Source organism: Triticum aestivum, chromosome 3D (genome assembly GCF_018294505.1).
Source record: "Triticum aestivum cultivar Chinese Spring chromosome 3D, IWGSC CS RefSeq v2.1, whole genome shotgun sequence".
NCBI lineage: Eukaryota > Viridiplantae > Streptophyta > Magnoliopsida > Poales > Poaceae > Triticum > Triticum aestivum.
The window spans coordinates 8,483,876-8,555,964 of record NC_057802.1 but is presented as its reverse complement, the minus strand read 5'-3'; the positions used below and the strand labels follow the sequence as shown (position 1 = coordinate 8,555,964).

Genomic DNA, 72,089 nt, shown 5'->3' with positions numbered 1-72,089 from the left:
GAACCCGTTCCAGCACACTCCAGATCGGGTCCACCTGGTTATTAGTCTAGGTGCACCGCGATCCCACATGCACGATCTCTCTCACGGCCAAGTCAACAATGCAGTCGTTGAACTACCACATCAGAGGGAGGTCCATGTTGGCTGAGCTTTTGTCTTCATGGGAGTGAATCAGGTTGAAGTCCCCACTCGCCTCCACCGGGATGAGGCTCTGCTCCACCTTGGATTTCAGCTCATCCAGGAACACTTTGGACCTCCGGGGGTCCGCGGGGCCATAGACAATAATCACCTCCCAACTGAGTTTAGGTCGTTTATGGGTGAGGGATATGCTCACAAAGAACTCCCCTGGTCCAAATCATCTACATCAAAGGTACCCTCCTAGAGACCTAGGAGGATGCCACTCGAGTGGCTGGTGGCCAAGAGCCACTGCCATGTGAACTTGTGGCGACTAAGTCTCAGCATCTCAGGGATAGAGAAATCCTAACTGATCATGTCCAGAATTACCATAATCTACATGTCCTCTTGACTGACATAATCAATCAACTGACGCTGTCGGCCCTCTTGGCCAAACACCCTTATGTTCCAACATAGAATCTTCATTGGGAAACAATTTTGGATAGTCCCCCTTACGAGTGAATGTTTGGGCCCTACCAAGAGTCAAGGGCCAGGACGTAGCCTTAGGAGGCTTCCCACGCTCCCCCACCTGGAGGTCCCATCAGAAGTCGCCTCCCTAGAGGTCGCAGGGGGGGAACACCATTGCTGGACCCATGCTCCAACTGCACGGGTCTTGCGGGCTCCAAGGGCCTCGGCCGCTACTGCTCCCCCTAATCACGAGACGTAACTAGGGCCCCCTTGTAAATCTCCTTAACTTTGATCATGGTGATTTCTCCAACCGAGCCCACATTCACCGCAGAACATGATGACACAATCCGAGGCGAGCTGAGATAGCTGATTTAGGGGGGCGGCTCGAGGACCGAGAACTAAGAACCCCAGGGGGAAGAGGAGAAAGCCTAAAGTACCTGGATCGAGGTTCTTGACTGTGGTCCACCATGCCACACGCTCGGCGGCGGTTGGCTCCCCCACCCTATCCCCGACCCTATAATGGACTAGTTGGGTGCTGTGATGGGACGCCTGCAGTGGAGCACGGCATGAGCGGCGAGGAGTACGGCCGTTGGGCCAGCCATAAGGGTGTCAGAGAAGACCATGGCCATCTCTAGAGCAAGCGAAATCGGCGTCACCATAGCCAGCGTCAGAGCAGGGGGTGAGGGGGACCCTAGCGAGAGGTGGTAGCAGACTACCCTGGTGAGTGAGTCGACGAGGGAAGCATGACCTTAGACCAATGAAGGGTGCATTGGGGGCGGTGGAGGGAGACCCAAGGCCTTGGTGTCGAGTATGGAGAGCTTCGGGGATCTAGGGACCTTGGAGAAGTTAGTGCTGTAGTGAGAGAGATGGGGTCTAGTGACCACTGAATCGTTGAGAATGAGGTAATGAAGGTCCCTCACATGCACCAACTTCGCCAGCGCACTCCTGGAGAGGGGGCCTGCGCTGGTAGGAGCTCCAGTCGAAGATACCAGAGCTGGAGCAGCAGCTAACATGGAACTCAAGGCCAGTCGGGCGCATCTAGACGATGCATGCCGCCGCGTAGTGGGAAGCATCCCCACACAGGAGGCTTCAGCCGATGTGTCGCACTCGGAGCAGTAGTGGCCTTTGATGCCATAGTTGTAGCACTTTTGCTCTGCAAGCCTGAGTCAAGGACGGGACCGGCTCCACCTAAGCCGGTGCACGCCCATCACGGGGGACCTCGTCAGGCAGCGGCATGGGTGGGCACTCTGGATCCCTCTTGTTCCCTCTTCTTAGAGGGAGAACGATCTCGCTCAGCGTGCCATGTACTAAATCCGCCACGAGGATCCTGTCTAGCCCTTTAGAGACCCCTGGCGCCCCAAGGCCCGGCTCGAACCCACAACACCAACCACAGGGGACGACAGGGTCGGGATTCGCGAGTCGTGCGAGCATCTACAATCGGGCCCCTCATACCTGTCTCAAACGCCCGGACAGACCGTCTAGTCAGTGACCGGTCACAAAAACGCGACTCAACCGGACCCCTTATATCCATCTTCAAACGCCCGGACTGACTAGCACCCCGCATATCTATGTCAAATATGAGGATGATATGAGGGCTCGCGGACACGCCCGGGCACGCCCGATCAGTCTGCCACATATGACACGACCCCACCCCGGACCACCTTTTTTCTTTCTTTATCCATTCTTTTCTTTCTCTCTCTTCTTCTCCACCAATCATGTGCAAGTGACCGGACATATGAGAAAAATATGAGAGCTGCGCGGACGGAAAAGTAGGGGCTGAAAACGGACACGCCTGGTCACTGACCGGACGCGTCCGCAGGCGTTTGAGGGGTCGAATTAGAGGTACGTGGCTGATGATGCTCTTATATATACTCTGTCCGTTCTAAAAAACACGACATCCGAAAAAAGCTTCAGTTAAACTTCTCTATCTTTGACCACTAATTAAGTAACAAACTGTTCCAGTTTATCATAAGATTTTTAATGAAAAATATTTTCCAAATCTAATTTTATATTATTTACTTACATATTAATATAAAAATTAATGGTCAAAGTTGCAGATAAAAATGTCATGTGTTTTACAATGAAGGTATGGTATAAAACAATCGATACGGATAAGTATGCAATCGATCGGCAGGTAACAAGTAAGCCATATATGCATATAGATAGAAGATAGAATACCTGCAGTCTGGTGTGTGGACGGAACGGGAGAAGTAGGTGGCGTTGGCTACGGGGCGGTGAGCTTCAGCATGGGGCTGCCGTCGTAGAACTCGTGCACCTCGAACCTGAGGTTGCACCATACCGCGAGGATCCGCCCTCCAACGCTGCCGTTGAACACCGCCGGCATCTCGTCGATGAGCCCCTGGAGGCACTCGCGGCACCGGCCCGGCGCCTGGTCCGGTGTGCACTGCACCAGGCCGTTGATCCTGTGCACCAAGTCCTTGCTGGGGGTGGTCGGGAAGCCCTGGTCGGAGACCAAGACCCCGGAGGCGTACCTGGTCGTCGTGTTGAACGCCGCCCAGTCGGAGAGCGCGCCGACGAGGCTCGCTACGAGCGCGTCGAACCGGCCGGTGTCTCGGGGGGCGACGGAGTCGTCGCTGGCTCCCCAGACCTGCACCTGCCGGTTGTCCGGGCTGGTGAGGAAGTCCCGGAAAGAGTAGCGGACGGTGCAGCGGTCGTAGAAGATGGACACGTCTTTGACGCCCATGCACCTGCCGAACGCGACCTCCGGCGCGAGGTCCAGGCAGGAGGACGCGCACTCGGTGCCGTTGGTGGTGTCCCCGCGGCAGAGCCCCAGACCCCACACCATGTCGGGGCTTGCGCCGACGACGGCGGTGGCGAATCCCACCGGGAATAACGAGCGGGAGGCGTTCGCGGCGAGGGACGCAAGAAGGCTGCGGACGTTGGACTGGTAGGTGGAGTTCTCACCGTAGTACGTGCCGTTGTCGCACTTCCACGTGACGAGCTCGGCTCTAGCGGCGGAGCCGGCGGACGGCTTTGGGAAGCTGGAAAATGATAATAATAGTAGCACGACGGCGGCAGTGCATACGGAGCGGTGTATGTCCATGTTGTGCAGCGGTCGCCCGTACCACCGTCACACTTGGCGCAATGGTTTTGGGGGCGCCCTATGTCTCGCTTTAAGTGGTGTGGTTTTGGGGGCGGGCATATGGGCGCGAGGAAGGCCACAACCTTTTTTATTTAACTTATAACTTAAAATATTCTACATATATAAATATATATAATAGAAAAAACACACTTCAGAAATATATTTGGAAAAAATGGAATAAGTATTTTAAAAATGTTGAATAAGTATTAAAAAGTGTTTAACAAGAATTTGGAAATTTTTGAACAAGTATTTGAAAATGTTGAATAAGTCTTAAAAATGTTGAATAAGTACTAGCAAAATGGCACGTGCATTGCAACGGAAGAAAAAAAAGTCATAATATCCAATGGCCATGATACACTATCACTCTCAAGTTCGTGAAATCATGACCAATTTTTCAAAATCATGAACATTTTTTGAAACTCGTAAATATATCTGCAATGGTGAAAAAATTTCAAATTCATGAACATTTTTACAGATTTTTAAACATTTTTGAAAATTATGAAAATTTTCTGCATTCATCAACATATATCCTATGTGCAAAAATATTTTAAAAAATTGGGAACCTTTTTTACAGCATTTTTCTTGAATAGGTGAACATTTTTTTTGGAAATTGGTGGAACAATTTCTGAAATTCACAAACTTTTTTCAACCGAACAGTTTTTGAAATGCATGATCATTTTCTGAATCACCGGACATTTTATGAATTGATAAACTATTTCGTAAGCCACGAACAGTTTTTGAAATTTTAGGATATTTTTTAATTCGTGAACATTTTTTGAATTGATGAAATTTTGTTAAATTTTATTAACATTTTTAATACACAAACTTAGTTTTGAAAATCAAGAACATTTTCTTAATCTACAAAAATTTATGAAATATTAAAATTTTATATAAAAATTATCATTTTTTTAGTTTTTGGAAATTTTTTGAAGTTCGAAATTATTTAAAGTAGAACAAAACAAAGACAAAAAGGAAAATGAAAAATAAAAATCGGGCCTCCCGGACATGGGCCGGCCCAAACAGCCGCGCTGTGTCTTCTCCCAGTGCGCAGAGCATAATATAAAAGGTTTGGGCCGGCCCAGACGGGGATTCCCCTGTGCGAAACATTTTTTTTTATCACTTATAGATGGCATCGGTGAGTAATATTTTGCAATTCTGGCGGCAATTTCGATGACTTACCGTCAGAAGTAATAGCCCCTTTATTATTATATATAGATATAAATTAAAAATTATTGAACGAATATATGAAAAATATTGAACACCAATTTAAAAATGTTGAATTAATATTTGAAAATTGTTGAACAAGTATTTGAAAAATATTGAATACATATTTGAAAAATAATAATAAAAGTATTAAAATGTTGAACAAGTATTTGAATTTTTTTTGAATAAGTGTCCGGACAATGTTAAACGTGTATACAAAAAATGTTGATCACTTATTAAAAGAATATTTTTGACATATACGAAAATGTAGAATGAACAAAACCATAATAAAAAAGAAAACTAAAAATGGACAAGAAAAAATAAAGCCAAACAAAAAACGAAGAAGGAAAAGAAAGCCAGGGAAAAAAATAAGAAAACCAAAAAAATGAGAAAATGGAAAAACCCGGTGTTTTCCCTCAAGTAGTACAAATGTGCTATCTTAATGCGAACCCAACCCTAGGATGGTGGCTAGAAGCACGAGGCACCACCGTGGTGAACCGGGTTTCGATCACCGTGGACTTATTTTGCGTCCCTATTTATTTTCCTTTTGTTACTATATATGCGCTTAATGTGCCGGTCCATTACTTTGGAGGCTTCAACGAGAGCAAGCTATCGTATCGTCTCGCTTAAAGCAAGAAATAGCTCTCGCGTGGTTTTGGAGTTACGTATAGGTCAGGCTGGACGTACCGAGTGAGCTTTTTGGCCCGCTAAGGACCGGACCGATAGGTCCCGGCCCGCTAAGGACCGGACCGATAGGTCCCGGCCCGCTAAAAAAACAACCGGTCTGGTATGTGTAAAATGGCCCAAATTTTTTTGGTCCGGTAAGGTTAAAGCTCTGTCGGACCACGACCTTTGGCCCAGCCCAAGACTACAGTCCATCGAGTTGCTAGGGCAAAGCACCCCGATCCCAACTCCCGAGCAACTATACGAATGTTTTTATGGAGACTATCAAAACACTCTACCGACAAAATGATGTTCGTGCTCATCGCCATATGGCTGATTCTCCCCAATGTGGATTATGTGGAGTCCGGGACTCCTGGCGGCACTCACTCTTGGAGTGTACATCGTCAAGGAGCATTTGGGCTCTTATCGATGAGGAGACCACACATAAAATCATAGCAAAATCGGAGCCCAAGGCAAAACAATGTTTGTTCACTCTGATGGAACTGTTATCTCATGAGGAATTTGTTCTTGTTGCGGTGACACTATGGTCCATATGGCATGCGAGGCGCAAGGCTATCCATGAAGCTATCTTCCAGAGTCCCCATATGACCCACGGATTCATTACGAGGTTCTTAGCTGACCTCGGCATCATCAAGGGGAACAGTCAGCATGCGGCCGGGAGATTGGTTACAACTAATCAGCAGCGCACACAACCAAGGAAGCCACCAACAGGACATTGCAAGATACATGTGGATGCGGGAGTCTTGGGAAGAAGAGGAGGTTCCGCGGCGGCTGTATGCAGAGATGAAGAAGGAAATTATTTGGGGAGTTCAACACTAGTGGTTGAAGGAATTGTAGATCCAGCCTCCCAAGAAGCAATGGCGTGCTAGGAGGCCTTGGCCCTTGCAGAAGACCTGGGAATTCAAAACTTTTTGGTGGTGTCTGATTGCCAACATGTGGTCTCTGACATCAACAGAAGAGTTAGGGGAACTTATGAAGCAATAGTTAGTGAAATAAATCTTAAATCATCTTTGTTTCATTGTACTTTTGTGTTTGAGAGTCGTGCTGTCAATGTTGAAGCACATCGGTTAGCCAAGTTTTCTTTTTCTAGAGGTTCGGGACGCCACGTCTGGTTTGGTGCTCCCCATGACATCAGATGTATCCCACTTCATGTGGACTTTCATGAATAAACTTGGATTTTACCCCTTAAAAAAACTCCCGAGCAACTGCCTGCTACAACTGCAGGAGGGAGGGAGCGCCGCCTCCTCTAGCCGCCGGCCCGCCGTTGCCATCGTCGATCACCAGTACCTCATCGTCTCCCCTCCTCGTCCGTACCTGCACATGGGAAAAAGAGCACTGCACCGGCCTGCCGTCGTCGGCCGTCGCTGTCTTCACCTGCCCGTAGTAGACTACCTTCTCCTCGTTTGACTGTAGTTGACCATGTCAGTTTACAACTGTTGTCGAAGTTTCAAAAAAGTACAGTTTCATCAGTTGTAGCCGTAAGCTGTTATAATTTAGTTTCGCTAGACAATACAGCTTTCTTCCGTTTCGTCAGAAAATACAGTTTTCTTGGAAGAGCACTGGCAGCCGTTTCAGCACAGCACGCACGTAACGCATGCCACCATATGGCAGAAACACTGGATCGGCTTTGATTTTGTAATGATCGTGGGAGAAACGCTCAACCGTGATTTTCGCATCCAACAATCCAGGCAAGTATTGTTTGGAAGGCGCAAAATATTAACAGCATGCACCCACTTTCTATAATCACGGGCCATCACCCCACGTTGCAGTTTTCTTTTAGGACCCTGATAAGTGCTATACATGTGGCATGAAGCAATTCCGCACACGTATGGGCCGAAGCACGTCGGGCCAAACGCCCTGTAGCCATCCATTGTGACACGTCACACTTTCTTTTTTTCACACATGCATGCAAAGAGGGACAAAAACAGATGATGTCAGCGGAAATCTTTTGGGTTTTTCAAAATTTAAAATGTTTCATTTTTTAAATGAAAAAATTCAATTCAAAATCCATTTTCACCATTAAATTTATTGCGGCGAGGACTTCGAAACTAGATCCCATATAGACTCGTTTCGACGATTTTTTTTTGCAGTCAAAAGTTGCCATGTCTATTGCACATAAATTGACATGATGTTTACGCAGAAGTTGGCATGATATGTTTCAACTATTTTTTATTTTATGTTTATAGTAAATTTTGACATGTTATAAAAAATGAAATTAAGAAACTAAACTTGCCATGGAGAATTTGCCATGATCCATGAAATAATTTTGACATGGCTCATAATTAAAAAGAAATCTGTCGTCAACTACTTTCGAAATGCATAGTCTCTGAGTCAAATTTACCATGAGCCAGAAACTAAAATTGCCATGGTGAATTACTTAAATTGCCATGATACATGCACTAAAATCTGCCATGGTTCATAAAAAATAATTCACATGGTCAAAATACTAGAATTGCCATTGTCAAAATACTAAAATTGTCATGATCTACAAACTAAATTTGACATGATGAATTACTAAAATTGTCTTGATCCATGAATTAAATTTGCTATGGTTAATTTCTAAAAATTGCCATGGTCAATTAATAAAAAAAAATCATGAAAAGTAGTTGAAATACAATGGTAGCTTTAAATATAGAAGAAAAAAGTAGATGAAACATATCATGGCAACTTTAGTGTAAACACTGTGACAACTTCAATGTAACCTCATGTCAACTTTTGACCCAAAAAAATCATCGAAACATATCAATAAGGGATCTAGTTTTGAAGATCTCTTCGAGACAGATTTAATGATGAAATCTGATTTTTAATCAGATTTTTTATTTAAAAGATAAAAAAATAAGTCTAAAAAGCAAAAAGATTCAGCTGATGCCATCTATTTGATGTGGCAAAATGGATGATAATGGGATGTTTGGACCATATTGCTTCATGCCACACGTGTGGCACTTCTCATTTGAGTTCTTTTATTCAGTCGAGCAGAAAAAAATACGAGAGAGACATGGCATGATCAGACAATTATGGTGCAATTTGAACATGAACTCTATGTCAGATTTGATCCTCTAATCCCGGCAAGACCCGCACACAGAAAATCGTGGCCTCATACACATGCTACATTACTTGCATGCATTAGGAAAAACTGCCAATGAACAAATATGTGCAGGTTCATGAATAACAGCCGCGCCGCTCAGCGCACACGTCACCCACCTTGCCGGAATGCTGAAGCAAGATATCACATTGCCTTTTTTTTTAAGCCGTTGCTCTTATTTGATGAAATTTGATATGGATAAGTTTAATAGTTGGTTAAAGTGTTTTCCATGCATGTGAGCGGATCATTATGCTCGTTGGTGCTTAATTCCAGTATAGGGGTGACATAAATACGACCCGAACTGTAGAAAATGGGATGTTTGTTGAATCCCGTTCGAAGTTGATTGATATTTGCAAGAAGGACGTACGTGGAGGAAGTACCTCTTTCATTGTCATGCCACATTGTAAAACCCCTTCTAGCTAGCTTAGCTAGCCGATTGGATTCGGTACTACGTACTAGCTTGTTGGTCACTTTCTAAGCACCCCTAGCTAGCTAGCCAGCTGATTGATTGGTCTGAGTGCTCTGTGTGTCTAGCTGTTTCTGTACTGGTTACGGCACACACGTTACCTAAAATGTGATCCGACACATCATGGCTCGATCGGTCGCCTTCACGAGAGAAAGATTGAAGGTAATAAGCCCGTGACGATACGATGATATGACGCTGATCGCCGACCTGAATCAATCATCATTTTCTCTCCTGCTAGCTACTCCCTCCGTTCCTAAATACTTGTCTTTCTAGGCATTTCAACAAGTGACTACATATGGAATAAAATGAGTGGATCTACACTTTAAAATATGTCTACATACATCCGTATATGATAGTCATTTGAAATGCCTAAAAAGACAAGTATTTAGGAACGGAGGGAGTACGATTTATCTTCCTCTCACACTGCAGTCCGCAGGGTCACCAATCATAGAGAAGCTTCTCCCACAATGCATATTTTGATCTCGTTGATCAGTTTCGTGTTGGTTCGTCTTTGAGCTCGTAACGCGTCATCACCTTGAATATTAAAATCCATGAATTGAGGTTTAAACATTTCTTAAAGTTTATATAGAAATTAGATTTTTTTTAATGTATTTTTTATTTTATTTTCTATTTTACTGTTCTCAAAAGGAGCATTTGACCTCGAGATTAGAAGGATACTTTCGGTCAAATAGCAGAAGCTACAAAGTAGAGGCTAGGCCGTAGGGGTGAACACCGAGCTAGCTAGCTCGGAGTTAGAGCATCTCTAGCAGAGCCGCTATATTGGTCCGACCCACAAAATAACCGCTGATATAAGGTATCGGGCCGAAAAAACAGCCCGAACAGGTACCGTATATCTGGACGGCCTGTAAATGTTTTTATGGCGAGCTGTAAAAATTGTCCTCCGGCCGCCAAATCTTGCCTTTTTCGTCCTCCATTTTATGCCCAACCTATCCCACCTTGGATTTGGCCGAAGGGAAACAGCCCGCCATCCGCCCGCGTCGCCGCTACCACCATTCTATCTGCCCCCGCACCGTCTCCGATTGCCGCCAAGGAGCCGCTGCAGCCCCCGGCCCGTGTTTTCCAACCACCGGTGGCCCAATCGGGGCCTCCTCGTCCTCCTGTCGCCAGCATACGTCTTCCTTCGGGCGCCGACGGGAAACAGAAGCTGCAGGGAAGCCACGTCGTCCATGGCGTAGTGGCGCCGCCGCACCATCGGTGCCGTTTCATCCCCCGGTTCCTCCCACGGCCGCCTCCTTCATCCCCTCCTGCGGCCGTGTAAAGACACAGGCTAAGGGCCCCATGACGAAGGTGGCGGCGAAGCGAGGGGCCCCTCCTCCACCCCCTCCGGCTATGAATGAGCCGATCGATTCCATCGGTCCATCGGCGCCCACGACGTGCTTGATGAAATGCCGGAGATGTAAAAAAAATCTTTTTGCTCCAGTCAAATTTGATCGAGCTTTGCAAGGGATTATTAGTGTTTTAGTCGTCCAATTTTGTAGCTATCATGTTGATCCAACATATAGCGAATTGTTGGAGGAGAACACGGTGGACTTTACTGCACCACTCGATGATTTTGAGGAGAACACGGTGGACATGATTGCGCCACTTGAGTTGCCCCGAAGGAGGTTGGAGCTTCAAAATCTTATGGCCAACCTTCTCGAGTTGTGAATATATGCAGCTTTTTCTACCCTTCTTCTTCTTCTATATAAATAAATTTAGAGAAAAGTATGTTTTTGTCCCTCAAGTTCCCACAAAGTATAGACTTGGTCCCTCAAATTTTTTTGGTATACATCTGGTCCCTCAAGTCTCAAAACCGGATAAGTTTGGTCCTAAACCAGATTTTGAGCACGTTGACCGGTTTTGACCGCCACAAAACCGCCCGATGAACAGTAAATTTGAAAAAAAAAACTTCAAAAAAATCTGATTTTTTTGGGATCCAATATGCTTACATGCGCAAGGTGCGACCAACTTTTCATGCTCTTTCGACACTCTAGGAGCTGGTGAAAAATAAAACAAAATTTTGCTCACAAAAAAATAGCCAAAATTGTTTCTTTTTGCTAGAGCCCGTCCGATGTCATTTCATGACAAAATTTTGGTCGGACCTTGCGCATGTAAGCATATTGGACCCCAAACAATTTCAGATTTTTTTGATTTTTTTTGATTTTTTTGAATTTACTATTCATCAGGCAGATTTTTTTTTACCACGAGCTCCTTGAGTGCCGAAAGAGAACGAAATTTTGTTCACATCTTGCGTACGCAAGCATATTCGACCCCAAAAAATTTCAGATTTTCCTGAATTTTTTTTATTTTTTTTGTCGAATTTACTGTTCATCGGGCGGTTTTGTTGCGGTCAAAACCGGTCAACGTGCTCAAAATCTGGTTTAGGACCAAACTTATCCGGTTTTGAGACTTGAGGGACCAGATGTATACCAAACAAATTTGAGGGACCAAGTCTATACTTTGTGGGAACTTGAGGGACCAAAAACATACTTTTCTCATAAATTTACTCACCAAAGGTTTATTATATATCATAGTGTCCACGAACATATATGCCACGACCTTCTCGAGTTACCAGGCACCTGCTAGCCTGTTACTTCTTATTATGGTTTCCTCTAGCTGACTAGCTAGATGCATGAAATCGTACGTCTATATGCACGGTGCCTATCCACTAGGACATAAGGTACTACACAGGAACCCATGAACGGAATCTATGTATGATCTCTATATCTATCTAGGCTCGAACTCTGATACCGACATCTCGTTGACGGACGGCGTGGCCGATGCACTTTGGACGCCTGGATCTGATGCGGACAGCACAATGTTGTCCGTCGAGCTCGTGAAGGTGAAGGTGAATGCTGGCTTCGACGGCGCCACGAAGCTCGACGCGTGGCCATGCAGCATCACGAGAACCTCCAGCATGGTGGGCCGGTCCGCCGGGTTCTCCTGCACGCAGAGGAGCCCCAGGTGGATGCATTTCAGCACCTCGCCCTCCTCCGCAACCATGCACTCCAACATTGGATACATCGTCGCCAGCGCCGTTCCCTTGGACCACTGATCCCACACCTGCAGGTTTGTTACATGGCAACACGTTCACAAGTACTCATGCACGAGGCATGCATGAATGATCTCAGGTAGTGCTTACATAGTTTTTTTCTTTGTTATTAGGGTAGTGCTTACATAGTTTTTTTCTTTGTTACTAGGGTAGTGCTTACATAGTTGAGCAGAGTGCCGGACTCTCCCGCAGATGACTCTTCAAATGCGTCTGTATTTTTCCTGCCCGTAACAATCTCCAGGACCAGGACGCCGAAGCTGTACACGTCTATCTTGACCGACAGGTGCCCCAGAACCGCATACTCCGGGGCCATGTATCCTCTGCCATGCAGCAAGAATTTAATGTATATGATTCTTCAAAATAATTTGTTAGTATACTCAAAGGGGCGCTTTGAATAATTCAAAGGGTTCTCACAGAAATTTTAGAGGATTAGAATCCTTTGAAAAATTTCTTACACTAATCATTTGATTCATTGGATTGAATTCTATAAGGATCTCTCGTAAGGATTCCTATGTACTAAATTTCATATGAATTTTAGCATCCAGCGAAAATACTTTCTAAGAATCCTTTGATTCTTCTGTGATGCTACCAAACAAGCCAAAATCATCTATGATTCAAACTGCCATGACAATACAATCCTATGTTTTATCTATATATCTGTGCTTTTGGAATCCTGTGAATCAAATAGGCCACAAGGCTTTGTATCCACCAATGCACATAGCCACTGTATTATTAAAGGCAACGGGGCCAAAAAAAATCTTACAAAAAGAGTATATTAATTAGAAGTGACTGGACTTCCTATATAATTACTTCCTAGGCATTTCATATAGAATAATTATTTCCTAGGCATATATCAATTGACCAATGAGAAATACCATGTGCCTCTAGTTTTGCCATAAATATGTTATTGGGCTATGTTACTATCCAAAAAATTGTAGGGACTATGTACACTTTCTTAAATTTTTGCCTAGAACAATATACTTAATTAGGCGCCACGTGGATGGACGACCAGATAGTTTTTAACAAAAATCGATGGAGAATCTAAAAGTTAGTATAGTAATGATAGATAGATAGATGCATTACAATGTTCCGACGACTTGGCCCGTGGTGGTACTCGGCTTGTCACTGTTGAAGAGCCTTGCCAGGCCAAAATCTGAGATCTTGGGGTTCATGTCGGTGTCTAGCAAGATGTTGCTTGCCTTGAGATCGCGGTGTATGATCTTTATCTGTGAGTCCTCATGAAGGTATAGGAGACCTCGTGCCGTCCCATAGATTATACGGAACCTTGTCTCCCAGCTCAGCAGTAGACACTTCTCGATTTCAGGTGCTGCAAGTTGATCAACCGGCCCGTTCATGTATGCATTGCTTTCTGTAGACTACAAAAAATGACCACGTATATGTTTGTAGATGTGCAGCATACCGCACATATTGTTTCCGGATACGAACAAGGCCGGATGCAACAAATGTGTTTCCGTTTGTTCTAGGTTTTCTAGGGAAATGTTGCATAGCCGATCTCAATTATGCCTCAATTAGAGTACAGTGGTAGTTCTAGGGAGAAATTAAGGGAGGAAGGGGGTCGGGTCCATCGGGAGATCAGAAAAGAAGACGGGAGATATGTCTACAGTCTAGTTACAGCACATCCTCACACACACACACACTGATTCGGTGATATTCCCGGCCATCTCACTGGACCCAAGTGTCTAGGTCGAATCGGTGATTGGGCTTTTCTCTTGCGCTTGGGCCACAGGGTCTTCTCGTCAGTGGTTGAGGCCGTGACATCGCCCCGTCCTTCATTGGTGGCTTGTCCCCAAGCCGCAGCGCCGGGGGAAACGACGAGTGATCGGTCGGCGTTGCAGGATCTCTTCCGGGACTATGGGCATCGTGTGAGAAAGAGGAGGTATTGGCAGCTCCGGCGCAACTTTCGTGTCCGGCGGCAAGGCCCTACATAGGAGTGAGATGTGGAACACTGTGTGAACACGGCTTGCCTCTGGCATCTTAGCTTGTACGAGACGTTGTGCACCTTGGTGATCACTTAAAAGGGGCCACGCTTCTCACGATGTTCCTTTTTGTGTGGACATGGAAAATTTACCGAACAATGATAAGAAAAAGGTTGTGATTGCGCGACCAAAGCCATTGTTTTCTCCGGCCCACACCATTCTTTTCTCCTCCGATTCAATATTGCCGTGTAAATATCCATTCAAATTGTGTACATGTAGCAGTAGGCCATTAATCGGTGACCACGGGAAGGTCAGCCTTAGAAATTTCTTGTCGATCCACCAGCAGAATAAGCCCCCCTTCCTTGCATTCATTCATGTACACTGTCAATCAACTCCGAAACTCTGAAATTCATTTAGTCCAACCTACTTCGATTTAATGAAAGTAATGAAATAAGGTTATTCTGTCCCATGAGTTCTCTGATCTAAATTCTGTCTCGCGATACCTGCAAGGTGTTCTACTCCATTATTATCTGAAGAAAAAGATGACCTCACTGTTCTTGGTGACTCATTGATTGGTATGTGTGTTCAGAGCTGCAGAATGTGTGAGGCTGTTGTCATGTGAGGTGGTAAATGATTAAGTTTCAGTGTAGTTCAGCAGTTGTGTGCTTTGTTTTGTGCTGTGTTACGTGAGCCTGAACCTGATTGATACCAATGTTGATATGGCCGGGCGAATTATTCAGGCGTCCACTCACTACAAGTGGGGCAGCAATCTTGTACTGCTAGCTTTGTACCGTGTTCTGCTGGGTCGGGAAAATATCTGGTGCACCGGAGCTTGTGGTGCTACCGGTGCACCAAACTCACATTGTGCTTTTAAAATGTTTAAAAAATATGAAAAAAATTAGCACGCTTGCACAACATCAATGTAGATTGTCACCAAATTTCAAATCAAAATTCAAAACATAACTCCCAAAACAAAAATGACAAATTCAACACTGGATAGTACATACATAACTTGGGCTTTAGATTTGGCCCATTATCACACTGATGTCAAATTTGTCATTTTTGTATCTAAAAAAAATTCAACTTTTTATATGAAATTTTGTGACATCATACATTGATGTTTTGTTAACATGCTAGATATTTTTTCAGATTTTTTAAGATATTCTATGGCATCCGGTGCACCGGTAGCGCCACAAGTGCGGGTGCACCAGATACATTCCCGGGTCGGGAAAATATCTGATTCTATGTCCATGTAAGTTTGGCCATAAATGACAATTAGGTAAATGTAAAAATAGCAAACAATATTTGTGAATGTACGTGCCGTTGCTGAACTGGCCATTTATCCTTGTCTAATTTTTGTATGCTGGTGCGAAGATCGCGGTATGTCAGCAACTATTTACATTTTTTCTTGCAAAATAACTTGAGTTTCTGCCAAATCAAATCGCTTGCATCCAAACAAGAATATCTTTTCTTTTGAGTTGTTCACAAGAATAATTTGGTCACTTCTCGTTTATCTTGCGATGATCCTGCCGAGGTGCTACCAGAGAAACAAGAATATGAAATTGGTATGGCTTCATGCGAGACAAAAGACCCCCCGCCTCAAGCGCTTCCTTAATGTGCCAGCCCAGTGCAGAGGAGCGCTGTTTCTTTGTTGTTCTGTTATTACTTTTGCTTACTTTTCTGAATGGGCATTATTATATAATTTAAAAAAAATGATCATTCAAAAGAATACTCATGCAGTGTAAAAAATGTTCCAGTAAATTTTATTTTTTTGAAAGCATTAAAAAAACATCTTCGTTACATAAAAGGTTCACACATTCCCAAAAAAAGTTTGTAAATTTTAAAAGTATGTTCATAAAATGAAAAACAATGTTCACATAATAACAAAAATTATACCAGTCAAAAAATTTACACGACCTTTTTAAAAAATGCACATGTTTCACAATATGTCCGTGACATTTGAAAAAAAGTTTATACTGTGTAAAACAACTTGCATAGTTTTAAATCTGTTTTGTACTACTTAAAAATATGTTTATCGTGTATTTGATTTTTTTACATATTCAGGAAAATATTAAAAAAATGATCAGCATACATTTTTAAATGTTTCAGATGCATGATTTTTTAGAAATGTATTGAAAAGTAAAAGAAAAAGTGAAACGGGAAGATAACAAAAAAACCCGAATAAAACCAGCAAAGAAACATAGAAAAATAAAACCCGAAGGAGAAACAATTGAAAACCGACAAAGAGACAAACACAGGATTTAAAAAATAATTGGTTTGAGAAGGTTCTACAAGCTGCTCCAAGGAACCCGTATTGGGCCGGTCCATTTGGCAATCAAACGCCTAGGTCGCTCAGATGCTCATACTGGGCCAGCGCACTAACTGGTTTGGGCCAATTTTGTTTTGTTAGATCGGTTTTCTAAGTTGCGGGATGGCCTGGGCCGGCTGGTTTTTGAGTTGTTCTGTTTTTCTTAAAAAAGAGCTACTATGAAGATTTGAAAGGAGTGTGGTGATGGAGTCCACCCTCCAAAGGCTCTGGTGTTTAAAGATTTGAAAGCAGCATGGTTCAGAAGGCCCGGTAGAGGTCCTGGAGAAGGACGAGGACAAGGAGGGAACAGTACTAGAGGGGGAAGAGGAAGAGGTAACGCTGGCAGAGGCAGGGGCTGCGGTTATGAACAGCAAAATACCTCGCAGGACCCGGACATAGATATGGAGGAATTGGATGGGAACAGAAAGAGGAGTGCTGCTGCAAATGATCCAATGACTTCAGTTGTGAAACCAGCGGCAATAGTGGATGGGGCAAATAAGCTTTTGCTGCTGCCCCCCCTCGGAAGATCCATTCAGCCCCTCGTCAATACAGGAGCCAAAACGTAATAAGGTATCCCCTTCAGCAGCCGACAGAAACAGTGGGAAGAACACAGTCATGAACAAAAGTGATGCGCGTATGGCGGGCCTCCAGGGGGGGCTCGCCCAACGCAATGAGTCTCCTATGTTGGAACTGTCGCGGTGTTGGCAATCCCGCGACAGTTCGTGAGCTTCGTGATATGACGAAGCAGTTTGCCCCCTCTGTACTTTGTATTCTTGAAACTCAAATAGAGGGTACAAGAGTTGAGAATTTGGCTGGTTCTTTAGGTTTCAGTAAAAGCTTTGCTGTAAGCAGTTCAGGCCGTAGCGGTGGCTTAGGAGTTTTTTGGAATGAAGAAATAAATCTTGAGATTATTGGTTATTCACAGTACCATATTGATGCAATGATAAATGATCTATTCGAGGTCGGGACGAGGGTTACATTTGTGTATGGAGAAGCCCAGGTGAATGAAAGGTACAAAACATGGGATATGATGAGGGGAATCGTAGGCGAAAGCGATGTACCCTGGTTAGTACTTGGTGATTTTAACGAGGTAGTGCACGCACACGAGCATGATGGTATTGGGCATAGAAGTCAGGCTCAAATGGACGCCTTTAGAGACGCACTCGATACATGCGGACTTTCGGATATTGGATACATGGGCAACCCTTGGACCTTTGAGAAAAAAGTAACCGGAGGGACATATACAAGAGTGCGGCTTGACCGGGGTGTTGCAAATCCGGCGTGGACTTTGGCTTTCCCATCAGCAACCCTGTAGCACAAGACAGCAGCAACAAGTGATCACGTACCACTATACGTCCGCTACGTGCATGAGAGTACATGCAGACGGGCCCCACGTCGATTTAAATACGAAATCGCCTGGGAAAGGGACTCGGGCTTGGTGCCGGTAGTGGAGGATGCATGGCGTAGCGCAGCGGGAGAATCTGTGCAGGCCATAAAGGACAAGCTTGCGTCGCTGTCGGATGACCTGACCAACTGGGATCGCATCCACTTCGGGAACGTCAGACAAGAAATACAGCGGCTTAAACGAGAGCTACAGGTGTTGCGGTCGGATCCTGTCCGGACAGGGCCAACACATGCAGAAATTAAAACAGTTGACAGACTAACTGAGCTCTATTATCGGGAGGAGATCCTATGGCGTCAGCGAGCTAGGGTGGAGTGGCTAACCCACGGAGATAAAAATACGTACTTTTTCCATCTCAGGGCGAGTAGGCGGAGAAGGAAGAATAAAATTAAAGCACTTCAAAAGCCAGACGGTCAGTTGACAGAAAATGTTCAGGAGATGGAACAAATGGCCAATGATTTTTACCAGCAGCGCTATACACGTCGGAGGGCGTTCATAATATGGAACAGGTCCTGGAGACAGTTCCAACCAAGGTAACACAGGAGATGAATGAGCTTCTTAACGCCCCTTATAGCCAGAAAGAAGTGAAAATAGCTCTGTTTCAAATGTTCCCCACAAAGGCTCCTCGTCCGGACGGCTACCCAACACATTTTTTCCAGCACCATTGGGAGGTGTGCGCCGAGGAAGTAACCCAGGCTGTTCTCAAAATAGTGGAAGGAACTGAATCTGCACGGTGCATTAATGAAACTATGTTGGTGCTTATCCCGAAGGTAAAAAACCCAACGCTCCTATCTCAGTTTCGCCCAATTAGCTTATGCAGTGTTTTATACAAAATTGCGTCGAAGGTAATTTCCAGTAGATTAAAATTGGTTCTGCCGGACGTCATCTCAGAAGAACAGTCGGCTTTTGTGCCAGGAAGGTTGATAACAGATAATATAATAACGGCCTATGAATGCTTGCATTTTATGAAGAGAAATAAAGCGAACAAAAATCAATCTTGTGCTCTCAAGCTGGATATGATGAAGGCATATGATAGAGTCGAATGGCCTTATCTCCAGGCTATTATGCTCAAGTTGGGGTTCACAGCCAAGTGGGTTGATATTGTTATGGGACTGGTAACAACAGTTGGATTCTCTGTCCTTTTCAATGGGAAGAAGCTTCGCCAATTCAATCCTTCACGAGGAATCAGACAAGGGGACCCGATTTCTCCATACTTGTTCTTGCTAGCAACAAAGGGCCTTTCGTGCCTTTTAAAATCCAAAAATGAGTCATCCAATTTGCATGGTATACAGGTAGCACCTACGGCGCCACCGGTGAACCGTCTCCTATTCGCTGATGACAGCCTGCTGTTTTTCAAGGCAAATGGTATGGGGGCTAACGAGGTGTACCAGGTTCTGGATACATATTGTCAGGCAACTGGGCAACGGATTAACTATTCAAAATCATCAATTTTCTTTAGCAAAGGAGTTCCAGATTCAGTGAGGCGGGAAATAAAGGAAATACTAAATGTACCCAATGAAACTCTAAATGAGAAGTACTTGGGGATGCCGTCTGACATTGGGAGCTCTAAGAACGGTGGCTTTAAATATCTCAAGGACCGGCTTTGGGGTAATGTTCAGGGATGGATAGAAAGCACCATGTCATCTGCTGGTAAGGAAGTGCTAGTAAAATCAGTTGCCCAAGCAGTACCTGTTTTTTCCATGTCATGTTTTAAGCTACCAAAAGGATTGTGTGAACATCTAAACATGCTCATCCGTAAATTCTGGTGGGGAAGCAAGGAAGGGAAAATAAAGCCACACTGGGTCTCTTGGAAAGCTATGACACAACCCAAAGACACGGGGGGGGGCTAGGTTTTAAAGATTTTGAACTTTTTAACCTCGCCATGTTGGCAAGGCAGGCGTGGAGGTTGCTGCAGAATCCAAACACACTCTGCGCCCGTGTACTGAAAAGCATCTATCATCCAACCACAGACATTCTGGAGGCTGAGCTAGGAGACCGACCTAGCCAAGTATGGCGAGCAGTTGTGCAAGGTAGAGATATTCTCAAGCAGGGGCTAATCAAACGCATTGGTAATGGAGCATCGACCAACATTTGGGAACACAATTGGCTCCCAAGGGATGAAATGCTTCGGCCATATGGCAGTCTAACACAAAATCGCCCAACTATGGTTTCTGAGCTTATAACTCCTGCTACGGCCTCCTGGAATAGGCAACTGGTGCAGTCCACGTTCATGCCGATGGATGCTGACATTATACTGGGAATCCCTCTATGCACTCGAAACATGCCAGATTTTTGGGCTTGGCACTATGAAAAACATGGCACTTTTTCGATCAGATCTGCTTATAACATGATCATCGCAACCAGACAACGCAGAGAGGCGTGGCTCGAGGGATCGGCAGGCCCGTCCAATGCTAGGGCGGAGTCAGGAGCATGGAAAACGTTGTGGAATACTGCAGTCCCGGGGAAGGTCAGAATGTTTTTGTGGAGATTATCAAAGCAGTCGCTGCCAACAAATGACGTACGAGCGCACCGGCATATGACAGATACCAGCCCGTGTGGGTTTTGTGGGGTACAGGACTCGTGGCGACATTCGCTATTGGAGTGCACCGTATCGAGGAGTGTATGGGCGCTGGGAGATGAGGAAGTGATGCATAAAATCATAGCGACTACAGAGCCTAATGCAAAAAACTGGTTGTTCACCTTGATCGAGAGTCTGTCGCATGAGAATTTTGCCCTGCTGGCGGTCACAGCGTGGTCGATATGGCATGCCCGCCGTAAAGCTATTCATGAGGCGATCTACCAAAGCCCCCATCAGACACATTCCTTCATCACAAGTTATATGGCAGAACTTGGCGTTATCAACGATGCCAACCGACATCCCCGACAGGCTGTGATTCCAGCCCAGCAACAAAGACAGAACCCCAAGAAACCACCATCCGGTTATTACAAAATACATGTTGATGCCGCTGTTCGCGCCAGGAAAGGAGGATCGGCTGCTGCTGTGTGTAGAGATGAGGCGGGGAATTATGTTGGGGCCTCGACGTTGGTTTTGGAGGGTATCACTGACCCTGCGTCTTTGGAAGTGATAGCATGCCGCGAGGCATTGTGCTTGGCGGAAGATCTGAATATCCACAATTTTGTCGTTGCATCAGACTGCAAACAGGTCGTGGCAAACATTGATCACAATGCCGGAGGAAGATACAGAGCAATTATCAGCGAGATTCATTTCAGAACTGCTAATGTCCAATGTAAATTTACTTTTGAGTGTCGTGCTGCGAATTACGAGGCACATAGTTTAGCAAAACTTTCCCTTTCTAGAGAACCTGGTCGCCACGTCTGGTTCGGCGTTCCTTATAACCAGAACCATGTCCCACTTCATGTGGCTTTTGATGAATAATGTTGTTTATCACCCCTAAAAAAAGCTACTATGAAGATTTTAAAACATGTTCAAGACTATGAAAAGTTAGTTTGATTTTATAAAATCTTAATGAATTCAAAAAAGGTTCAAGAACTAAAAAATGTGCGTGAATTTAAAATTTAACAATGGGCATGAACTTAAATTGTTCACAAATTAAAAAATGTTCCCGAACTAAAAAACATGAATAAAAGAAATCTAAAAAGTGGAAAACAGCCAAGAAATTAAAATTTAAATTGAAAAAAATGGTAAAACCAATACAGAAATGAAAAAAGGAGAAGAAAAACCGATCAAAGAAGGTTGTAGAACCTTTCCAAAACTGGTGAAAAAGAAAATGAAGGAGCCACTAGGCCAACCCATACAACAACTTGGCGTGCATGCTTACTGGACTTGCCTCATGTTACGCTGGGAATAGGATTCACCAGGTACCAGCTATTTTCGAGTGTAACCTTACCCAAAAATGAAGGGTTCATTGCCTAAGAATATAGGCGACTGAGCTGAAAATTCCTATTTCCTTGCCGATGCATATGATAGGTTGTTTCGGTAAAAAAAAAATGTACTCCACAGTAAGGGCATCTTCAAGGACCCACCGCTCAGACAGTGCAAGCATTGCCAAATAGAAAACCAGCCCAATGGGACTCTCTAAACCATCCCTATTTGTCCGGACCGCCCCAAATACAATCCATATGTGGGGCGGATTTAGGGCTGTTCGGACACGTTCGAACATGTTCACCGTGTCGGTCAGGGCAGGACGAGCTCACTCCAAACCCTCGCTCGCCGCAAACCCTAGGTCAGTCTCCTCTCCGCTCCCCAAAATCCTAGGCCTCATTAGCTGTGGCCATGTCCGTATCGGAGGATGATGCCGTGGATTGGGAGTTTGGGACCTCTTTGAGGCAAAGAACAAAGAAGACCTCACCTACCACCTTGCCCTTTCGCCGGTCATGGGAAAAGACCTAAGGCTGCCCGTAGCCCTCATCACCCCAGTGCCGCTTGAGCAATCGGGTGCCGTTCCTGCCATCCCGGATGAGGTCGAGCAGACAAGCTTGCTTGTCCGAGCCCTCGCTAGATTAGTATGAGGAAGACGAGGACTCGGGTGACCCCTATGCCCTCTTCAACCTTTACTTCCACTTTGGAGGAGGAAAAGGATAAGTCCGGTGAACTACTATTTCCTATTATATCGTGTCATCCATGGCAATGATCCAGTGGGGTATGTCGATGACACATTAAGAGCAACTTATGATAGACGGGCTTGTTTTAACAGCACTAGTCCACCCGAGAGGGAAGCGTGTTGTGTTATGGGACGAAAAGCCTGGGCATATGCGGTGAATTAGGAACGAACAGTGAAAAAATTTCATACCTATTTTGCCCTTTCAATGGTTGGATTGGTCCATGCTTTGTCCGAAAGTAGTAGTAGTACTACTACCCGTCTAGTATAGATAGACCTGGACCGTGAGATGATAAAGAATGTCAATAAATATTTGTTCCCAAATGATAAGTGTCATACGTGTGGCATTAAGCAATCCGGTACTGACTTTTTTTACAACTAAAGTTGGCATCCGAAAAAGAAAAAACAAATGCAAATAAGAACTGAAACTTGCCATCCGAAAAAAAAAGTTGCCATACTAAGTTGCCATCCCTGCGTCATTAAACTTGACATAAAAAGGTTTAGAGTTACCATGTGTTTGTACCACACGTGTGACACTTATCAAGGTCCTATTTGTTTCATGTCTTGTAAAAGGACTCGGGCCTGATTCTGCTGGACAAGTTAGCTCAGGGAATGGTTAGCTTGTGGTTTATTGTACGTGACATAGTTTATAGACTTGTTCGATCTGTACCAATCATGCATACCAACCATTCATTGACCGTAGTCTAAATAAAAAAAAACCTTTCATTGACCGTGGAATATCGTTCTACAAAATTTAGAACTCGTAGTCGTGTCAGAAGGTGATATTTATTTTATTGTGTGGAGCTAAGGTAATGCAACAGGACTAGAGGAGAGCTTAGGCAGAAGCATGAGAAAGTATACATCCATAAAAAAATGTCAATTTCGCACGGCATTTGGAGCATGATTGGTTCGATGCCAAAAGTTGGCATGCCAATATTTGGCAAATGCCAAATGTTGGCTAGTGATTGGTTGGCTACCAACTTTTCTTCTCAACCTCACAAAAAGTTGTCAACATTTGGCAACTTTTGATTTTGCCAAATATTGGCTTGCCAAATTTTTGCAATGCCAAAAGTTGGCATCAAACCAATTATGCTCTTGATCTTCACTATCGCAGGAATCCAGTTTGACTGACCAACTGGACGCCGAAGCAAACGGGGTTTGCTGAGGAATGCAGAAATGCTTGGCTCGGAACATTCGTCCATCCATATCTTACTAGATGACCCGTTGCGCCCATGGCGCAAAGGCCGAGCGCAAGCCAGGTATTGGAGGAGGACTTGTTGGCATTTTTTATTAACAAATTATAATAATGTGCGTTCATTTTTTCCCGCGAGCAAATAAACTAACTATAATATTTGTAGGCAGTCCTCTCTCGACAGTTGGGAGTTTTTTCCCGTGAACAAATAAACTAACTATAATTAAGTTACCTGAGTTATCACTACGATATGCTGGTAAATAAAAAATTGGGAATGGCGATCATACATTTTCTTTAAGTATTATTATTTTATCAAATTTTAGGAAATGTAGACCGTAAGTCAAAAAAAAAAGTATGACTCCGTCGGCCTCAATAAAGCTAAGAAGGCACCTCGTCGACTTCATTAAAGCTGAAAAGGCACTCTTCGGCCTAAGAGGGGTCATACTTTTGAAAATTTTGAATTAGGGCATATATTTTCCCAATTTGTTAACATAAGCTCTAGAACAGCTAATATTGCATTGGGAATAGCAGATACAGTAGGCGATTGAGTGAACAAATATTTATAGTAGATTGAAACAGTCATTGGAGAGAGAGGGTACAACAAAAGAGGTCTAATAGCGTCATCCACGGAATATAAAAGTTGCTCCGTTCAGATTTAAACAGGGAAAAGTATGAACGGGGTTTTGGCTTGTCTTTATGACTGCCAAAACCGGGATTGCAAACATGCAAGTAACATTGCAGTAGACTGTTTAAAAGGGTGTTGCAGGAAAACAGCGGTTGCCATGCAGCGTTCACTTGTTCTTGCAGGCTTCAAAGTAGCGACGAAGAAGGTAGTAAAGGCCAAAACAGCCTGAGGAAAAATACAGGAATATTCATAAGGTAAGAGCTCAACATGGTACCGGAAAGTTTATAGGAGGAAATTGCTACTGCAGCAAAGCTTATTATACATGTAGCCTATTAGTTATTGGCAGAAGGCATGGACATGAATACATGTATGAGCTGATATGAGAGGCAGAAGATAAAAGTAAAGCAGTGAAAAGATTATTAGTTGCGTGAATAGACATACCACACATAGACGCTCATTCTGAAGCGCAGATTGCTTAGGGACCTATCATTGTTTTATGAAATGGTTGATGCAGCAGCAACAGTAGTGGCAATCCTGAAATTATGAAGTTTTCAATAAAAGGCATACATTAGTAATGCATATTTATATTCTATATGAATATAAATAGAAGGCCAACAAGACAAAATAATGAATGTGAGGCAGCAAAATTCAGAAGCTGAATTGCGTTGGGGTTGATAACAGCAAATTTGTTATGGTTCATGCATCTATTTCCAATCTGGATAAATAGTCAATAGCGCTTTATGTCTCACTGTATAGATATAGTGTACCTGTTAAGCCTAGCTGGCTGAGCAAGCGCCGCTTCCGCGCTGTTGGCAGGTGCAGCAGTACAAGCATCTGGATCAACATCAGCAAGTGCAGGGCCCTGTGACAGGGATATGTTGATCACTGGGAATCATCAAAGGAAAAATCAACAATAATAAAAGAGAAAGCTGGTGTGGCCACCTGATCATCGTTCTTCTCCTGCCAAACAAGGATATGTGCATGGGGCACCCCGTTTTCTGGAACTCCACGGTATGGACAACTGCAAAGTAGCAGGGTAAATGAAAAACAGGAAAAGTACGACATGTGGGTAGGAAAAAATGAATTGGAGGAAGAAAAGGTATTCGGCATAGTACCAGCAAGCACTGTCCCAAACACTTGCCCAGTCCTGATTGTGTGCAGGTAGTCAAGGAGCTTCATCTGATGGATTTGAATGGTAATATCAGCTCTATCGACTGCTTTTTGCCCATGTTCAAGGGTCTCAATTATCTTAGGCCACTCTGGATCACATGCGAAGGTTGTGAATATATCAGGCGAGCCATGGACTCGCGAAACAGCCACTGCATCTTGGAAATCTTCAGTCATACAGCGAAGCCCACCCGCAAAAGATGATGGCATCATGTTCTTCTTAACGACCTCGGGTCCGCCAACCTTGTCAAGCCCAGTAGCATCAACAACAGGTTGGAGCCTTTTAATGGGCATGTCGCCCTGAAGATTTTTAGAAAGGTTCTTAGCCGAAATGTGGGAAGATCACAAGGCAGCAGATCACCAGAGTCAGCAAAGCATGAGCAAAATTACAGGCAAAGATGACAGGATAGCAAGCAATTTTTGCCTAACAGAGGCGCATGGGAAAAGTATTATAAGAAGAATTTCAGCAAGCAGAAAGAAAGATAGAACATAAATATATCACACTGGTCTTAGATAGCACAATAAATTCCATACTTATACATAACGAGAGAGCAGTTTGAGAACGAGACAGTTCTTTATGTGAGGCTATAAACACAGAGCTTCACATTTTATTTAGGCAACCTAGTAGACCCAACATAATAACAGACTGGCCCTTTCTAGAAAGAAGCAAGGCCTGATGGTGAATAGTGATTCCCTTTAGTTATTTGAAATGGGTTAATCTCAAATCTTACGTACAGTAAGCCTTGTTTATCCTTAAAAAAATGGCTATCAGACTACTCCCAGCTATGTACATGAAAGAAAAATACACCTAATAAAGCATTTCGTAAACTGGGCTAAGGGTCGCATATCTCTAGCATTACTCAATCTGGAATACTGGACATGAGAAACCAAATTATATTATTCAGTTCTTATCAAGCCAGGAAGAAAATATGAGGTGAAATTCATATATACAAAGTTTAGTAAACCCACGCCGGAAAGAACAAGCACGTCGTCCTTCCTCCTTGTTCGATTCATCACTTCCCACTTAAAAATAAACAGACTGAGGCGAGTGGAGGTAGCCAAAACTGCCACCTCATGTAAATGACAGTAAAACATGGAAACCCAACACATCATGCCACTCAAGCATTTCTTTATTGTGCCAAGCAATTGTTTCACCTTCAGGATCAGGGTTAGATGCAAGAATCCAATTTTCTGCTATGGAGACGAGAAATGAGCAATGATTACAGAAAACAAGCAGCAGCAACTTCATAAAGGCTACGAACTCATCATGGAAACCTGCCCAGCGCAAGTTTAACAAATTTTGTAGTATATACAGCTAGGTCTAGTTTAAAATAAGAATGAACACAAACACATATATAATCTGGCAATTAGTACAGGTGGAATGCAGATCCGGAGAAGAAAAGGTTTAACTAATTAGTGCATACTCAAATGTAGAAAAGGATAAAACATCTATAGAATTCAGGATTTAATTGAAGATCCAGCTGAATTTAGACATATATCATAAGTTCATAACATATGTAAGGTATAAAAGCTTGAAATTTATGTTCTGGACATTTTGGCATTTGCAGAATAAAGGTGAGGCGAACAGTCGATCTTGGCATATTGATACAAAAATTATAGCCTTAACAGAAATTACCTAGTCTAACCAATGCATAATGCGACGGCCTCCGTGGTTTCAAAATGAATGACTACAAGAACATGTAATGTTAGAAAAGAATTATAAACATTTGAATCGCATCACTGTGATACTATCTACAGGAAGAAACTAGCAAACCATCTAATTAAATGTGAGGAGATTGTCATTGGCTGTGTCCCCTCCATTGACGTGCTTCATAGAACTCGCTGTTGCAATGACTGCAATATGCTGAGCACTGAAACTCTCCTTGCAGAAGAACTGATCAAGGACTGGAGCCAACCTACAATCCAGCCGAACGAAGAACCTAGCAGCATGTTATAGACGGAATCAGTGGGCTACAAGGAAACAAAAATTAATGAAGAGAAGATGCATAAAAACAACAAGCAGATAACCCATAGAGCAAGCATGCATATGTCCATCATCCATATAATTAGGCACGAGCAACCATTGGGTGGCACATACATAAAAAATGAGCAGGTGGTAATTTCATTATGAAGCACGCAGATTAAATATTAGTGTAAGTAGACGGCCCTGTCTTCATCGCGAAGCAGCAAGCACTACCCACTGCACACATGCTTTCCAAAGCACTAACGCAAACAGTCACCATGCCTACAATCAGTAAGCAGCAATCATATTGTCTGGTGGTTTACAAAATCACTGGATAGACTAACACGGTCCACCGAAAGAACCGACCTAAATTGGCACTGCGGCGCACTAAAAACCGATGACAGCACACAAGCATGCATACAAACCAAAATGTACAAATATCTTCTCCAATAAGCAAGGAGGAAGCGAACCACCAGGTCGTTGAAGTCGGAGCACCCTTCGCCCCCTCGGCGCGTCCTGCTCGCCGCCGGGCCACACGGGAGTGGTCGCCGCCCTGCCGTCTTCGGATCCGGCCGTCACCGCCATATTCTTGCCCCAACCCGACCGGTGGGCAGGTGATTCGGGCGACTGGAGGGGAGGAGAGGAGGCGGACACGAGGTATGAAGGGTGGCGGCGGTGGCGAGTGCGGGGACGATGGGGGCGAATGGGAGGAAGAAGAGGCGAGGCAGACGCCCTCCCTCGTCTCATCCAACCACGGGCCAACCAGAGACCAACACGTCAGGGGCCAACACGTAAAAAGACAAAAACGCCCTCGGCGGGGCACTGTAATAACGGCGGTGGCACAAGATATTTCAGCCGGGAGCGAAACTGTTCATTGCAATAGTGTTTCCGGTGCGATCCGGCGGCTCAGATCAAACGGGGGCGAGATCCGACGGCCCACATCCGATCAAGCACGCAGATCCAACGGCCAGGGATCCAAACGGCTGAGGAGCGGGGAGGATCACTGTCATTCTTATTTCTCGATGAGTAGCTATCAGCACATCTATTTCTAGAAACTTGTCGAAAACATCAGAACAGTGTTCGCCGGAAACGTCCACTTCTCCGGAGAGGAGAAAGTTGGCCACTTGGAGAAAATGAGGAGCAGAGCGAGAGATGCGTGCGCTTCTAGTCTAGTTTAGTAAGACAGCACCTGAATAGAGACACTGTAAACTTCTCGGTGCGTGCCCGTGATGGGAAGAACTTGTCATGACAGCCACCCGTTGAGAGAGACGCAACGCATGTCATGTATGATCTAGTGCGGAGCGAAGTCTATTTTAAACCTTAAGGTTGTAGAGGGTGATGCAAATGAACTACATCATTAGGATTGAGCAAATACCTTATATATATATGTCTATTTTAAACCCTAAGGCTGTAGACATTCCCCACGGAAAAGTTGTTCCTTTGATTCGATTACATCTTCGACATGTTTTACTTGACAAAGCTGGATTTTACGTGTGTTCGCCTTTTTGCCTTGTACATGAACTATATCATTAGGATTGAGTAAATACCTTATATATGTGTCGCTGATCCGTACTTTATGCACGAGGGCTTCTTGGCAGTCTGCCCAGAGCACCGTGAATACACGAGTAACTACATCGCCGATTTCATGGTCGATAATAAGGACAAGGAGACGATTCTCCTGCCTTATCATCCTATGCAAGTCATCCGCGGATATCTTTTCTTCGATTTCAATCATTCATTTGCACGCGTAGAGGCTAATTTGAGGTGTACTTATTTTGCGCAGCGACGGGTGTGTCGTCATCATCATCCTTTACCCTCGATTGTCCCACGCTCTTTACTTGGACTCGTCGAAAAACATGAAGAAAATGGATTACACCCACAACAAGTATGTTCTCGACAGTGCTATCTTAAGTTACGGCCAACGGGGTAGAGAGATCACGCTCAAGAAGACAAGGAACCACGCGCCCTGCTTCGGCCATAAGACCAACTTCTGCTGCATTCAGCAACCGACAGGTACTCTCACTGATGGATTCTATGTCCTCCACCACATGCTGGAGTACAGACGGGATTGCCAGAACCTTCGCATGTCACCTAGATCCGGCGATGCCGATATTCTGCAATGGGCAAAGAAACTAGGAAATGTCCCGGATCATCGACTGCGAGCTGAGTTCTATCACATTTAGCGTGAACTTGCCCAAATCATCATGAAGGAGGTCCTCGAAAAAACAGAGATGTTCTACGAAGAAGGGCAAATGTCGCGACGTCCGAACACGCGTAGCCGCTCAGCGTCCTGACCTGAAGCCTTTCACTTTGCTCGGGGGACTTCCTCCCTGATTTGGATAGATGGCACGACATGTTGGAGTGATTGACGATGAAACTTTGTGATGCAACTTTGAATTTATGCACAACGAAACTTTGTGATGTAATTAAACCATCCTCCTCAACTAGCGTAGATCACTCTAGTTAGGGCAGTTTGGGGATGATGAACTTTGTTATTCATGTTTACGTTATGTTGCTTCTATTTTTGCTAACTCTGTCTCTTTCTGTTGCTCAACTATATATTATGTTGCATATTATCGACTTATGTGACGATGCAGGTATATAGATCATCGACGGCGAAGAAGTGCTACGCCGTGTACGTAGGAAAGGTTCCAGGAGTGTACGACGAGTGGCCTGAGTGTCAAGCCCAGGTGTACCGGTTTTCGAGCGACAGCCAGAGAGGGTTCGATAGCAAAGCCGAAGCGGAAAATAGTTAGTTGAGTTTCACGCTAACGCGTGAGAGGGATCGGAATCGGCGCCTCAAGAACTACTACATTATCGCGCTCTTGCTCATAGTGGTCGCTCTTCTCTTCTATATCTTCGTTTAGATATAGATGATGAAACATGTGTATGTGATTACCATGCGGTTGCTTGTATTCGAGACATGTCAGTTAACTTGTGTCACTATATCGTGATTATGATGAGACGACATGATTTGTGTTGGACGATATGATGAGACTATTATGTGTATGATATGATGAGCATATTGCGTGTTTATGATATGATTAGAATACTGTATAAAATCTGTACAAAAACATCGCAAATACGTAGCAGACAAATAATTATGTGAAAATACAGCAGTAGCGCTGTTTTGCAGGAAGCCGTACTAAAGCGCTACAACTATTTAGCAGCAGCGCTTGACAAGCCGACGCTACTGCTAAGCTACTTATCAGTAGCGTTGGTTGGGACAACGCTATTGCTAAGTAGGTATAGCAGTAGCGTGGGACAAACAACATACTGCTACAAGTTAGCTGTAGCGTCTTACTAGTAGCGTCGGAGCCCGCACTACTGCTAGGCATTTGACCCGCGCCACGGCTAGGCTTTTTCGTAGTAGTGAAACGCTGACCGAATCCTACAAAATCGCAGAGACAAACCTCCACACACCCTTCAACGATGCTAGAAGCACCACCGAAACGGAGGATAGGCGGGAAGAACTTTATTTCAACTACAGAGAGCCCCCCCCGTCTCGTCTCACTGAACAACACACAAATCCTAATAAAACTTGAAAAAAATTAAAAAATGAAGCCCTTCCATCGGCAAGGGATGAGATCCACTGCGTCTCCATGTCACTAAGACCACGAAAGATAAGGCAGACTGGCGGCAGCACTGGTCGGAGGCATGAGAACCCTAGCCACTGGTTGCCCTTGTGTAGGAGCGAAGGGTAAGAGCGAGTTAACCACGACGTATAGTTTTCTCTTGCTTTGACCGTGCTATGGAGCACGTGGATATTCTAGTACTTGAGTGAGTCTACTCTTAGTCTCCCACAAGGTCACAACATTACAATTTACAATTTCTCTTTCAACTAGCATACGCCCTACATATCACAAGCCAGATGAAACGTGGATACTATAGTAGTGCTTGAGTGATTCTACTCTTATTCGAAGGGCGAGTGATTCTACTCTTAGTCTCCCACGAGGTCACAACATTACAATTTACAATTTATCTTTCAGCTACCGTATGCTAGCTGTCGATATCCGTGGACTTGGAATATTCAAGTCTCATGCGGCTAAGAAATACTCCCACAAAAACATTTTATTTTCACGGACACCATAAAAATATTTTATATTATGGGATAGAGAGAGTAACAATTTCAAGTCACCGCTAAGAATAGTCCAATGTTATTTTTCCAGGAAGTACTTCAGACGTGTTCATCAATTATTAAGATACAAAGAAAACTAGAAGTAATAGAAGAGATGAGAAATTTTTGATCAGATGACTAACAATATCGATTGATAAATAATTATTTCAAGATTGACTGAACTATAGTCACTCTTCACAAACTATTATCCCCACAAGAAAAACTATACTTCACAAAAAAAAACTATTATCCTTGCATCGCTTATGTTGCTTTCCCCATGAACTTCGATATTTTTTCTCTTTCAAACCAGTCTAAAAGGCCGCATGAAAGATGTGAAGTTTCACAGGACTATCTCTCCTAGCAATATTGAGGAGGTCTTTTACGGTGCAATTTACTAGTGCTGCCACCACAAAAAATAAGTACTTGTACTGAGTCGTGTCAGCACTCAGCCATCCGTTGCATGGATATTTTCTAGGCAATTTTTTTTTGCGGGGATTTTCTCGGCAATTTATCGTTTCATCGGTTGATGCACGTGTCATACCATGTACGTGCAATTTGTTTTTGGGCTTTTATTATGGGTGGTTGCCGAAATAAGTTGCTCACTTTTTTTTTTGCTTATTCTGGCAACTTAACCTAAAATTTTATTTTGAAAGCCTGCTAAATCTTGTTTTTTTAGAGAAATTGGCTTCTAACTCTTAATTAGTTAGATGAGTTGTACCGAAGCAGAAGCGAAAGGATTTTAAGATGGGGAATTTGAGGATTTGCCACACCTTTCCCTGCACTTTGAGGATTTGCCCTCCTTTATTTTGACACTGATGATATGCCACAACTTTGCCAAAAACTTGAGGATTTACCCCCGACAAGATAGGCCCACCATGAGATGACGAAAATACCCCTGAACACTCGGATCTCTCCCATTCTCTCTCACCTATTGGGCGTCGCGTCGACCTCCCCTTCGCCTCTCTTCTCCCCGGTTGCTGCTGCTTCGCCGCCGGCTATCCCCAACCGCTGCTGACCTCTGTCAGGCTGCCGCCTCCCCCTGCCATATCTGCTCCTCGCTCGCTATCTCGTGGCACAGAACCTTCCTGTACCGCCGTTCGGGCCGGTGCCGCGCGAGGCTGCAGTGGCCACGCGGACGGCCTCGGCGAGCAGCATGACTGGCGTTGCGAGGAACGCTCTCATCGTCGAGGCGGGAGGCCAGCGAGCAGCATCATCAGGCGTACGCGTCGCACGGGGCAAGAAGCGGCTGCCGGCGACGCACGTATCCACTCTATTGACTCAATCCGGCAGGCAGGCCTCATCGCCGTCGAGCTCGCGGTCCGCCATGGACAGCGGCGACCACTGGACGGCCTCCTTGAAAAGCATGTCGCGCTCGAGCCGGACAGATGGCGACGCCTCGAGGCGGGTGGCCACCGGATGTGTGCCTGGGCGTGAGTGCTCTATCTGCGCTGTGTGCTCTAGCACCTGGCCGTGCGCGATGTGTGCTAGGCGTGCATGTACCTGGGCGTGCTTGTGTGTGTTAGTTAGTGCTGTACGTACATTTTGTGCGTGCATGCTTTGGCACCTGGGCTTGAGTGCGTGATCTGTGCGTGTGTTGTGTGCGTGCGCGCTCTAGCACCTGGGCGCCTGGCTGTTGCTGTTGCTACTGTTGCATACACGGAGAAAACCGCCGTAGTACGAGCTCGCCCCCTGTCTGGCGCGCCCTCGCCGAGCTCACCATGGACAGACACCACCGTCCCCGGGCTCGGACCGCCGACGGCACCCTCCGCGCACCACATCCGGCACACGCACAGGAGCAGCAGCAGCTCGGCGACGCTACTGGAGCGTGGGGAGAGGAGGAGCACCAGCAGCACAACACAGGGCGGCAGGTGGATGAGGTAATCGAGCAGTCGGCTGCGGGACGAACAGAGGAGAAGACGTAAGCATCTAATTTGGATTGGTTTTGGCAAGAGTGGCATTTTGGTCATTCAAACTATAGTGTAATTTCAAATCGGTTAGAAAGGGCAAATCCTCAAGTTTCTGACAAAGTTGTGGTAAATCATCAACGTCGATAAAAAGGAGGGCAAATCCTCAAAATGCAGGGAAAGGTGTGGCAAATCCTCAAATTCCCCAAGATACCTGATGTATAGGTGCTCTTTTTTCCATCTGTCCGGCCAGTTTGCCTTGACTGCAAAACACTACGCTACTTTGGTCACAGGGTATCGATCAATCTAGACCACTGCATCTACTGTATGGATGGGATTTTTTTTTTTTGCAGGTATGGATGGGATGTATTCGCTCGTCCTTATACGGTAAAATGCTCGTATTTATACCACCGGAAAACAATCACGTCCTCCTTGCACTGCACACTTGCCGATTTCCAAATATACAACCCAAATACTCTCGTCCAAAACCCAGAGTTCACGGTGATTTCTCCTCTCCTCTCGCCGGTGGCGCGGATGCCCCGCATGGCTCACTCCCCGCTGTTGCCGGCACTAGTGCTGGCGATCACCTCCGCGCTGGTTCCGTTCACAGTCGCTGACCCGCAGGCTATGCTGCTCAGCCAAGGGTGCAGCCTGTACAACGTCACGTCCACGGCCGCCTTCCTCTCCGCCCTTAACTCCACCTTTGCCGAACTCCGCGCTAACCTCTCCGCCGGCGGCGGCTTCGCCACCGTGTTTCAGCCGCGCACCGTCGCGCCGACGTACGCGTTGGCGCAGTGCCGCCCATACGTCACCGGGAGAGACTGCGTCGCATGCTTCGACGCCGCTGCGTCGCACGTCCACCCTGCCTGCGGCGCTGCCAGCGGCGGGCGCGCCATCCTCGACGGCTGCATCGTACGGTACGAGAGCTTGCCTTTCTTCAACGAATCCACGGGCCCTGGCAACAAGCAGATCTGCAACGGCTCCACCATGGCCGGCGGCGCTGTGCAGGCGCTGGTCAGCGACCTCGCGATCGCAGTGCCTCGCTTCCCGCGGCTCGTTGCGATGGCCGCGGGCGCCGGCGTGTACGCCATGGCGCAGTGTGTGGAGACGGTCGGGGCGGGCGGCTGCGCGCAGTGCCTGGAGGTAGCTTCGAGCAACATTGACCTGTGCCCGCCCAATTCTGACGGCCGCGCAGTGGACGTGGGGTGTTACATGAGATACTCTGATAAGCCGTTCTTCCCAGCTAACGAGACCGCAGACCTCGCGCCCTACTTGCGCTCTGGTGAGTTCCTCGTCTTTCACGCGTGACTTATTAGCACAGTACTCCCTCCGTTCCTTCTCTGTTTGCGTATAACTTTTATCTGAAGTATTTCTATTTAAACCAAACTTATAAAAAAAATATCAACATTTATACAATACCAAATGAATATCTTTAGATTCATTATGGAATATAGTTTCATAATATGTATATTTGATAATATTGTAGTTATTGATATTTTTTGATAAAAAAATGGTCAAAGTTTATAAAATTTGACTAGATACAAATCTTATATGTGAAGTAAAAAAGGAACGTGGGAGTATATACTATTTTTCCAAAATCACACAGTTATTGACCGTACGTAACTAGGATTCAGTGTAGCACACTCCTAAATTACTCATTCTTTTAAGAATCAGACCTATTAAAAATGTCGACGAAAATACAAAGCATCTCAAACATAGTAAAAATGACCCCGATTCCGCTATCAGGAAAGTGTGGCAAGGGAAAATATCTGGCTGAGGAATTAGAGGAACTTTGGGATAAGTATTGAACGTTCGGCATGAGCACATGGCAACTTTGAACGCTTTCAACGGCAAATTTAGTGACGTGAGGATGACAACTTTAAGCATGACAATTTTCGTGCTTCAGTTTATTTTCTTCCAAAAAATTTGTCGTGCTTGCCCCTAACTTGCTATCCTCTGTTCAACTAAACTTGTCATCAAAAAAGTTTGGGTTGCCATGTGTTCATATCAAACGTTCGGTACTTATCATTTGAGAATAAAAATTAGGGTCTGACTATATTTGATGTAGACGTGAGATATGACCTCACATCCATATGCAATTAGTTGCACACGTGGTTGTGTGGATGTAACTGCACATTCATCTTACACACGCAACTAGAGTTGCACACCTATCAGCCAAACACAATTGTACGCTGCCGCTGACATGAATTGTACAAACTTTTGTCTACGTGCCAATAAAATTGTACATCTATTTCCCACGCGGAACTTTGGATGCACCGCCACCAACCCAGTGCAAAAAAGCGTCCGCCACCTATGTGCAACTACGATAGCACGCACAATTGCGCACTTGCACTTCCTTCACCCGCGCAACTACAAGTTGCACGCCACTAACCTACCGAAACTGCACGTCCATCACCCGCAGGTATGTGCAGTTGCACACATGCCTGTATACACAATTGTATGTCCATCTCACCCACCCACCCAACTACAATCGTTGGCCACACATAACTGCACATCCTCCGTCTCTCGCGCAAGCACAACTATAGTTCCACGGCCAAGCACAATTGTAAATCCGTCGCTTGGGCACAATTAGAATTGCATTTCCACCGCCTGCCCATAACTATAGTTTCTCATCCCTCGTTTGTCGCATGTGAAAAAATAACAGAGAAAGAAGATTAAAGAAAAGGAAAGGAAATGGAAAAAGGAAAGAGATAATAGAAAATATCCTATGTTGATGTTAGTTGATTCAGAAATAGTTCTGTTGAGATCACACCAATATTATGTATGAACTAAATGTTAACTAGCTTGTCTACAATATATTGGTTTTCTTTTGTTTTTCCGTTTGATTGATTTGCGAGCCTGATTGCTTTGATGTCAATATTTGGTATGCTAATGTGTAAGTCCGAAAATAGGCTACCAATTGGTTGAGTACCAATTTTTCTTGCCAATATCTAAAAAGTTTTAAAAGGTTGATAACTTTTGGTTTTGTCAAATTTTGTGGTGCCAAATATTGGTATCAAACTAAAGAACTTCTAAACTTTTTTGGTATTTATTTGTTATGCGCCACTGCAATTACACGCCCACCAGGCCGCACACAACTATAGATGCACATCCGCCAAGCCGCTCGTAACTACAATTGCATGTTGCACACCTGTCTGCAATGATAACACCCCTCGTCAGTTGCGTGCAACCGTAGTTGCATGTCCTTAGGGTGCACTTAACAATAGTCACATTATAGCTGATCGTGTGCCATTGTGGTTGCACGCCTCTAACTACAGTTGCACACCCACTAGCTGCATGCAGCTGCAACTGTAGTTGCACCGGCCATCCGTAACTACTGTTGCATGCCCGCCAGGTGCGCTTAACTATAGTTGCATGCCAATTGACCGCGCGCAACTGCAGTTTTACATCCACACACCGATGCGCAACCATAGTTGGATGTCCACCAAAAATGTGCAACTGTATTTACATATTTTCTTAGAACTAGTATTTACTAATGAATGCAATTCCAAGTAAAATCATACATTGTTGTGGAGCAAATTGGCTTAAAAACCTGACGCCCTTCATGTAAACGTCTAAATCCTAGCCCAAATCTTATGACGTTGAAGGAATCTACTAGTCGAGCGGTATGTGAGTTGAACGCCTTCAAGAAAGAATCACCACTCGCATGCCGATTCGGCTGGTCATCCAATCAACGTTAGCCAATGTGCTATCAACGCCCCCCCCCCCTTCCAAGCAGCATCTTCGAACCAACACTTTAGTGTGGGCATCGACGCTTCCTAATCCAGATAGAAGACTTGATCATGGGGTTTTCCCACAATTCTAATTTTCCCATGAAATTTCCACTACCATAGAGGTCGGGGAGCCTCCACGCGACATTATGCTCACTCTATGAAATCATCTAATAATCCCGCTAAATGGTGCCAAATTTAGCAAGAACGTACATAAATCATCTCCCGATCAAAACAATTGTTTGATATAGTGGCTGCTATAGCTTCTAAGAGAAGCCATCACAAAACGGTTTCTCCTTCTTAAAACTTTTCTTTTGTTACATGGAGAGAATACAACTGCAATGTGAGCTACCATAGTCACTTCCCACCACTCTACCATTCCCGACTAGCCAGCCAGATAAGAAAGTATTGAACGGAAGGCACCATCGCAACACTTACGATCACTGTCGCGCCGCTGTCTCATCGGTAGTTGCCATGCGCACCACAGGAGGGCCTCGCAACTACTGCCACTAGATGTGCCGGCTAGATGCCAGTCGTGGAAGGAACCCACTTGGACCAGCAGTTGACCATATCCGACATCGTCGGTGTTTGCCAATAGAAGTGAGGGAGAGGAGTGTCATGCCTCACATATCCTCCTCACAAGATCGAACCAACACATGGTGCATCACAACATGTCTCATGAGCCTGCTATGCTACACCAATCACTGGATCTGATCTACAAATAGAGGTGCTTGCCTGTGCGCCTAGTCACCATGCCAACAGGATGACCACTGCCAGTCACAACATCCGACGTCCACCTACTATGTGAAGAAGATACGAAACACCACCAACAGTGTCAGCATGGGTTCCGCCGCGATGAAGGCCTGCAACATAGTGCTTGGTGAAGTTTTGTTGTTTTGTGTTTTATTGCACCATGTGCGCCAATGTTTGGTGGTGGCATGACTAGAATAGCTTTTTTCGGTGATTAATTATTCCTTAAATGATTTCACCCCAAGGTCTACATGGCATCTATGAAGCAAATTGTCAAAATCAAGGCAAAACAACCAAACGACTAGTCATAGTCAACCAGTCAGATTCGGAGAAGAATATTAGAAGACCAAGTCAAGAGTATCATGTGCACCAAGAGGATCCTGGACCTTCGAACGTGAAGCTCTCACCTTCAATGCCACCAACTTACCTAAAATGGTTTGAGTGTCTATTGCAAATGGAGATCAATGTTTCAATCCTTATTATGGACCAACCTTCACCACTTTGCTTCCCAACTCAACCATTCATGTTCTCCTAGAGAAGTCCCACATTAAAAGGAACTTGTACTGAATAGGCCTCCCCAGAAGGTGCACATGGTAACATGTTAAGGAACACATTTCAAGCTGGCCACATCAAAAATGACCACCACGAAGGAACGCACAAGCACTTGGAAGAGAATGTGATGACTTTGGAATAACATGTACGCAGAAACACGGTAGTGAGGACTCACACTTACCAAGAACATTCTGAGGTAGTTTGCCAAAATATTCTGAGTGAGATGAAAACGACATGTATTACCACGACGAACACCATCAACACCACACGAGGTGAGCAATGTTGAAACCCCATCAAGATGGACATTCAGTGACCTTCTTAAACATATTCTAGCATGCTACTTTGATGCAGTATGATTGAGACTAGAACCATCTCTACTTATTTGAAAAATACACACTACCATCCATGTCTTCGAGGGTGTTACCTGATGGACATGTGTGAGATTTTCCCGCTCAAAATTTCCTCGAGAAGTTTTCAGAAGACCTGGAGGCAAATCATCAATGCCTCAAACACAATCTAATTAATACCTTCATGCTAGCCTTGTGTTAGGCAGAAGTAAACCTAGCCATCAACAGCAATTTACCAAGATCCATGAACCATCGACCAACTATATCGCATGGTGGAAGAGTATGCCCAAGAAAAGACAACAACATCACCAAAGATTATGCGGAATCGCAAAAACTTGATGTGCTTTGAAGTGGAAATACTGACGAACTACCCTAAAAAATCAGGGCCAGAGCTGCTCGTACCTATCTGACCTGTCCTACGTACCTCATCAAAGGTAGTCTTGGTCATTTGTCAAGTATCCTTAGCCTATATAAATTCACCCATGGACATGTAACCATTAATTTTGACTTGAATGAATTCAAGGGGAGAGGCACCCCCTCCAAGGATCCTAGCAAGGCTTAAGGTTGGCTATAATGATTCGAGGGACTGAGTAAGGCTCATATTGACATGGGAAGGCAGAATTCGAGGTGCCCTTGTGTTAAGTAACCCAAGACACTTTGGAGGGAGCTTTGAGGTGGTCTTGCTTTGTACTTGATCCAGTCATAGAGCACTTCACTCATTATCTCTCTTGACATAGGAGTTGGTCACAGTCCATGAGTCAGCTAAAATTATTTAAAAACTCGATGATTGAACATACGATGTGTTGGGGATCGTAGCAGAATTTTAAAATTTCCTACGCATCACCAAGATCCATCTATGGAGTATACTAGCAACGAGGGGAAAGGAGTGCATCTACATACCCTTGTAGATCGCGAGCGGAAGCATTCCAATGAATGGGGTTGATGGAGTCGTACTCGCCGTGATCCAAATCACCGATGACCGTGTGCCGAACGGACGGCACCTCCGCGTTCAACACACGTACGGAGCAGCGACGTCTCCTCCTTCTTGATCCAGCAAGGGGGAAGGAGAGGTTGATGGAGATCCAGCAGCACGACGGCGTGGTGGTGGAAGTAGCGGGGTCTCGGCAGGGCTTCGCCGAGCTTCTGCGAGAGGGAGAGGTGTAGCAGGGGAGGAGGGAGGCGCCCAAGGCTGTTGTGGTTCTGCCCTCCCTCCCCCCCCCCCGTTTATATAGGCCCCCTGGGGGGCGCCGGCCCTGGGAGATGGGATCTCCAAGGCGGGGGGCGGCGGCCAAGGGGGAAGGGGGGTGGCTTCCCCCCCAAGCCAAGTGGGGCGCCCCCCCACCCTAGGGTTTCCAACCCTAGGCGCAGGGGGGAGGCCCATGGGGGGCGCCCCAGCCCACTAAGGGCTGGTTCCCATCCCACTTCAGCCCATGGGGCCCTCCGGGATAGGTGGCCCCACCCGGTGGACCCCCGGGACCCTTCCGGTGGTCCCGGTACAATACCGATAACCCCCGAAACTTTCCCGGTGGCCGAAACTGGACTTCCTATATATAATTCTTCACCTCCGGACCATTCCGGAACTCCTCGTGACGTCCGGGATCTCATCCGGGACTCCGAACAACTTTCGGGTTTCTGCACATTCATATCTCTACAACCCTAGCGTCACCGAACCTTAAGTGTGTAGACCCTACGGGTTCGGGAGACATGCAGACATGACCGAGACGCCTCTCCGGTCAATAACCAACAGCGGGATCTGGATACCCATGTTGGCTCCCACATGTTCCACGATGATCTCATCGGATGAACCACGATGTCGAGGATTCAATTAATCCCGTATGCAATTCCCTTTGTCAATCGGTATGTTACTTGCCCGAGATTCGATCGTCGGTATCCCAATACCTTGTTCAATCTCGTTACCGGCAAGTCTCTTTACTCGTACCGTAATGCATGATCCCGTGACTAACGCCTTAGTCACATTGAGCTCATTATGTTGATCATGTTTTGCTCTAGGGAGAGGTTTAGTCAACGGATCTGCTACATTCAGGTCCGTATGTACTTTACAAATATCTATGTCTCCATTTTGAACACTTTCACGAATGGAGTTGAAACGACGCTTGATATGCCTGGTCTTCCTGTGAAACCTGGGCTCCTTCGCAAGGGCAATAGCTCCAGTGTTGTCACAGAAGAGAGTCATCAGGCCCGACGCATTGGGAATCACCCCTAGGTCGGTAATGAACTCCTTCATCCAGACTGCTTCCTGTGCTGCCTCCGAGGCTGCCATGTACTCCGCTTCACATGTAGATCCCGCCACGACGCTTTGCTTGCAACTGCACCAGCTTACTGCTCCTCCATTCAAAATATACACGTATCTGGTTTGTGACTTCGAGTCATCCAGATCTGTGTCGAAGCTAGCGTCGACGTAACCCTTTACGACGAGCTCTTCGTCACCTCCATAAACGAGAAACATATCCTTAGTCCTCTTCAGGTACTTCAGGATATTCTTGACCGATGTCCAGTGTTCCATGCCGGGATTACTTTGGTACCTTCCTACCAAACTCACGACAAGGTTTACATCAGGTCTGGTACACAGCATGGCATACATAATAGAACCTATGGCCGAGGCATAGGGGATGACACTCATCTTTTCTCTATCTTTTGCCGTGGTCGGGCATTGAGCCGTGCTCAATTGTGCAATATAGGCAAGAACCCCTTCTTAGACTGATCCATATTGAACTTCTTCAATATCTTGTCAAGGTATGTACTCTGTGAAAGACCAATGAGGCATCTTGATCTATCTCTATAGATCGTGATGCCTAATATATAAGCAGCTTCTCCAAGGTCCTTCACTGAAAAACACTTATTCAAATAGGCCTTTATACTTTCCAAGAATTCTATATCATTTCCCATCAATAGTATGTCATCCACATATAATATGAGAAATTCTACAGAGCTCCCACTCACTTTCTTGTAAACACAGGCTTCTCCATAAGTCTGTGTAAACCCAAACGCTTTGATCATCTCATCAAAGCGAATGTTCCAACTCCGAGATGCTTGCACCAGCCCATAGATTGAGCGCTGGAGCTTGCATACTTTGTTAGCATTCTTAGGATCGACAAAACCTTCCGGCTGCATCATATACAACTCTTCCTTAAGGAAGCCGTTAAGGAATGTCGTTTTGACGTCCATCTGCCATATCTCATAATCATAGTATGCGGCAATTGCTAACATGATTCGGACGGACTTCAGCTTCGCTACAGGTGAGAAAGTCTCATCGTAGTCAACCCCTTGAACTTGTCGATAACCCTTAGCGACAAGTCGAGCCTTATAGATGGTCACATTACCATCTGCGTCTGTCTTCTTCTTAAAGATCCATTTATTTTCTATGGCTCGCCGATCATCGGGTAAGTCAGTCAAAGTTCATACTTCGTTTTCATACATGGATCCTATCTCGGATTTCATGGCTTCTAGCCATTTGTCGGAATCCGGGCCCGCCATCGCTTCTTCATAGTTCGAAGGTTCACCGTTGTCTAACAACATGATTTCCAGGACAGGGTTGCCGTACCACTCTGGTGCGGAACGTGTCCTTGTGGACCTACGAAGTTCAGTAGCAACTTGATCCGAAGCTTCATGATCATCATCATTAACTTCCTCCCCAGTCGATGTAGGCACCACAGGAACATTTTCCCGTGCTGCGCTACTTTCCGGTTCGGAAGGGGTGACTATCACCTCATCAAGTTCCACTTTCCTCCCACTCAATTCTTTCGAGAGAAACTCCTTCTCCAGAAAGGACCCGTTCTTGGCAACGAAGATCTTGCCTTCGGATCTGAGGTAGAAGGTATACCCAATGGTTTCCTTAGGGTATCCTATGAAGACGCATTTTTCCGACTTGGGTTCGAGCTTTTCAGGTTGAAGTTTCTTGACATAAGCATCGCATCCCCAAACTTTTAGAAACGACAGCTTAGGTTTCTTCCCAAACCATAATTCATACGGTGTCGTCTCAACGGATTTCGACGGAGCCCTATTTAAAGTGAATGCGGCAGTCTCTAAAGCATAGCCCCAAAATGAGAGCGGTAAATCGGTAAGAGACATCATAGATCGCACCATATCCAATAGAGTGCGATTACGACGTTCGGACACACCATTTCGCTGAGGTGTTCCAAGCGGCGTGAGTTGTGAAACGATTCCACATTTCCTTAAGTGCGCACCAAATTCGTGACTTAAATATTCTCCACCACGATCTGATCGTAAGAATTTTATTTTTCTGTCACGTTGATTCTCAACCTCACTCTGAAATTCCTTGAACTTTTCAAAGGTTTCAGACTTGTGTTTCATTAGGTAGACATACCCATATCTACTTAAATCATCAGTGAGAGTGAGAACATAACGATATCCTCCGCGAGCCTCAACACTCATTGGACCGCACACATCGGTATGTATGATTTCAAATAAGTTGGTTGCTCGCTCCATTGTTCCGGAGAACGGAGTCTTGGTCATCTTACCCATGAGGCATGGTTCGCACGTGTCAAATGATTCGTAATCAAGAGACTCCAAAAGTCCATCTGTATGGAGCTTCTTCATGCGCTTGACACCAATGTGACCAAGGCGGCCTTCATGCGCTTGACACCAATGTGACCACAAGTTTGTGGGACTATCGTTATCAACTTTACATCTTTTGGTATTCACACTATGAATATGTGTAACATCACGCTCGAGATTCATCAAGAATAAACCATTGACCAGCGGGGCATGACCATAAAACATATCTCTCAAATAAATAGAACAAACATTATTCTCGGATTTAAATGAGTAGCCATCTCGAATTAAACGAGATCCAGATACAATGTTCATGCTCAAAGCTGGCACTAAATAACAATTATTGAGGTTTAAAACTAATCCCGTAGGTAAATGCAGAGGTAGCGTGCCGACGGCGATCACATCGACCTTGGAACCATTCCCGATGCGCATCGTCACCTCGTCCTTCGCCAGTCTCCGTTTATTCCGTAGTTCCTGTTTTGAGTTACAAATATGAGCAACCGCACCGGTATCAAATACCCAGGAGCTACTATGAGTACTGGTAAGGTACACATCAATTACATGTATATCACATATACCTTTGGTGTTGACGGCCTTCTTGTCCGCTAAGTATTTGGGGCAGTATGCAATTAATCTCGTATGCAATTCCCTTTGTCAATCGGTATGTTACTTGCCCGAGATTCGATCGTCGGTATCCCAATACCTTGTTCAATCTCGTTACCGGCAAGTCTCTTTACTCGTACCGTAATGCATGATCCCGTGACTAACGCTTTAGTCACATTTAGCTCATTATGATGATGCATTACCGAGTGGGCCCAGAGATACCTCTCCGTCATACGGAGTGACAAATCCCAGTCTCGATCCGTGCCAACCCAACAGATACTTTCGGAGATACCCGTAGTGTACCTTTATAGTCACCCAGTTACGTTGTGACGTTTGGCACACCCAAAGCACTCCTACGGTATCTGGGAGTTGCACGATCTCATGGTCTAAGGAAAAGATACTTGACATTGGAAAAGCTCTAGCAAACGAACTACACGATCTTTGAGCTATGCTTAGGATTGGGTCTTGTCCATCACATCATTCTCCTAATGATGTGATCCCGTTATCAACGACATCCAATGTCCATAGTCAGGAAACCATGACTATCTATTGATCAACGAGCTAGTCAACTAGAGGCTTACTAGAGACACGCTGTGGTCTATGTATTCACACGTGTATTACGATTTCCGGATAACACAATTATAGCATGAACAATAGACAATTATCATGAACAAAGAAATATAATAATAACCATTTATTATTGCCTCTAGGGCATATTTCCAACACGATGACCTTCACATAAGCCCCCCTTACACACACCACTAGTATTACATCACAACCATGGCCCCTCCTAAGCCCTTGTTACCTCGACGATGAAAACAGATTTATTAGACAATTCCCAAAGTTATTGCAGTATATGCTTTTGTTGTAGGGTATTTCAACCAAATGAAAATCATATATATTAAACATTTCATGTATCAATTGGATGGGTTAGGTGTAGAAGTTTTCATAGATGGGGTGTGTAGAAGCAACATAATTTGGACTTTACATAGAATTAGTTATGTACGTAGTACTTGAGGGAATAATGTTAAAACTTAACTTTAGTACTTTGGATCATATTTTTGTACATTTGGAACACAATGTTTGAGATGAGTTTGAATTTTAACATTCTCTATTCTGTCATGAACGTAAGCATGTTTATTTGCTCCAGGGAATGTGTTTGCTTGAAATGTGATGTCAATTGGCTTATTATAATAAGTTCTACAAAAACCCAAGTCAACGAAATCTTTACGTTTCTAACTAATGTTCCTCTTCAGTTCAGAGATCACAATTCATGATTCGTTACAGGAAAATCAAGAGTGAAGGGAGCCATTGTAGGAGGAATTCTAGGAGGTGTAGCCTTCCTGTTGCTTCTAGCGTTATTAGCTTTGTTATGGATTTGGCGGTCTAAGAAGCTACATAAACCTCAGAGACGTAAATGTCACGAAGTACCCCCACTTTATAGAGGCTAAAGTTCTTCACTTCATGTCTATTTTTTATTGTGAGCTTATTAACGTGGTCCAAGTTGATGCCATTAACCAGCCAAAAATATATATTCATAATTAATTGAGCAAGTGATATTTTTGCCTCCGGTTCAAAAAAGTTGCTTCCATTTAGTCATCTTGAGGGTATGAAGTGATTATGAAAGTTCCATCTAGTGAGATGCCTCAATAGAACATCTTCTATGCCATGGCACTATTGTCCCATGTTGCCATGATGATGATGGCATAAAGTTCTATCATTGTACTACTCGACAGAGAGGCTCCTGCTTCATACATTGGATAGGACTCCCAAATGATTAAACAAGAGAGCGATATGTTGGCTTTTTTGACATATGTAACTACATTATCACATTGTGGATGTTAGCATTATTGCTAATGAACATCAGTCATTTATTGATGCCATCATGAATCGCACAATATCCATTGTTATTAGATCACTATCCTATTTCTCCATAGTATCCGGACTGTCATTAATTATTAAGTTAAATATGTAAACAATCTCTGTTGGTAAATCACATTTATAGAAGTCACTGAAAATAAAGTGAATTTAGGAAGTTGCCATCATATACTACATGCTTTCATTAGTCATGTCCGCCACACAATTTCCACCCTAAAGTAACATAATGTCAAGAGAAGCAAAATGGTTCCAATGATCATGCGCTCCCACAAAACAACAAATTTGAAATTATGTTTTCAAATATAAAGGAAACATGTAAAAGTTTGAAATTTTCTGAAAAGTGACAATTTTGCCACACGGACAAAGTGAAATTCAAATATATATATAAAGGGAATTTATATTGTACATGTGTGTGTGCGCGCGTGTGTGTCTATATATGCCTTTGGGCACACCTTTAATTTATCCCATAATTTGTAGTTATATTGCGGACCTTGGATTCTTTTTATAGTTATGGTCTCCTTTTCTATTAATTTTTTAGGGATGCTCCTTTTGTATTCATTGTGTCTTGATTTTTCTGTTATTTATGTAGCACTATGCAAAGGATATCAAGTGTTGGTAGCTAGGGAAAGGTTGTATTTTTCCATTTGTCCACGACAACTAGGTTATTCTTAAATTCCATGATTCACCTATTTACACAAGGACATAATATACTAATGCTATACTAATTGTATAGCATTTTTTTTGTATTTGCGAGTGTAATTAGTTCCATTTAAAAGAACTGCCCTATTTTTGCATATTAAATTGTTTTGAAGTTAGTTGGAAAAAATTAATTTCTATTTGATTTTGTGTTTGCTCAGCTGACTATATGTTCTTTTAGGTGATATACTTGGAGCAACGGAACTGCAAGGTCCAACAAATTTTTACTATCGCGATCTTAAGGCTGCAACCAATAATTTCAGTGAGAAAAATAAAATTGGAGAAGGAGGTTTTGGAGATGTCTTTAAGGTCTGGTGATCTTCAAATATTTAATCCACTATGAAGATTTGCAGACAAAAGGCAATTGTACATAATGGAAAATTAGAATAAGAACATCATGTTACCAAGTTGCTTTTTCATTGAAATTTATTAGATTATTACAAAAAGTGTTTTTTAATGTCCTTCTCTAACAGGGTTTGTTGAAAAATGGGAAAATTGTTGCAGTAAAAAGGTTGTCAGTAATGCAAACTAGCAGGGCCAAAGAAGATTTTGAAAGTGAGGTGAAGCTGATTAGCAATGTTCAACATCGAAATCTTGTCCGGCTTCTTGGTTGTTCTCGCAAGGGTTCCGAATGCATCCTTGTCTATGAATATATGGCCAATAGTAGTCTTGACAAGTTACTATTCAGTATGCTCTCTTGATCCTTTCTCTGTCATCTACTTGACTTATTTGTCCACTGGTTGGACACATGTGGGCCAGGTCCCACCCTAAGATTTCCTAAGCACTCTATATATCATGCCAAAAAAATGTTCGGAAAAACCCAACATGAACCAAATTAATATGAAAATAATTATTGGTCCACCTCTAGCGCAAAATTGTGGCTATGTCAAGTTGACCATGTGAGAAAACGTCTTATATGGATTGGGTATATAATATTCCCCATTTGATTGCTCTAGAAGGTCTCATTAATCTAAACCGAATCTTACAGTCACACCTCTATTGCTAGACTGAAATTAGTCCCATGGTAGTTTTGTTCTTTACAAGGAAATTACATCTATAACATTGCAAACTAAGTTGATTAGCTTAGTATAGTGCTGACCTGCACATCTAAGTGATGGTCTGACATGTACATTTTCTCGCATAATAGGTGAGAGACGTGGAATACTTAACTGGAAGCAGCGATTTAACATCATGGTTGGCATGGCCCGTGGCCTTGCATATCTTCATCAAGAGTTCCATGTGTGTATCATACACCGTGACATAAAATCTAGCAATGTTCTTCTTGATATGACTTCCAGCCTAAGATTGCTGATTTTGGTTTGGCAAGGCTCCTACCTGATGATCATAGTCATGTCAGCACTAGATTTGCAGGCACATTGTAAGTTTGCACATGCAAATAATACATTGGGCACATTGCTTATTTTCTAATTATATTTTACTATTGAATAGGGGGTACACTGCTCCCGAGTATGCAATCCAAGGCCAGCTAACGGAGAAGGTTGACACATACAGCTTTGGTATAGTTATTTTGGAAATAATAAGTGGTCGGAAAATCAATGATACAAGGCTTGAGCCTGAAGCACAATACCTACTTGAATCGGTATCCATCTTTCTTCTGAAAACCTCTCTTGGTTCCATATATTGCCACATATGGCTTGCATATTTTACATAACCACTTCACACATCTTTGATTCGCTCTTATGCGTATATTTCTTTATACTTGCACTTCCTAATTTGGTGATATGAATGCCCTGGCTGGTTTTCACAATATGATTGGAGATGTAACATGTAATTGACAAAATTCTTGCTAAGTAAGCATCAACCTGTGTTTATGTTGCCCCAGAATCAGTCTTCACCAAGATTAACTTCAACAGTTAGTTTTTTAGGAACATGCTTTTAATAGTATTTTTGTTAAATGACACTTTAGTAACTCATAGGCCTTGTTTGTTTTAGCTTTGATCTGATTCGAATCACCTGGGGGTTTCACTTCGGTAGCAAAGCGGATTCACAATTATATAAGACCCTGTTTGTTTCAGCTTTGACTGGATTCAAATCACCTGTAGATTTACTTCAGTAGTAAAGCTGATTCGTAGAATCAGCTTCGCCACCGAAGTACACTTTGAGGTGCTTCAGCAAATTGCATTAAAAATGGCCTGAATCAAGATTTAGCTTTACTGGGAAAGCTGATTCGAAATGGTTGTTTGTTTCAGATTGTAGATCCAGCTTCACTAACAAAACTGACTTCACTGGCAAAGCTGATTCACAATAGTTGTTTGTTCTAGATCCCAGATTCAGCTTCACTAGCAAAGCTGAATCTGCTTCCTGAAGCTCAAACAAACATGGTCATAATGTTGCATCAAGTGTTTGAAGCACAACAAACTTATATTCGGCTTCTGCATGACTATGATGCACGCATGCACCTACACCATAGTTATACGTCGGCAAATATGCAAAGTCTATTAAGACAAGAGGTTGCCTAAGGAGAAGTTTGCATGAGACCACTCCGGAGACTATGCTGCCATCTATGCCGAGTAAAAAAAAATCCTCGGTTAGACGCTCCAGTCACTTAGAAACCATCAAATATTGTAGTTGGTGCTCATTTTGTTGAAGAGTAGAGCACATAAAGAGCCACCGCGTATACTCGTAGATAACTCGCAAAGGAGAGGAGTTTTACCATTGAAACCATTTCATTTCTACATAGTCAAACTACCACTCCACCCTTATGCATCACTAAGCTTTCGATCTATGCCATGTAGTGCTGGGAACACTATGTTGTGGATACATGTTAGCTAGACAAAGCTTCGATGACTAATCATGTAGTGCACATAAACTTGCATTGGAAGAAGAGGAGTGTTTTATTGGCTTGCCTTCATGATTGCAACAACAGTGCTTACTACCAGGCGAGTTACCATGAGCGTGGTTCTCCTGTATAAGGATCACACCCCCATGCATGGACCACAAAATTAGTTAATTCCAGTGGTACCTTCGACTTCTGAAACCTTTTGTTCTTTACGACTGGTGAGTCTGAGTGAATGAGTGTGTGGTATATAGAGTCAACCGAGAATCTACCATTCTAATGGAGATTTCAGCGGAAAATCCCATGGCCTTGCGACAATTGGACTAATGACAACCTCCCCAAGAGAGCATGCCATGTTGCGAGGCACGAACCAACTAGATCTCATTTGAATAACACATTAGGCAGAGATATATTCAATACTTGTGCAAGAGTATTATTTTTTGGCTAGGTGGCGTTGTCCAACCACTTATTCTAGAAAAATGAAATTTCGTTCCGTCCCTAATTGTGAACGATCTGAAGTGAATGAAGTGTTCCGTCGCAGCCATCAGACAATCCAAAAATGAGAGTCCCCAGATTTTCAATAGGCCAGAGAAAGGGCTATATAGCCAATATACTTACTGCGCATGAATCTTTCCCAAGCACCGTTCCTCGGTAAGAAGCTTAAATAGGCAGGCCTTTAATAGTTGATGAAGATGTGATCATTTTGTATTTACTGTACTGAGGTTTGTTTATGTACACACACTTCATGTTATTTTAAGACATACATCTGACTATGCCTGCTGTCGGTACAGGCATGGAAGCTATATGAAAATGAGAACGTGATTAAGTTGGTGGATGAATCGCTAGACCATGACGAATATATGCTAGAAGAGGTAAAAAGAATAATAGAGATAGCGCTTCTCTGCACTCAATCAGCCGCTGCTTCAAGGCCAACGATGTCAGAGGTAGTTATGTTGTTGTTATCAAGAAATTCTCCAGAGATACAACCAGCAAGGCCCACCTTTATTGATTCAACAAGTAGAGTGCAAGGTGAAACATCTGTGTCCAGTTCATCCTCTGCATCCAAGGCCACTGTCTCGATGTCACAGTTATCAGCCAGGTAAAAGGCTTTGTATTGTATATGACTGCACTTTTCTTGTCTGATAGTGAATAATTTGTAACTATAATTATGTATCAATATTTTATATATCAACGAGTGGATGCTTACGTACCAGTATATATGCGAGCAGTGTAATTTTTTTGAAATTCCTTTTTTGTTCATGCAACGATATGACTCCCATGTGATGTGCTTCTAGCATGTTACACACCCATATGAGACCGTTCTTTGTGTCACATGTTGTATATGCTTTCATATGCACTTTAGCAATCAAGAATTTACCTTTATGTTAAGGTATTCTAGCTCGTATTTTTGTGAATTTGAATTCCGAGTTTTGAGTTGCAATTTCTATAGCGAAACAACCATATAATCCCTAGTAGTGCTAACACTGTGCATAGATGAACATAACACATACTAGACAGACATAGAAATAAAGAAGATGCTTACCGTGAAGGAGAGAATACCGAGTATCTGAATTCCAAGTGGATGTGGATGTGTTGGTGTAGGGAGGCGATGTCAAGGAAGCAAAAAGGGATTAGGGTATTTTTTTTCCCAATATAGTTAGAAATTAGAGTTGTGCTACATCCAAAAGAATGAACAAATGTACTCGTATTGATTTATTGGGAAGCTACGGCAACTCAGGACACTAGGACCCGTATGACAATCCTATTCTACGTGTAATGAGCACATAATAGTCAACTAGCATATATCCCCAAGGTTGCGGGCGGGCCCACATACGCTGGTTTTCAACCGCTAGTTTTTATTTTGTTTTGGCGGGTTTTCACACGGTTTTAGTTGGTTTACTATGGTTTCCTTTGGTTTTTGTTTTTGTTCCAGTTTATAGGATTTTTCCTTTTCTTCTACAATAGTTTATTTTGTTCATTTTGTTTTCTATATTTTTTTCATTCAGATTTTGTTCTGCGCTTTTCTGGTTTCACACGATAGCTGTTTATTTTCTTCACCGCCCACCCCCCCTGCATTTTTTAAATTCATAAAACATTAAAAATCATGAAAATTATTTTCATTTTTTCCAATATTTTTTCTCATGAATATTTTAATTTTTGGACCTCTATTAAAATTGGCGATTTTGCTTAAAATTCCTAAATAAGCAAAACTTTTTGAGTTTTCAAAGAAAATCTTGAATACTTTCAAACTCCATCTATTTAAAACAATTTACATAAAACGTTTTATAACAAATTTTTCTAGTGGCATCCAGATTAAATGCTTTATTCAAAGCACCAACTCAAAACCTGGGCAAGGAGCCCGAGCCGAATAGGTGTTGTGGTACTAACTACTGTGCGGCCGCAACTATGCCTCGCTCATAGCCAAGCAGTAGGAGACCTAACCTGAAACGTCCGCGGCAATGGGCCGGCCTAGCACAATGGACCTTAAGCGCTCTTTTTCTCAATTCTGGCCTTTCTGTTTTCGTTTTTTACTTTTGTTTATACTGGGAAATTATATATATATATATATATATATATATATATATATATATATATATATATATATGTATATATATATGTGTGTGTGTGTGTGTGTGTGTGTGTGTGTGTGTGTGTGTGTGTGTGTGTGTGTGTGTGTGTGTATATATGTATATATATATATCAATATACATAAAAGGTTGAAAAATATGTTAAACATGATCATAAATGTTTCAGATTTATGTGTGTGTGTGTGTGTGTGTGTGTGTGTGTGTGTGTGTATATATATATGTATATATATATATATCAATTTACATAAAAGGTTGAAAAATATGTTAAACATGATCATAAATGTTTCCGATGTGTAAGAAAAAAAAGTAGATATTGAAACATAAATATGAATATGAAAATGGTTAACATGTGTTAAAAAATAAAATGGAAATGTTAACCATAAATATTTTTAATATACACGAAAAATGCACAAGTTGTATGGAAAAATTAGACATCCAAATATAAATATGAAAAAACTTGATGCTGAATTTAAAAATTGTGAAACATGTATGTTCCAGATTTATGTAAAAATCAATAAACTCTATGAAAAAACTAGAGAAAAAAAATCATATTTTCCAAAATGTTAATCACGTTTTGTAAAATGTTAATTATGTTTACAAAAAATGTTCCTGAGGTATGCGAAAAAATATTCAATTTGCATGATAAAGATAGTTCGCATCAAAAAATATATTTGCAAAAGTGTTAATTGTGTATTTGAAACTATTAAACATGTACTAAATAAATGTACCTGATATATACAAAAAAATGTCAATGTGTATGATAAAGAAAATAAGCATCAAAACATATATTTGAAAAAAGTTTTAATTATGTATGTGAAAACTATTATATTAAAATATTCCTGATGAATACAAAAAATATCAAATGCATATGATTTGGAGGCTAAAGAAGCCCAACTTGACTAGTTAATTTATACGGTGGGTTGGTAGCAGTGGAACTTAACAATTGTGCTTGTATCGCAGCCTTGAGAAATGGCAACTACTCAAACATACAAGATAAAATTATAATCTAATTATATTGGAGAGGGGAAGAATTAAAAAAATCAGAAATACAATATATAGTAATGAGATGATACATAATAAATGTAAATGCACAAATGACCATGCCAGCTAGTGATCCATTTGTGATGAGGTTGTAGTTGGTAAAGTTGTTTAGGCCAATCTGCTTGAAATATTATGTAGTGTGCATGGTGTGGGTAGATCAATGTAAGTATCTTGTTAGTTGATCATTTTTTTAACAGTGGCATGCTATAATTTTATTTATTTATAGGAAAGATTTTTGTTTATGTTGAAAGGTTGTTTCAACGGGAAGATAAAAACAAAAAGGTTTTATGTTATATAAGGCCAAAGGTGGGAAATTTACCCAAATTTATATTTCTATTAGCAAGATCAATTGGTCGCAGTTTACTGATATATGAAATAGACGGTAAGAAGTTACTGTTTTTTGTGGGATTTTATAGTCTATTTTTTTTCATAATGTACTTTTAATGTATGTATAATATAATGTTAATTTATTTATTTAAAATTCATAGAGTTAAAAACTGATCGTATTTTTGAAATGTAAATTTAACTTCAAAATTATTTCATTTAAAAATAGACAAATAAAAACTGAAACATTAGAAAATGGGAAAACATTAAAGGATAAAAAGAAACCTAGAAGAAAATATGGGAAACAAGAGAAGAAAATAAAAGAATAAAGTAAAACACTTTTAAAAGTAACATTGAAAGAAAAATCAGGAAACCCGTCCACAAATGGGACGTCCCATGTACGATTGCGTATGGGCGATCCCACTGCTATACACTGACATGGAGAACACACCCGATAGATCTTTTATTTTGGGGGTTATCTTCATGGCCATACGCAAGGAATTACCCCTGTAACTCACATTGATCCTAAAATGGGTTGGCCCGATAAGCTTTGATTTTTTGTTACAAAAAAAAGTTGACATTAAAAAAAAATCATGATGTTGTGATATTTGAAAATATATTCATGCATTCGAAAAATGATCATTAATTCTGGAAATATTCAAAAAATTAATAAGTTTCAGGAATTTTACAAGTGTTCATGGTTTTAAAAAAATGTTCATGGATTTAAAATGTGTCATGAATTCTAAAAAATGTTTACAAATCTATTAATTATTCATGAAATTTTAAAAAGTGCACGGATTCTGAAATGTCTTTGGTATTTTCTGGAAAGTATTCATGAATGTTTGAAAAATGGTCATGAATTTAAAAACTGAAAACAGAAGAGTAAACCCCTAAGAAATCCCGGAAAAGAAAAGCAGTTAGAAAAAAGAGAGAGAAATACAGAATAAAAGACAGAAAAGAAAAACCGCTACATGGGCTGGTCAAGTAGCGTTTTGCCTGTGCGATGTAGCGGCAATACGTTGTAAAATGCAATGAATATGATTTTCCTCTGGCAATTTGTTTTCTTGAGAAATAACCATTTGCGAACACAAAGAGGGCAGCCAAGGTCCAACTTGCACAGTCGCACCGATTTGCATTGACACAATGGGCTTGCCCTCGCTTGATGTATTAGTTTACCTTTGTGTTTCACTATAACTTTTTTTTTGTTCATCGCCTTTCATCTGGCGGAACCATGTGATGTCCGGATCGGTCTAGGAACCGGCAGTCCGATACGTTTTCATGTCTATCATCAGATTAACTTCCTGGTTGTGTTCAACCCCAATATATATATGCATGCACATCGCTGTGTTCAGGAACCATTGGGCAGTTTTTCACCCAGAATATAGTCTAGAACGCCACGAAGGCTAAGATGGCCGCGGACACGAAAACCAGCTGCCAAGAAATACTCAAGGTATACACGAGGAGAGTCCGCTACTGCCCGGCGCTACCTAACGAGATGGTCTTTGAGATTCTTGTCGGGCTGCCAGTGAAAGCTCTGACAAGGTGATCGAAGAAGAGGTATGGCCAACCAACGTTTCCAAACATCCCCTTCTACTCATGGCAAGAGGGTCAGGACGATGCGTGCTTCTATGGCGAGTTCGGGCCGGTTTACGGCATGCGATGGCTTGTAGTTCTCTCGACCGACACCAAGGACGTGTTTGGTTGCCGTTTGCTACAGTGCCTCCGTTCCATGCCCATCTCCAGCGAGTCTGGCTCTGAAAAAACAGCGTAGTATGCGACATCTGCGAGTTGTTTGGTTGCCTGCATATGGACTTCCTGCATTAGGGGATCAACTTTGGCACGTTGTTTGGTTGCCTGCATTGTCTCGGCGCATGCAACTACACGATGTTTGGTTGCCCGCATGGAGGATGATTAAGAGCTAGCACTTGCACTTAGCACACAGGGTTAAGAACTAGCAGATGAAGGGGGAGAAGAAATGCAGTGTGCGCCGGACCATGGCGACTGCGGTGGATAGTGGCCTTAGCGCCGTGTCCGACATGACAAGCATGGAGTCGTGGACCAGCGACCCCGTCGGCGGCACGGCGAGCGACACCGTCGGCGAACTAGTTGCGGTGCTCGCGCAAAGACAGTGGACAGAGGAGGAGAATGCAGTGCTCGCGCCATGGTATCGTCAGTGCAGTGGATGAGAGAGGAGGCCGAGATGATCGACGCCGGAAACGACTCCAGTGTAGTAGGGCGAGCGAGAGGAGGCGAAGATGATCGACCCCGTCAGCGGCGCGGCGAACTGCAGTGTGCGCGCCATTGCAGCGTCAGTGCAATAGGAGGACGACAGAGAGTAGGCCGAGATGAGCGACGCCGGAAACGACTCTAGTGTAGCAGGACGCGGGCAAGGAGATCAAGGGGAAAGGCGTCGGCATCGAGAGAGACGAATATGAGGGCTTTGAGCAGAGGACAGAGGAGCTCGCCATGGCGGCGTCAGTGTAGTAGACTGCTGCTCAAAGAGAGATGAAGCTACGATCATCGAAACCAAAAACTTATAACACGAATGTTGTGAGGAACTGCGAGATTAGGCTGCTGGTCGATCGTGCGCGACGAATCTGACAAAATTCATCAAGAACAGCTTTAAACGGGAAGACGAAATGAAGAACTTACGGCCGACGAAACTACGAACCGATCGCGCCTGAATGGAACCGTAGCATTGAGGTGCATCTTTTTCGTGTAGAGCTTACCTCGAATCGAAGCACCTTGTGTAGATCGGAAGGGGCTAGGAAGAACAGAATTAGAGGGAAGGTTACTGGAGGTAGAAGAAGATAAGCACGCACAGGCTGCATACCAGCTCGTATCCCTCCCATCTCCCCTCATGCAAGTGGCCCACCTTGTGCGCTCGCCTCAGGCAGGCTCGCGAGCTTATGCCGATTCGGGCGTTTCTCCTGGGCCTGGCCTGGACGTGCTTTAAGGTTCGTGCGATGCGGGCCGCACAGTGAACGCAGGCAACCAAACGGGCCACTTTCTTCCCGCACGGGCCAGGCTGGGCCTAATGCGGGCAACCAAACACGCCCCAAGGTGTTTGTCTTCAACCTGGCCATACATGATGTACTAAAGTTGCTTTAGAATTTTTATAAACATAGAACATAATTGCGTTTTTGCCATCGCCGCCTTCTTGCTTGCATCGCCCCCAATACCGACAACCACCGCCGGCTCCTGCGACCGTCCACCTCCCCCCCCCCCCCCCCCATCCCTCCTTGCCAAGCCGTATCCTCCTCAAGCCACCACTGTCTTGACCATCCCCTAACCCCTCCTCTTTTCCGGCACCAACGACCCAACCCACACCTGTCAAACTCGCCCCCCCTCCCCCTGCTCATTAGTGACGTTGTGGCCAATCTCGTTATCCTTGTCTCCGGGTCGTTCCCGGCTCAACCTCGATGGGCATGCCATGGCTCGGCAACCTGTCTCCGCCTCAACGCAACACTTCGTCTTCTCTGCATGAAATCAACTGATGCCTGTATTTTTTTTCATGCAGCTTATAAAATATTTCTCCATCTCATAACATAAAATGTTTTTGCAAGCTAAAAATAGCTTGAAAACTGTATTATATTATGGGATTAACGCGTACGTTTCATGTCTGATACGACAATACCTTTAACTGATATCAATGCCATAGATATACTATTTTCTTTCTGTGAACACCCCAAAATTATGACCGAAAAGTAGTCCCGTCTTGACTTTGAGATATGACAAATAGACCCGTCTCTACAAGGTTTGACCGTTGATCTTACCGGAAAAAAGCTTTCACCTTACTTTACGTGTAAAGCAAACCACCAGAGCCACAGATCCCCGTTGATCTTTAGTTGTCGAAGTCATTCTCTGCTCCATCCATTAGCTAGCTGACGATTACCAGCGCAACTGTCGAGAACCTTATCGCCAACATGGTACAGTGTCGCTGCAAACGTCCACTTACCCGGATAGGAGAAAGTTGGCCATTGAAGAAAGGGAAGGAGAGGTGTAGCTGTCAAGAAATACCAAGCTTTCTCTGATTTAATAGACAGGCACCCGCCCAGACCAAGGGTATACCACATGTCCAATCCAGGAGGCGGCCGGAGCGTACAGTTTGAGTGGAAGAAGCCATGGGTCGAGATGTGGACAATTGACACACCATTCCATTCTACACTGGTGAATCTACTCCTTTCCCACTACATTACAATTTACAATGTCTCTCTCACTTTCAGTTGCCGTATGCTAGCCGTCAATCTGTGCACTTGGACTATCCGCGTCTCAGAGAGCAGCCTCCACGAGTGCGATGGGAAGGCAACTTCATTACACACCGTTCAATTAACGCCTTTTTCAGTAGGACCTAAATCTGTTATCAAAGTTCACCAGAAATGCAGCGTAAACATTATAAAAATTACACACCAAGGTCCCTAGATCATTGAACGATCACTGTCGTCGCCAAAACAAGTTGCCGACATGCCGCTGCCATCGCTCGTTGCTGGTGTTACAATCTGCGAGAGCTAGCTCTAGAGAATCTGGAGGGCGCGCTATATCCAACTCAAGTCACTGTTCTACCCTCCAATCTAGCAAACTTAGCTAAGCTATCCCTAACCTTATGCTGAGTATGCTTAATACAAGTTTTACAGAGACACATAAGGTGTCTGATTTCCTTAACGAGAGAGGAATAAACCGATCTATCTAGTTCACGTGACTAAATCAACTTGACTGCAATTATATTGTCCATCCCAACGACCACTGGAAGGACAATTATAGAGTTGGCTTGACCTTGCAATTAACTCTTATTAATCACAGGAATTGCAGCCGATTGTGAATACTTCAAAGCCGACCGACGGCTAAGTTTGTTTGACTTTCCGGTGCTACAGAGGGTTCATCATGCGGCATAATTTGTGACTTTGCTATTTCTAAGTCACTCGTAAGAATCATCCCATCTAGTTCTGTTAAACTATAAAAGTGGTAATACGACCATGATGAGATGATTATTAGTATTAGCCAAGAAATAACTGCTTCTATCCATATGTCAGTTTTTTTATGTCAGTCTGTTAATGTTTGGCTGTGTACATTCCTGTATTCGCCTGATACTACATTTTATGTTAATAAAAATGATCTTTATCAACAAAAAAAACTGCTTGTAAATCAGCTGAGCCACAACCACTCACTGCAAACTATTATCCGTGCCTGATTCAATTCCCCCACAACCACTCAATATTTTTATTCGTGAGAATGAGAATCCAGCTGTCAAAAAAAAAGTTCCAGCGGATTATACATCTTACTTCCCAACATAAGCAATCCAACAGTCACACGATCTTATTCATAATGGAAAATTTACGAGATGAGGTGAAGGTTTAAGGCAAAATTACATGACAGGGGCCATAATTAAACAAGATGATACCATGTGCGTTGCTGCGGGGATTCCTTGCAATAATTCTAATAAAATTTGGTTGTACGGACATGACTATTTGGATTTATAAATATATAAAATAAAACTAAAAATACATAAATATGATTAATATAATTAGGGATTGGGACGTCTACGCAGTAGCTAGCTTCCCGCTGGAAGGAATTAAACACCCTTAAGTTTCGCATTTTTGTCCCCATTACACTGCACACTTCCTACTTGGCGATTCAATCAACCCAAAACCCAGCGTCCACGGCGATTTCTCCTCTCCTCTCCTCTGCTCTGCTCTCGCCGATGCACCGCATGGCTCACTTCCCGCTGTTGCCGGCTCTAGCTCTGGCGGTCACCTGCGCGTTGGTTCCGTTCACCGTCGCTGACCCGCAGGCTACGCAGCTCAACCTTGGGTGCAGCCAGTACAACGCCACGCCGACGGCCGCCTTCCTCGCCGCTCTAAACTCCACCTTCGCTGAGCTCCGCGCCAACCTCTCCGCCGGTGGCGGCTTCGCCACCGCAGCGGAGCCGCGCGCCGCCGCGCCGGCCTTCGCGTTGGCGCAGTGCCGCCCATACGTCACCGGGAGGGACTGCGTCGCCTGCTTCGACGCCGCCGCGGCGCGCATCCACGCGGCCTGTGGCGCGGCTAACGGCGGGCGCGCCATCCTCGACGGCTGCGTCATACGGTACGAGAGCGCGGCGTTCTTCGACCAGTCGACGCTCCCTGGCAACACGCAGCTCTGCAACGGCTCCGCCGTGCCCGGCAGCGCTTTCGACGGCGCGGTGCAAGCGCTGGTCAGAGACCTCGCGGCCGCCGTGCCTCGCGTCCCGCGGCTCGCTGCGGCGGCCGCGGGGGTCGGCGTGTACGCCGTGGCGCAGTGTGTGGAGACGGTCGGAGCGGCCGGCTGCGCGCAGTGCCTCCAGGTAGCCGCGAGCAACATTGGCCGGTGCTCGCCCAATTCGGACGGCCGCGCAGTGGACGCCGGGTGCTTCATGAGGTACTCTGATAAGGCGTTCTTCCCAGCTAATGCGACCACAGACCTGGCGCCCTACTTGCGCTCCGGTGAGTTCCTCCTGTGCCTATGACAATTTTGTTGTGATTTTTGTCCGACGCTGTTAGACCGTCCATAGGTAGGATTCAAGTATAACGCACCCAAGGAAATAAATAGCGCGCTATATAAAATAGCGCCATCCCGTAAAATATGCTATTAGAGCATTTATAGCCGGACCTCTCAAAACCGCCTTATACGTCCGTGCGGGCCAACCTGTCATTGACCGGTCACGTTTCTTTGACCCAAACGGACGCCTCAAACGAGTCTCAAACGCCCGGGCTGACCGGCACCCCATATCCAGCCTAAATATGAGGCGGATATGGGCCCCCCCGGGCACGCCCGCCACGTCGGACTGACAAAGGGTCTCAGTCGGAAACGTCTCAAACCCGGCGGTCCGAAACTCGTCTCCTCCGTTGGACCGGTGGCGCCACGTGGCACAGCTCCGAAAGGTCGCGTAGTGCATTGTTCGAATATTTAAGTCGACTGGCGGCACCGAAACATTACCATCCACCCACATTTTTCTCCTCCTGTCCGCCGCCGCCGCCACTTTTCACTCCACCCGTTCGCCTAGTAGCCATGCCCCCACATCGTCGGGTGAGGAGCGAGCCATTTCTGATGCCGGAGTGCCGGCTCGAGCTCCTTGAGCAGATCCTGGCTAGGCGCGAAGCCTCGGATCACCGCGGGGTTACCTTCAGATGCAGTGGATCCGGTGGAGGAGTTGGAGAAGAAGGAGGAGGATGAGGTGGAGGAGGAGGAGGAGGATGACGATGACGAGGAGGAGGACTTTGAGGAGGAGGGGGATGAGCCGGAGGAGGGTGTGGGGAACGTTGGTGACGGGGATCTGTAGGTGGAGCAGCATGCCATCCTCGATTTCCTCCAGTCGGAGTCGGCTGCGGAGGCAAGAGACACCATTGCTGGCAGGAGATGAAGGCGCAAGAGGCCGGGAGGAGGCGGAGATGTTTGCCTACATGGATGAGATCAAGTAGTTGGTGGATGAGCCCGAGCCCTCATACCCGCCCGTCCAGCCGGCGCCTAGAACCGTCGTCGTGGACATTTCCGGCGACAAAGAGTAGGTAGGGTAGTATGTAGATATAGTACGTAAGATTTCTTTGCATGTTTTGTATGGATCTAAGGGATGAAAAATGAAAGAGATGGATGCAAAGTGGCCAATCTGAGACACGACCGGTCAGTGTCCGCGGGCATTTGAGGGACCGAATTTGCAAAGTCTGACTGTAGATGCTCTTAGTGTTCTCTTTTTTCCCCTAGTGAGCACATCTCTAGTCTAGATACAAAGATGATACCACCAAGTGTCGGACATGAATTAGTTGCGTATTTCAGGATTGTTTTTTCTCAAACGATTCCCAAACCATGGAATCTGCATCTTTTTGGCACGCTGGCTAGCAAGTTCAATGCTTCAATGACATGAATTCAATCAAATGGACAAATCCTATCCTAAAAAATATGGACAATCAGCTGGAAATTCAATAGTCTTACGCGGAAAGCACTCAACCGGCCTTTTTCTTCTTAATCAAATCTGTTTATCAAAGTGCTTCTCTGATTGCTCAAGACAACTCTTTTCAACTGAGGAACAATCTAAACTCATTTTGTTCCATTTTTAGTCAAATAGTGAAGGATATTCCATTAATAATGGGCTGCAAATTCAGTACAAAGGAAATGGGATTCTTACCTTATGACCGATACAAAAAAATAAGACGCTCGGAAAAATAAGAAAGATCATCAGCGCATGAAGAATTATCCTGCAACTACAACAATGATTGTTGTGTGTACTGGTCAAGGGGGCTCTTGTTGAGGCGAAAATAATTGCATGAATGGGGTTCTCTATGAGTCCTATGTGGCATCTACATGGCAAACTGTCAAAGTCAGGCCAATTCAACAAAGGACCAAGCGAGTAGCCATAGTCAACAAATGAAAAGGAGGAATACAAAGACAAAGTCAAGAGGAAGGCCCTAGTCGACGATGGGCGTGGCTGCTCGTCTGCATCGCATCCTCGATGACTTCGCTGCAGCGACGGGGCTGGACATCAACTTCACCAAGAGCACGCTCGTCCCCATGCATATCTCGGATGAGGTGCTCGAGGAAACGGTGGGCGCCCTAGACTGTGCCGTCCAGAGCTTCCCGCAGGGCTACCTCGGGCTGCCATTGTCGTGGGAGAAGCTCTGCTTTTGCTGATTTCCTCCCCATGATCACTAAAATGGACAAGTACTTGGCAGGTTGGAGAGCGCGACTCCTCTTCCCTGCCGGGCGCCTGGTCCTGATCAATGCGGTCCTGGACGCGCTACCCACCTATGCTATGGCCGCCATGCTACTTCCACCCGCTGTGATCAAAGCTCTCGACGCCCTTCGGCGCTCCTTTCTCTGGAATGGGGCTGAGCGGGCCACTGGTGCGCAGTGCCTTATCACCTGGGAACGGGTCTGTTGGTCCAAGGAGGAAGGTGGGTTGGGGGTGCGAGACCTCGAGACACATAACATGTGTTTGCTCCTCAAGATGATCCACCGGCTCCATATGGACTCCTAGTCCTCACGCTGGGCCGCGTGGGTCTGGGCGGAGCTCGCCGGTCGTTCACTCCTCGCTCAGGCCAACTACCGGGGTGCGGGGAGCATGGGAGGGCGCGACATGCTCCCGCTCTACTAGAGCCTTTCCAGGGTGGAGGTGCGGGATGGGAGGAGGGCATCTTTTTGCTTCAACAGTAGCTCCCCTGTGGGGCTGTCGCCACAGCCTTCCCGGCCCTCGTCTCAGACACAACGGACGTCGAAGCGATGGTGTGGCATGTGCGCGAGCACGAGCTGGATCGGGTGCTCATCCCAAGGCTCACGACCGCCGGCGCCGCGGAGCGCATCTCCCTCATGGCCCTCGTCCACGGGGTGCCTACTGCCTCCGACGAGGATGAGCGAAGCCTGGTCCTGTGCTCTGGTGCCGATGGGCGTCTCGTCACCGGCGCGGTCTATGCTCTCGAGCGCTTCGGTGGTGTGCGAGCGCCTTTTGCTGATTTCGTATGGGGGTGAGTGCGCCCTCTCGGGTCCGCTTCTTCGGCTGGCTCTTCATTCAACAGCGGATGCACACGCGTGACATCCTGCTGCGGAAGACTATCGTAGCGGCGGACGGAGCTGGCTACCCCATCTGCGCGTGTGCTCTGGAGACCGCTGATCACCTCGACTTTCGGTGCCCCTTTGCCCGATCCTTCTGGCAGTAGGTGGGGGTCCATGTTGACAGTAATGATTGCCATGTGGGCTCGCTGCATGCCCTTGATGTGGGTGCCGCCGTTGGGGGCGCTTCGACTGCCACCTTCACGCTGCTATGCTGCTGGCAGCTTTGGAAACATCGGAATTCGATGGTCTTTCATGCGGTGTCGCCCTTCCTTTACCATCTGCTCAGCCGCTGTCGAGAAGATTCGCATGTCGAGGTGTGGCTGCGTGCTTTCTCCCCTTCAAACTAGGACGATCGACTGATCTATGCCTCCTACTCCCCCCGCTATGTAATCTCCCGCTACTATGGATTGTATTTTTGAACATTTGGAACCCCAGTGTATAGGGTGAGTTTGAGTTTTCACGTTCTTTGTTTTGTCACAATGGTAAGGCATGTTTAATTCCTCCAGGAAACGTGTTTGTTGAACTATGATGATGTCAATAGGATTTTTATAATATGTTCTACAAAAACCACAAATTCAATGCATTTTTTTATGTTTCTAACTCAAAGTTCATCTTCATATCAGAGCACACAATTCATGATTCTTTTTACAGGAAAATCAAGAGGGAAGGGGGTCATTGTAGGAGCAATTTTGGGAAGTCTGGCCTTCCTACTGTTTCTAGGGTTATTAGCTGTGTTTTGGACCTGGCAGTCTATGAAGCTAAAGAAGCCTCGAAGAGGTAAATGTCACGAAGTACACCACTTTTGAGAAGTTAATGCTCTTTGGTGCTTGTCTATTTTTTCAATGTGATCCTAAGAACGCGGTCCAAGTCGATGTCATTAACTAGGCAAAACAAATCTTCTTAATTAATGGAACATGTAATTATTTTGCCTCGAGTTAAAAAAATGTTGCTTCCATTTTGTCTTCTTGAGGGTAATGAAGTGATTTTGTAAGTTCAATTTAATGACATGCCTCAAGAGAACATCCGCAGTGCCATGTCACTATTGTTATGAGTTGCCATGATGATGATGGCATACAGTTCTATCAATTCACAATCTGACATAGGCTCCTAATTCATTCATTGGATAGGACGCCCAAATTATGTAACAAGAGAGCAAGATGTTAAATTTCTACACATATTTGACTACATCATCACATTGTGGATTTTAGCATTATTGCAATGACCATCAGTCATTTATTGATGCCGGCATGAATCACACAATATCCATTGTTATTGGGCCACTATCATATTTTTCATAGTAGTCAGAATGCCTTTGATCATTAAGTTAAGTATGTAAACAATCCATATTGGTAACTCATAATTTTATAGAAGTATATGGAAACAAGTTAAATTTAGGATGTTGCTATCATATACTTTGGCACTAAATTTTGCAGAGGTAGAAGTAGACATGTTTTCATGAGTCATGGCCGCCATACAATTTCCACCTTGAAGTAACATAATGTCAAGAGAAGCGAAATGGCTCCATCAAGCATGCACACCCACAGAACAATAAAATTGAAAAAATAACGTTTTCAAATGTAAAAGAAACATGTAAATGTTTGAAATTTTCATGAAAAGTAACCATTTTGTCACACGGGATAGTGAAATCCAGACATATAAAAAGGGAATTGATATCGTACATGTGTGTGTGTGTGTGTGTGTGTGTGTGTGTGTGTTGGGGGGTGTGTGTGTGTGTGGGTGGGTGAGCGATTGAGTTCGGGGTTTATGTACTTAAGCATCTTCAAATTTTCCCAAAATTTGACATATTTTCTATTATAAAACAAGCACTTATCGAAATCATGCAAAAAAAGGATTAATCTGCGCTAGAAAATTTTGATATATTTATAAAAGTTACAATCATAAAAAACAAATGGAGTATATGTGTACGAAATTTTTTGAAATTTGAAATTTAGTTATTTTCAACCAGGGGTGCACCTCTTAGCACACCTTCGAATTATCCCATAATTTGTAGTTATGTTGCGGAACTTTGATTCCTCTTATATTTATTTGTTTTATTTTCCTTTTCTCTTAATTTTTTGAGGGATTCTCCTTTTGTATTCATCGTGTCTTCATTTTTCTGTTATTTATGTAGCGCTATGCAAAAGATACCAAGTGTTGACAACTTGGGAAAGGTTGCGTTTCTCCAATTATTTTATACGACAACCGGGTTACTCAGAAACTCCAAGATTGGCCTACTTTTATAAGGGCATAATATACTAAATGAATTAGCATTTTTCAAATAACCATTTGTATCTTTTTGTATTTGTAAGTGTAATTGGTTCCATTTTTTGACTTCCTTATTTTTGCATATTAAATTGTTTTAGAAAGTTAGTTGGAATAGGAAATAAATTAATCTCTATTTGATTGTGTGTTTCCTCACCTAATAGTATGTTCTTTTAGGTGATATACTTGGAGCAACGGAACTACAAGGTCCAACAAGTTTTAACTATCACGATCTTAAGGCCGCAACCAATAATTTTAGTGAGAAAAGTAAAATTGGAGAAGGAGGTTTTGGAGATGTCTTTAAGGTATGGTGTTCTTCTAATATTTAATCCACTATGAAGATTTGCAGACATAATGCAATTGTACATGACAGAAATAATAGAATAAGAACATCATGATACCAAGTTGCTTTTTTGTTGTCCTTTATTAGATTAACACATAAGTTGTTTAATTGTCAATTTCTAACAGGGTTTGCTAAAAAATGGGAAAATTGTTGCAGTAAAAAGATTGTCAGTAATGCAAACTAGCAGGGCCAAAGAAGATTTTGAAAGTGAGGTAAAGCTGATTAGCAATGTTCAGCATCGAAATCTTGTCCGGCTTCTTGGTTGTTCTCGCAAGGGTTCTGAATGCCTGCTTGTTTATGAATATATGGCAAATAGTAGCCTTGACAAGTTCCTCTATGGTATGCTCTATTGATCCTTGCTCCTTCATCTACTTGGCTTGTTGGTCCACTCGTTGGACACACCGCACACCCTAATATTTCCCAAACATCCTTTATATCATGAGAAAAAAGTTAGGAAAAACCCAACATGAGCCAAAAGTCATATGAAAACTAATTATTGGTCCACCCATGGCCCAAAATTGTGGCTCTGCCACGTTGGACATGTGAGAAAATATCTTATATGGATTGCACCTATTATTCCCCATTTTATTGCTCTAAAAGGTCTCATAAATCTAAACTGAATCGTACACTCACACCTCTAGTGCTAGACTGAAATAGTCCCATGATAGTTTTGTTTATGGAAAGGCAGTTACATCCTTAATCTAACAAACTGAGTTGATTAGCTTATGACAGTGCTGACCTGCATCTCTAAGTGATGGTCTCACATGCACACTTTCTTGAATAATAGGTGAGAGACGTGGGACACTTAACTGGAAGCAGCGATTCAATATCATTGTTGGCATGGCTCGTGGCCTTGCTTATCTTCATCAAGAGTTCCATGTGTGTATCATACACCGTGACATAAAATCTAGCAATGTGCTTCTTGATGATGACTTCCAACCTAAGATTGCTGATTTTGGTTTGGCAAGGCTCCTACCTGATGATCATAGTCATCTCAGCACTAGATTTGCAGGAACATTGTAAGTTTGAACATGAAAATAACATTGTTCACATTGCTTCGTTTCTAATTATACATTTCTATTGAACAGGGGTTACACTGCTCCTGAGTATGCAATCCACGGCCAGCTATCGGAGAAGGTTGACACATACAGCTTTGGTATAGTCATTTTGGAAATAATAAGTGGTCGGAAAATCAATGATACAAGGGTTGAGGCAGAAGCACAATACCTACTTGAATCGGTATCCATCTTTCTTCTGAAAAGCCTCTCTTGGTTCCATATATTGCCCTACATGGCTTGCATATTTTACCTAACCACTTCAAACATCTTAGATTCGTCCTTATGAGTACATTTCTTTATACTTGCACTTCCTAATTTGCTGATATGAATGCCTTGGCTGGTTTTCATTATATGATTCGAGATTTAACAAGTAATTGACAAAATTCTTGCTAAGTAAGCATCTACCTGTGTTTGTGTTGCTTTTATAATAATTCTTCACTAAGATTAACTTCAATAGTTAGTTTTTTAAGGACATGCTTTTAATAGTATTTTTTTTTCTTAAATGGCGCTTTATTAACTCATAATATCTCTCACCAAGTGTTACAAGCACAACAAGCTTATATTCGGCCTCTGCATGGCTATGATGCACGCGCACGCACGCACACACAGTTATACGCCTGCAAACATGCAAAATTTATTAAAACTAAAGAGGCTACCTAAGGAGATGTTTGCACCGGACCACTCCAGACATTGTGCTGCCATCCATGTTGAGTAATAAGAAAAAAAATCCTTGGTTATCCTCTCCAGTCACTTACACACCACCACGTAAAAGAAAATGGGCAAACTGGTAGATAACCCGTAGAGGAGAGGAGTTTTACCATTTAAAACATTTCATTTCTACATAGTCAGACTATCATTCACACCCTTATGCATCACTAAGCATGCGATCTATGCCATGCAGTGTTGGCAACACAATGTGGTGAATACATGTTAGACATAGCTTGGATGGCTAATCATGTAGTGCACACGAACTTGCACTGAAAGAAGAGGTGTTTTATTGGCTTGCCTTCCTGACTACAACAACACTGCTTACCAGGCCAGTTGCGGCGAGATTGGTTGTCCTGTATCAGGGTCACACCCTGATGCAGACATTGCAAAAGTATTTTAGTTTCAGTGGTACCTTTGACTTCTAATCCTTTTGTTCTTTACGAATGACGAGTCTGAGTGAGTGCTTCTGTGGTTTATAGAGTCAACCGAGAATCTACCATTCTAGTGAAGATTCCAACCGTAAACCCTGTGGCCTTGCGACAAATGGACTAATGACAACCTCCCCAACAGAGCATGCCATGTTGCGATGCATGAACCGAGTGGATCTCGTTTAAACACCACATTAGGCACAGACGTACTCATTAGTTGTGCAAGTGTTCTACTTCTTAGCGGAAGGTGGCGTTGTCCAACCACTTATTCTAGAAAAAATAAAATGAAATTTCGCTCTATCCCAAATAATAGCAAAAGATTTGAAGCGAAAGACATGCTCTTTCACAGCCATGAGACCATCCTAAAAATGTGAGTCCCCAGATTTCTAATAGGTCAAGGACAGGGCTGTCGAGCCAATATACTTATTGCACATCAGTCCTTAAGCACCTTTCCTCAGAAAGAAGCTTAAATAGGCATGCCTTTAATAGTTTATGAAGATATGATCATTTTGTATCTACTGTAGTGAGGTCTCTTTATGTATGCACAGTTGATGCTATCTTAAGACATACATTTGATTATGCCTGTTGACTATACAGGCATGGAAGCTATATGAAAATGAGAATGTGATTAAGTTGGTGGATGGATCATTAGATCATGAAGAATATATGCCAGAAGAGGTAAAACGAATAATAGAGATAGCACTTCTCTGCACTCAATCAGCTGTTGCTTCAAGGCCAACGATGTCAGAGGTAGTTGTGTTGTTGTTATCAAGAAATTCTCCAGAGATACTACCCACAAGGCCCACTTTTATCGATTCAATAAGTAGAGTGCGAGGTGAAACATCCACGTCCAGTTCATCCTCTGCATCCAAGGCCACCGTCTCTATTTCACATTTATCAGCCAGGTAAAAGGCTTTGTATTGTATATGATCTCATCTTTTTTTGTGTGATTGTGAAGGATTTGTAAATACAATCATGTATCTGTATTTTATATATCAACGGGTGGATGCTTATTTGCCAGGATATATGAAAACAGTGTAAATTATTTGAAATTTCCGTCTTGCTCATGCAACTATACGACTCCAATAGTCCCATGCATGTTATAAGGATGTGCTTCTTGCATGACATTGCCCATCTGGGACCATTATTTGTGTCCCATGTTGTATATGATTTCGTCGGCATTCTAGCAATCAAGTATTTACCTTGATGTTAAGGCATTTTAGCCAAGTTTGTGAATTTGAATTCTGAGTGTTCTTTCTCTCTCTTTTGCGCGGGGGGGGGGGGGGGGGGGGGGGGGGGGGGGGGAGTTGGCAGTTGTTATACTGTGATTAGTAATCTCTAGTAGTGCTAGTGCTAGCAGTATGCGTAAACGAACACATTACCGTGAAGGAGAGAATACAGTGTATCTGAATTCCATGTGGATGTGGATGTGTCGGTGCAGGGAGGCGATGTAGTTGGGCTACACTACATGGAAAAGGATGAAAGAATGTGCTCGCTTTGATTTATAGGGAAGCTATGGTGATTTGGCACACTAGTCCACGTACGACAAATCCTATGCCTGATAATTAGAGCGGGATAGCCAGCGTACGGTGGTTTTCGTCCTCCGGTTTCCATTATGTTTTGGCTGCTTTTCAAACCGTTTAGTTTGTTTACTATGGTTTCTTTTGGTTTTTGTTTTTATTCCCTTTTCTCTTTCTAATGGTTTATTTCATTCTTTTTCATTCCTAGATTTTTTTCTTCCGTGATTTTCTGGTTTCGCACGGTTTTCCTGATTTTTCATTTCTTCTCCGCTTTTTATTCTTATAATTCATAAAAAAATCATGAACATTGCTTAAATATTTCCAACATTTTTTCTCTTGAAATTTTTTTGAAGATTTTACACTGGCGACTTATTTTAGGATTCCTAAAAAATCAACCTTTGTGAGTATTCAAAGAAAATAATGAATATTTTCATTTATTTTCTTATTTTTTTGTAAAATAATTTAGGTAAAAAATTATATTCGGGTCCTAGTCGCATCTGGATTAATTTTTTATCTAAAGAACCGGCTCAAAACAGGGCAAGGGGCTCGACCCAACACTACTAGGGAAAACCCTAGCAGTAGTGCGAGTTAAAGGCCTAGCAGAAGCGCGGGCACCCGTGCTACTGCTACGGCGCACAGCTAACTTGTAGCAGTAGCACCGGTAAGTCCCTCGCTACTGCTAAATCAATTAGTAGTAGCGTGTGTTCCATAGCGTGCTACTGCTACTTACTAGCAGCGCGCCCTGGACCCACGGTACTATTATTCTTCCATATTTCATTTTTCTTTTTTTTTGTACTGTATTGATACGCCGTTATACAAGTTTTCATACAATAGCAATTCAGAGATTGTTATATAGACCAATACAACTTGGTCACTTTGGATCCATCCACTTGAATCTAATCCGCGTTTCTTTCACCTAATGATATAAGAACTCATCATCATAATAATAACAAGTCATACTCATCATCATCATTATCATAATAACAAGTCATACTCATCATCATCATAGTCATCTAACAACTCATCATTCTAGCACATCACGCATCATCATCATCATCATCATCATCACCATAATAACTCCTCGTAATCATAGTCATAACCAACACTAGTTAATTGTTCTTAGCACATGATGAATACTAGCTAGGACCTACTACCCTCTCTAAGGTAAAATAGCATAAAACATGATAGCCCATGACTCCCCATTATGGAGAATGGAGATCATCCTGTCTCCAATTCGTGGGCTTCGCACCATTTTGCCTCCAAGTAGCTCCATTTGATCATTCATAACTTTTCTCTATTCTTTGATTGTGAGATCTTCATCTTTTCGAGAAATCGCGTATGCACAACGGAGAACCGTAGGCAGACCCGGCCGTAAGCTTATAATATCAATGTCACCTTTCATATGCATCATATGAGGCATGCAATCCTTCGGGATTTTCTGTTGAAGAACATAATAATAACATAGTTAGCAATGTAGTTTAGCTTTAGAAGAATGTTTGCAAAAGATGCACTAGTATCATAACAGTAAAAAATCTTACCATGTCATTTCCATGGATGTTACCGTAGTTTAACACATGGACTAGTGATACGTATTGACCATATGTGGGGGAGTTTCATAATTGTAACTGAAAGTCTCAACATCAATAATAAATGAGAGAAGATGATTTTTCTCCTCATAAGTTAGTTTAGAGCCATCAGGTGAGTAGGTTTTGTCTACTATCTTCCGTACATTTCTTGAAGAATGAAAATAAGCTGTCATGGAAATAAGACGTCAATGATTTCTAAATAAACAATATAAATTATTGAACAAATTTATTTGACAAACTCATATAGAGGTAGAATTGAAAGTGTGTCCACATCCACCTAAATGTCGATATTATATTCAATTTCATCTTCGGGACGAATATCGAAGATTATTTTCATATCCTCCTTAAATTCATAGGCCTTGCATAGTCCTCTCCAAGTTGAGCAACCAAAATGTGAGCTATTTGCTCCATTAAATAGCTTAACCCAAAACTTGAAACCATGCTTCGTTTTCAGGTGAGCTCTCTTCGTCTCTGTACTCTCCCTATCTTTGAAACTGAGCTTTTCCAAGACATACTGTCTTGCATGACATGGGACGTACTATTCGAATTAAAAAAATTGGAAATTACATGTTGAAGCCAAAAATCACAAGTCATGCTTAATTACGGAAAAATACTTGTCATTGTTACGTACCGTAAAAGCGTCAAAAGTCTCCTTCAGCATGATGGTAAGGAACCTGCCATTTTGCAGACGAGGAAGCATGTCGAAAGTACCCCGGTCGTCTTCGCAGTAGTCGCACTCAGGGATCCTATCGTCATTAGACATTTCCTGTGTTCATAAGTCAAAGATTAAAAATCAATGACAAATAATAGGAAATCAACACACAGATCATTATTATTCATCACGGGTTGACTTTTGGTCTGTCGGCTCTTCCTTGAAAACTCTCATCTCACGTGGTGTATATGGTGGGCACTCACTCTCTGATATATTCGATCATCGGTGATGGTCGCTCCTCCCTTCGTCCCCGACTGCATTACACGAAAATGTCTAGCACACGGGAACGAAGGACAAGCGACCCCCACGACAACAGTCGGTATTCTTCCTCTCTCATATTTCTACCGTATATGGTGGATAGTCCCTCATTGATTTTTCGATCGTTGGTGATGGTCGCTTCCCCTCCTTCTCTCATACATTACCAAGGTATATCACGAGAAGAAGAGGAAACGACCCCCACGACAACAGTCGGGATTGTTCCTCTTTGATATTTCGATAATATATGGTGGACACTCCCTCATAGATATTTCAACCGTTGGTGATGGTCGCTCCTCCTTTCTTTCCAAAGTGCATTACACCAAAGTGTCTAGCACCTGGGAAAGAAGAAGAAGCGACCCCCACGACAACAGTTGGCATTCTTCTTCTCTCATATATGGTGGACACTCTTCCTCACTGATTTTTTTTGAGAACTAGAGTAAAGAAATTACTCTAGT

At 43.7% G+C, this 72,089-nt stretch overlaps 3 protein-coding genes and 1 pseudogene across 3 annotated transcripts in view; 2 read left to right on the top strand and 2 right to left on the bottom strand.

Moving 5' to 3' along the window:
• LOC123076841 (cysteine-rich receptor-like protein kinase 6) overlaps positions 1–3,705 on the bottom strand; it is an 8,102-nt gene extending 4,397 nt beyond the window's left edge. Inside the window, exon 1 of the mRNA XM_044498986.1 lies at positions 2,758–3,705. Within this exon, the coding sequence (XP_044354921.1) occupies positions 2,804–3,643 (840 nt within the window). The 5' untranslated portion in view covers positions 3,644–3,705 and the 3' untranslated portion in view covers positions 2,758–2,803. The remainder of the gene's footprint in view (positions 1–2,757) is intronic.
• Positions 3,706–11,774: 8,069 nt separating this feature from the next.
• On the bottom strand, positions 11,775–13,524 carry LOC123076022 (putative receptor-like protein kinase At4g00960). Its single transcript, XM_044498485.1, has 3 exons — positions 13,253–13,524; positions 12,330–12,489; positions 11,775–12,180 (listed from the first exon to the last, which is right to left on the bottom strand). Exons 1-3 carry the CDS (start codon positions 13,522–13,524, stop codon positions 11,845–11,847), a joined length of 768 nt encoding a protein of 255 aa, XP_044354420.1. The 3' UTR covers positions 11,775–11,844.
• A 20,302-nt stretch (positions 13,525–33,826) lies between these two features.
• LOC123076021 (putative receptor-like protein kinase At4g00960) lies at positions 33,827–50,354 on the top strand (annotated as a pseudogene).
• Positions 50,355–58,805: 8,451 nt separating this feature from the next.
• On the top strand, positions 58,806–68,752 carry LOC123076840 (cold-responsive protein kinase 1). The gene is made up of 7 exons (XM_044498985.1): positions 58,806–59,662; positions 63,411–63,536; positions 65,199–65,326; positions 65,490–65,703; positions 66,152–66,383; positions 66,453–66,603; positions 68,156–68,752. Exons 1-7 carry the CDS (start codon positions 58,903–58,905, stop codon positions 68,465–68,467), a joined length of 1,923 nt encoding a protein of 640 aa, XP_044354920.1. The 5' UTR covers positions 58,806–58,902; the 3' UTR covers positions 68,468–68,752.
• Positions 68,753–72,089: the final 3,337 nt, after the last annotated feature.

What these genes read in the sequence shown, in the direction of transcription:
- LOC123076022 (XM_044498485.1), bottom strand. Translation starts at nt 13,524, where the DNA reads ATGAACGGGCCGGTTGATCAACTTGCAGCACCTGAAATCGAGAAGTGT. An exon ending in GGCCAAGTCGTCGGAACATT is followed by an intron (nt 12,490 to 13,252) that starts GTAATGCATCTA and finishes GCTGCATGGCAG; the next exon opens with AGGATACATGGCCCCGGAGT. An exon ending in CCGGCACTCTGCTCAACTAT is followed by an intron (nt 12,181 to 12,329) that starts GTAAGCACTACC and finishes ACAAACCTGCAG; the next exon opens with GTGTGGGATCAGTGGTCCAA.
- LOC123076840 (XM_044498985.1), top strand. Translation starts at nt 58,903, where the DNA reads ATGCACCGCATGGCTCACTTCCCGCTGTTGCCGGCTCTAGCTCTGGCG. An exon ending in GTTTTGGAGATGTCTTTAAG is followed by an intron (nt 65,327 to 65,489) that starts GTATGGTGTTCT and finishes AATTTCTAACAG; the next exon opens with GGTTTGCTAAAAAATGGGAA. An exon ending in ACTAGATTTGCAGGAACATT is followed by an intron (nt 66,384 to 66,452) that starts GTAAGTTTGAAC and finishes TCTATTGAACAG; the next exon opens with GGGTTACACTGCTCCTGAGT.